Source organism: Embiotoca jacksoni, unplaced genomic scaffold (genome assembly GCF_022577435.1).
Source record: "Embiotoca jacksoni isolate LCO1_2020_lvr unplaced genomic scaffold, fEmbJac1.0.p SCAF_7, whole genome shotgun sequence".
NCBI lineage: Eukaryota > Metazoa > Chordata > Actinopteri > Embiotocidae > Embiotoca > Embiotoca jacksoni.
In genome coordinates, this window is record NW_027185425.1 from 6,283,643 (window position 1) to 6,353,297 (window position 69,655).

At 40.6% G+C, this 69,655-nt stretch overlaps 6 protein-coding genes across 10 annotated transcripts in view; 2 read left to right on the top strand and 4 right to left on the bottom strand.

The window, feature by feature from the left end:
* Positions 1–1,550: 1,550 nt before the first annotated feature.
* On the bottom strand, positions 1,551–17,571 carry LOC138214996 (TBC1 domain family member 20). 3 transcript variants are annotated; one of them, XM_069176905.1, is made up of 12 exons: positions 17,480–17,571; positions 16,290–16,492; positions 16,098–16,164; positions 15,384–15,438; positions 14,058–14,188; positions 13,833–13,913; positions 13,012–13,198; positions 12,802–12,903; positions 9,976–10,117; positions 8,921–9,105; positions 7,726–7,835; positions 1,551–6,017 (listed from the first exon to the last, which is right to left on the bottom strand). In XM_069176905.1, the coding sequence occupies exons 3-12, from the start codon at positions 16,159–16,161 to the stop codon at positions 5,836–5,838; spliced, it is 1,239 nt and encodes a 412-aa protein (XP_069033006.1). In that variant the 5' UTR covers positions 16,162–16,164; positions 16,290–16,492; positions 17,480–17,571; the 3' UTR covers positions 1,551–5,835. The 3 variants fall into 3 exon arrangements, with proteins under 3 accessions (XP_069033006.1, XP_069033005.1, XP_069033008.1); XM_069176904.1 differs by having other exon boundaries at positions 16,098–16,177; XM_069176907.1 differs by lacking the exon at positions 16,290–16,492 and having other exon boundaries at positions 16,098–16,177; positions 17,480–17,545.
* Positions 17,572–17,626: 55 nt separating this feature from the next.
* On the top strand, positions 17,627–32,772 carry dgat1a (diacylglycerol O-acyltransferase 1a). The gene is made up of 17 exons (XM_069176903.1): positions 17,627–17,890; positions 19,683–19,770; positions 25,014–25,054; positions 25,322–25,407; positions 25,815–25,867; positions 26,077–26,182; positions 26,683–26,811; positions 27,168–27,242; positions 27,599–27,702; positions 27,831–27,869; positions 28,044–28,085; positions 28,316–28,360; positions 28,685–28,797; positions 29,200–29,265; positions 29,457–29,544; positions 29,829–29,891; positions 30,519–32,772. The coding sequence occupies exons 1-17, from the start codon at positions 17,637–17,639 to the stop codon at positions 30,663–30,665; spliced, it is 1,539 nt and encodes a 512-aa protein (XP_069033004.1). The 5' UTR covers positions 17,627–17,636; the 3' UTR covers positions 30,666–32,772.
* Positions 32,773–32,862: 90 nt separating this feature from the next.
* Positions 32,863–35,209, bottom strand: LOC138214997 (cilia- and flagella-associated protein 20). Of its 2 annotated transcripts, none has more exons than XM_069176909.1 (6): positions 34,872–35,209; positions 33,939–34,018; positions 33,755–33,866; positions 33,461–33,649; positions 33,251–33,364; positions 32,863–33,052 (listed from the first exon to the last, which is right to left on the bottom strand). In XM_069176909.1, the coding sequence occupies exons 1-6, from the start codon at positions 34,953–34,955 to the stop codon at positions 33,050–33,052; spliced, it is 582 nt and encodes a 193-aa protein (XP_069033010.1). In that variant the 5' UTR covers positions 34,956–35,209; the 3' UTR covers positions 32,863–33,049. The 2 variants fall into 2 exon arrangements, with proteins under 2 accessions (XP_069033010.1, XP_069033009.1); XM_069176908.1 differs by having other exon boundaries at positions 32,863–33,055; positions 34,872–35,207.
* Positions 35,210–35,719: 510 nt separating this feature from the next.
* Positions 35,720–37,824, bottom strand: LOC138214998 (cilia- and flagella-associated protein 20-like). The gene is made up of 6 exons (XM_069176910.1): positions 37,475–37,824; positions 37,005–37,084; positions 36,573–36,684; positions 36,290–36,478; positions 36,080–36,193; positions 35,720–35,893 (listed from the first exon to the last, which is right to left on the bottom strand). The coding sequence occupies exons 1-6, from the start codon at positions 37,556–37,558 to the stop codon at positions 35,888–35,890; spliced, it is 585 nt and encodes a 194-aa protein (XP_069033011.1). The 5' UTR covers positions 37,559–37,824; the 3' UTR covers positions 35,720–35,887.
* A 6,033-nt stretch (positions 37,825–43,857) lies between these two features.
* On the top strand, positions 43,858–46,092 carry LOC138214817 (G-protein coupled receptor 20-like). The gene is made up of 4 exons (XM_069176636.1): positions 43,858–43,990; positions 44,354–44,610; positions 44,724–44,856; positions 45,499–46,092. The coding sequence occupies exons 1-4, from the start codon at positions 43,988–43,990 to the stop codon at positions 46,090–46,092; spliced, it is 987 nt and encodes a 328-aa protein (XP_069032737.1). The 5' UTR covers positions 43,858–43,987.
* A 3,980-nt stretch (positions 46,093–50,072) lies between these two features.
* LOC138214887 (solute carrier family 45 member 4-like) overlaps positions 50,073–69,655 on the bottom strand; it is a 59,160-nt gene continuing 39,577 nt past the window's right edge. For both annotated transcript variants that reach the window (XM_069176730.1, XM_069176731.1), the window contains exons 4-16: positions 65,016–65,204; positions 61,399–61,578; positions 60,969–61,159; positions 60,676–60,862; positions 59,442–59,903; positions 58,500–58,771; positions 58,197–58,358; positions 57,713–57,812; positions 57,544–57,624; positions 57,318–57,448; positions 56,776–56,844; positions 56,500–56,654; positions 50,073–56,087 (exon numbers count right to left, since the gene is read on the bottom strand). In XM_069176730.1, coding sequence (XP_069032831.1) covers positions 55,907–56,087; positions 56,500–56,654; positions 56,776–56,844; positions 57,318–57,448; positions 57,544–57,624; positions 57,713–57,812; positions 58,197–58,358; positions 58,500–58,771; positions 59,442–59,903; positions 60,676–60,862; positions 60,969–61,159; positions 61,399–61,578; positions 65,016–65,204 — 2,360 coding nt within the window. In that variant the 3' untranslated portion in view covers positions 50,073–55,906. The remainder of the gene's footprint in view (positions 56,088–56,499; positions 56,655–56,775; positions 56,845–57,317; positions 57,449–57,543; positions 57,625–57,712; positions 57,813–58,196; positions 58,359–58,499; positions 58,772–59,441; positions 59,904–60,675; positions 60,863–60,968; positions 61,160–61,398; positions 61,579–65,015; positions 65,205–69,655) is intronic.

A 69,655-nucleotide genomic window follows, 5' to 3' on the forward strand; every position in this document is an offset into this window, starting at 1 on the left:
ATGAGTGGCGTGTTAGACATATGAGGACTTAAAGTACTGTTACTGTAAACTGACAATAGAGCATAAATTAAATTGGTTTTAATCATACTGAGCTTTACCAAAGCTGCAACCTGGGTGTTGATGTGAACATGAGTCAGAAACTCCAAAATATAATAACTTTGGTATTATACAGCACCGTACTATCTTATCACAGATGTGATATCATGTCACGAATTAATCTAGCTGCTCATGTTCCTTTATGTCTGTTTTTTATCTGCGTCGGAGGAGAAACCAGTAATATTAATGAGACGCATTTCATTTATTCAGGGTGGAGCTTACACACTGTGATCATCACAAATGTCACTTTTCTCAAGATAATTTAACCATTTATTCCCATGTACTTTCGAAAACTTACCATGCAGGCTATTAATTAAAGATTTGGCCCTGGTCCAGGGTTAAAAATCACAGAGATCAACTCAGTCAATTAAAAAAAACTAAAATACCCGTAAAACAAGCAAGTCTGAGTTTATTTTGTGAGCAAAACGAAATCCAATGAATTAATTAAAATAAAACAAATTTTGTTAAGGCTCAGTGAAAGCGTAGGTGCTGCTGCTCCTGTTATCAGCGCCACGGAGATTGTGTGAGTGCAAGTGTGTGTGTGTGTGTGTGTGTGTCACCAGGGGAAAAAAAATACATCAGACAGACCCCTGGAGCAGCTGTTGTCCCCAGTGTGCCCAATGCTTAAAACACACACACAAACACACACACACACACACACACACACACACACACACACAGAGAGAGTTATGCAGCATTTTCTTCTGCTTGCACACACTGACACGTGGATATAGGCTGCTGCTTACGTTCTACACCAACCTACCCATAAAGTTCAGGAATAGAAACACACGCACGCACACGCACACACATTGTTGCTCGCTCTATTCAGATCTATGAAAGCCAGAATTCAAGGTTTCCTTTACCACCAGAGGATCAGATTTAAAAATATTCAGTGCTGTTTAGGGTGACTGCCTACAAGCAGACCTGGAGCTTCATAGAAACGTTTGTGTGTGTTGAGGGATTTTGGTCATCATTTAGTGTTGAAATTAGGGCCATAACACCTCCAGACGGTTTCGTGCATGAATTTAAACCATCCCTCTCCACATCTGCTCTCAACTCTGCTCGGACCCACACTCACCTCTACTTCAGCTCATTAGAAATCCTCAAGGGATCGTGCTTAGATACACATTCTGGAGGACCTCGGTTACCTCTCCGTTCCCTCAAACACGTCCACCAGATGTCTTGTTTTACAGTATAAATCTTCCCTTCGTCTCATCCCTCGCTTCTCCTTAACCCTCGCCTTTCTGCCTCACCTCATGTCTCTGATTTGCCCCCCGCTTTTCAATCTCTGGTCGTCTCCCTGGGGGTCAGACGGACAGATGCGCAGCCTTGTTCTCTCCCCAAACACACACACATACGCACAGGCACATGCACGTCTGACCTCATTTCTCCAAGGAGGCCAGTTTAGCAGAGGCTATGAAAAGACAACAGCTGTACAGTTCAGAGAGAGAAAATGAGTATGAAAGGAAGACAAGAAAATCCCTCATTTATTCTTTAGAAGTTTACAGACACAAACAACGCAGCTGGATTCTTGAAACTGTTCTACATGCATTAAGATTGCAATTATTTTCTCATTAATCTTTCCAATGATGGCAGGACAGAGCAGTTCACTGCAAGCTCAACTTCCTGCTCTTTAATCACACCACAGTAAATTCAAAATCTGGCATGAAATGCTTCTTTTGTTTTTCTGTTATTTATTTGTTTTTGTTTTGCTGTTGTTTTTGTTGTGCATTTACTGATTTTCAGAAATGTATCACTTGTTTCATAATCAACGTAAAAACAAATCATATGTGGTCAATCTTTTTTTTAATGAATTATCTACGGGATTTTGTTTTGGCTGTAATAGGTGTGTGCAAAACAGCCTCAAAGTATTTGTAGATGTAAGTTATGACCTCAAGGGAGATGAAAAAAAAACAACAACTAAAACAAATCATTAAAAGTGGGGCATGAAAAATGATTAACTTGTGAAATATTTTAACTATTTTCAAGAAAGCTGATCAATGAAGGTAAATCATTGCACTGCTGTGAAATGAAATTATGCAGCTTCTATTTTCTGTGTTTACTTCTCTTGAAATAATACGATTAAATGGAGCTTATTTATGAATTTGAAATGGCCCTGTAGCCCAGAAACTCCAGAAACATCTTCGGCATCGTTTGTCTTTCATTTGCATCCTGATTGGTTGCCCTCAGACCAAGTAATAATATTTTTTTAAGGCATGTGCCAGACAGAGACCTGGGCAGGTGCTAGTGTAGGTGTTGTTGGAGTTGAAAGTGATTGTGAGAAAAAAAAAAAAAAAAAAATACGAGGAGAAAGTGCTTCAGCACGCCAAGAGCCAGGGGCAGGAATTAAATCCTCTTTAGGATCTGGCAACACCACCAGACTCTCCTTGAATCTGTGTGTGTGTGTGTGTGTGTGTGTGTGTCTCTTCACTATATGGCATAAATACAATTACACAGTAGCATCAAAGGCGCTGGTCAAAAGGTTTTTCTATGAATATTAATGTCAGGCAGACAATTATGAATAAGCAAAAAACACTAAAATATACTTTCTTGTTGTAACTCTTATATCAGTCAAACATGAATCAAAGCATCGTGGAAGCTCAAATATACACAAAGAAATACAGCCAATGGTAACAAACTTTCCTGCAGAAGGCCAACAATGCACCAATAAATGTTCCTTTTGCAATTCCATTTATTTATTATTTTAATCGGAGAAGTGAGCTGACACATGGTTCAAGGATTCAATGAAATAGTTACCATAGATGAGATAACTGACACCACTTTAATTTTTTGCCAAAGCCGACTAACTTCCCACAGTCTTCCGATGAATCCGCATAGCAAATAAGCAGTTCAAAACATTTAGTAAAACTACAACTTGTTGTATCTGCACTTTTTTTAAAAAAATTTTTTTATAAGAATTAAACAAAGGAGATACAGCATGTTAATCTGTGAGCTTTAGAACTGGAAAGCAGATTTGTTACCTCTGGACAGAGCCAGGCCAGCTCTTCACCCCCGTTTCCTGTTTCATGCTAAGCTAAGCTAACCAGTAACTGAATGCTGCTTCACATTTGCCAGACAGGAGATTAGTATCTTTTCATTTAACTCTCAGCATAAAAATAATTTAGTGCGTTTCAAACTATACCTTCAACGTCTGATATATAATAAATTGCCAGATACAGTATTTTATAAACAAAATAACCACCTAACGTTCAAAGATAGAATTTAAACCCCCAGATTGCAGCTCGTTGCAAACTCTAACAATAATGTTTACTGTTCCATTTATTCAGTTGTATTAAAAGTTGTATTTATACAATCCAATTGATTTTTAATACAATATTTGAATAAATAACCAATCAGATTGTTGCTGTTAATATGAATATTTTGACTGTTGACAGTTAATAAGGAGGCACTCGGCACCACATTGAATAAATAAAAACACAGGAGATGCCCAAATAGTTTAAGAAAAGAGAAAAATAAACTGGCCTGTCACTAAAACTAAAAAATGTTCTCTCTCAATCACTAAAACACACACACACACACACACACACACACTCACACACTCACACCCGCTTTAACTGCATTGGACAAGCCGAAAAGGCACAGGCCGTTTAAACGGCCGGCACATGTTACTATCTGCCTCCGTGTCTGAATCCTAACTGGCATGCCGGCCGGCCGACGAGTTACAGGCTGTTAATTGATTTATCGACTGGCCAATAAAATGACTAACTGATTATCACCAATCAAAATGCCGATTTGCAACACATGCCTGAGGCAACAAAAGTGTCTTTAATACATTTACTACTGTACACGACAGACTGTAAGGTGGAATTTATATGCTGCAGCGCAACAGAAGTAAAAAAAAAAAAAAAAAAGCCAGGAAAAAAAGGGGGGAGGAGGGACTCCAGCCGACTTGTGTTAACAGAAGCAGCGACTTAACTACATGCTAGTAAAAGCTGATAAATATTTCAGAGTATAAGTCGACACACAGCATGCATTGCTGTTTGGAGGACGCCCTCCTCCCTGCATATGTGTGTACCTCAGGTGGAAACAGCCTGTATTATTAATATTTACGTTATGAAACTCTGTGATTATGTTCGGTCCAACAATATCTACAGTATGGTTGACAACTCCTTCGGCTACCTAAGAAAAAAAATATCACGTCTTCTATCTTACGAGTTAAATTAACGACTCAGCTTGACCAACAAAAGGCAGCTGTAAAATCCTTTTTTAAGCTGTAAAATGCTAAAGCCAAATATGATGTAGGGGAGTCCGTGCACTGTAGCGCTGTTGACGGCTCTTCGGGGTGGATGTTGGCGCAAACCTGCTAAATATTTTAAGAATGTAAAAGTACCGGTGTCTTCCCCATATTCGTTCAGCGGTGGTGGACCTCTACAGAAAACGAAAAGAAATACATTTAAAAATACGGATTTCAAAAACCTCCTGCATCTTACAAAAGCCCCACTGCTCGCATTGTGAGCTGCGTGTTAACCGAGTGCAACGTTCACATTTTGGGGCGGCAACAGCTCGCCTTGTGTGTCGACTTACTGTAAATGTAACTCGCTGACACCTGGAGTAAAAGCAATTAATACAACGCTCACAGGCAAAAATCTCTCCCTCCATCGCTCACCCTTTCTCATACCCACTTCTCCTTCTTCGCTCACAACTGGAAGCTTTCAGCAGAAAACGCCGCTCTTTAATAATTTGTAGTCATGTGTCATCGCGCTGGCTACGGGCACTTTTGGCTCTCAGATATGGCTGCTGATACAACAAGCGCACCGAAAAACACTTTCAACTGGAATGCACGAAACAAGCGTGGCAGTCTTAAAAACAAGCTATCAGCAAAATAATCAGCTGACAAGAAACAGAGACGCGTGCAGGATGGTACGACAATAGTAACAAGTGAGCAACAGCCTGAGAGAGCAGAACGTGTTAGTGTCTCACATGCATGGACGGATTCTGAGATAATGGGCCTCTGGGCGAAGACATGCATAGGCCTCTTCTACACAGGAGCGACTCCCTCAGACTGCAAGAGACAACAGAACGCCGGAAAACCATGAATTGTTTTGTCGTCATTTTCGACAACAATGTGATAGTTCTGCATTTTATTTACGGTGGTTTGTTGTCTGTCTGTGAACATGCTGTCTCTTTGTGATTGTTTTGTGTCTCTTTGTGATTGTTTTGTGTCTCTTTGTGATTGTTTTGTGTCTCTTTGTGATTGTTTTATGTCTCTTTGTGATTGTTTTATGTCTCTATGATGTCATTTTGTGTCCCTGTGATTATTTTGTGTTCTCTTTGTTGTCGTTTTGCTTTTTGGGTCTCCGTGCCATTTTTTTTTTTTTTTTTTCTTCCCTGTATTTGCCGTCGAGGACCGACTTTCCAAAAAGAAATGTGCCCGAATTGATGTGAAATGACCCCTTTGGGCCTCTGGAACTGTTCACGGGAAGGCCTGTCCAGTAATCCATCCACATACGGACACCCTCTCACACACATGCACACATATCCTGAGGCTGACTAGTACATAACATATGTTCATTGCAGTTGAGTAGCAACAACCTGTTTGGCACCAAGATAACTCCTCCTGCTTTTTTCTCCGCCATCTCGGCAGGAGAGACGAGCTTCAAGTCTTCAAAGTCTCCGTTTGTGTTTGCGTGTTGGTATATTGTTGATCCACAGTGAGCGCAGATGCGTGTCGGCTGTCGCCGTGCGTCAGCGTCGAACGGTTTGTATCCCACTACCGCGTCAGAACAGTTGAAGTAACACGTCGGGGCCCCAGTCCATGGCAGTCTGAGCCACAGCGAACACGGCCGCCCCGAGCGTCGCCGACAGCCCCCACACTGCCATCTTTACCATCCTGTTCCCCTTCCCCCACAGCTGGCTTCGGTCCCCAGACAAAGCTGCTCCCAGGTCTGTGTGTCCAGAGGCTACGAGCACAGAACAAGGAGGAGGGGGGGGGGGGGTCAGACTGCAAGGAGCACAAACCCGGTCGGGTCAAGAGGATTCAATGTGCTCATGGTTGAACCGAAGCAGAATTAAGCTGCATTTTGTAGTAAAAATTGAAAACCAAAAGGGGATGAAGGAATGTCACAACACCAGGAGCAGAGACAGGAAGCGGACAACATATCACAATACATTGAACATAAAATAACCAATACGGGCTTTGTGAGCTTTGCTGAATAGTATACTCACATTAATTACCTATAGTTGCATGCAGTGTGCAATAATTAGGACGTATTTACAAAAGTTATAATGGTCAGATGTTCTTGAAGCTGTTTTAGAGAGTTGTTGGTTCAACTTTAAGGTCATTTTGGAGGCTTACTGAGAGACATGTTTATATCAGTGAGGGGAGACTAAATATTAAATTCACCTCTCTGTATAAATAAACAAACTACGGCTTCCAAAATGGCCGTGAAATTGAACCAACACAAATCTTAAAAACAGCAAAAACTGAAAATTGTAACCTTCATTAATGTTTATAGCAGAGCTGCATTTAGACTGCAATAGTTTTTGTATTTAAGTTGTGTTCGTCTGTGTTTAAATGGTGGCAATGAATTTATAAGATCACTGATTTCTGTTAAAACTGATATGTATTATGGGCACTGAGGGAATCACATATTTTGAGCAGCAGGTGGGACAGACATTTTGACAAAATTAAAGCAACTCAATTCAGCCAAGCAAAGCCAGAGCTGAGACAATTCAACAGGTCACGTTGCTTTAAAAAGTTATGTAGTACTGATATAAAAATCAGTTTTACACTATCATCTCTTTCAAGTGTTTTAAAACCTGTAATTACACCCAACACATCATTGATGGGTGTGGCCACATTTTTTCCAGAGATTTCCACCAAATGTGAGTGAAAAAAGTCTCCTTGAGTTAGAATTATTTTGTAAAACTACATGTTGACAAGTTTAACATTAAATAAAAACCGAGAGGTATTTACAGGATGGGAACACACTGAATTCTGGTCATAAATTGTTTCAGAAATGGATCTGAAATCGTTGTCTGTTAAGCTTGTTGATTGTAATTCATTGTTTGCCACTGTCTGTCCGTTATGCACTTCATCTTGCTCCTAATTGAATTTTGATGAAACTAAAGGGAATTGTGAGCATCAGTTTAAGTATTGCATTGTTTGGCCTGAGGGAAATGCTACAAAATTTTTTTGATTGCCTGTACATCACAGACAATATGTTAGATGCTGCTGATCAGAATCTCACAAAGCCTATGGGGATAATGCAGCTCTTTGTTCTGTTCTGGCATATTTAAATCTGCACTTGATTGGTCTAATGGGGGCGCTACAACATTTGTTTAGTTGTTATTGATTGGCCCAAAGGGGGACAGCGTTTGCGGGGGATGACATATTTACTGTTGCCTTGTTTTAAAGAGATGTGTTCCTATGAAGAGCACCAAACATGCGAGAAACCGAGGATCCATCTAACGATTTTGGTTGTGTAGGAATGTCTTATTTATTTATTTTTTAACAATTTCTCTGACGATATTCATGTTTGCCAACTTCAAAGAGTAAGCAACAAAAATTCACTTTTACTTTTACTCATTTACAAGTGTGTATCTACTGTCTGTATGTGTGGAGTCCTTCTTCAGAGTCAGTAATAAGATTACAGTGACTAGTTTTACCGTGTCTGGGGGTGGTGGAGCCATGGGCCTTGGTGAGGCGCTGGAGAACAGAGTCTGGCCTCTGGTGGAGGGTGGAGAGCTGAAACGCCTGGAAGGTGCTGATGGACAGGCTGAAGAAAGAAAGCGGAGGAAGCGAGGGATGAAGAGGCAGAGTTAGTCGGTGAAGAAGGAGAGGAGAGTCAGGGTCTAAGGTGAAGCGTGGAGCAACTGAGGTGACATGAAAAGATGGACTGATGGGCAAAGTGATGGATAAAGACAGGTGAGGCAGAAAGTGGAAGATAATTTGAGAGAAGTGCTAAGTCAGTAGCTCTTGTGTATAGAAGACTATGGGTGTAATGTATTGTGGGACGTTAGTATCTTTCAGTGTGTCAGTGAAGGCCTTGTGTCACTTCCTGCCCTAAGCAATGACTGCAGGCCCCACTGAAGGTCACTGACAGCGACAGAGAGAGAGAGACTGATGGCTGTGGATATACACAGAGAGAAGTCATGTCTCTAACATTTTACTCCTCAATAATAAGAAAAATGGGGGAAAATGGTCACACAGATGGTGACACACACACACACACACACACACACACACACACACACACACACACACACACACACACACACACTCAATGGCCTGTGTGTGTTTGCAGCACCACTGGATGATGGAGTCAGGATGTGCTTTTAGAGCATCTCCTCTTGGTTACTGAAGGAATTACATCACACTACCTCCAGTCAAAATACCCCACCTCAAAGTACCTTTACATGTTAAACTTTTGTATTACAGTTATGTTTGCTAAGAAGACAATACTGTTTTATGACAGATTAATCATTTAAGTCATTTATTAAGCAAAACATGTTTAATATAATTGTGTTTCTAGCTTCCTTAATGCGAGTTTTTGCAGCCTTTTTCTGTTTTATTACTGTAAATTGAATATCTTTGGGTTTTGGACTGGACAGCCAACTTACTGGTTGAGTTTCATGTGAATTAGACCGGTGCGTAAAGGTGCAGCGTACAACATTTTGATGTGGTTTGAGTCCTTTTAAAATAATTTTTTTTTTTTTTTTTTTTTTTTTTTTTTTTTAATTCAAACACATTTATTTGAGGCTGTAGCCTGAAGTCAAGTGTTCACTGAGTATCAATCATTACTGCGTTTATTAAGTAGTATTACTTAATTAAGCATTATAATTTCAACTGTCGTCCCCTCACCTCTTGCGAGATTGCAGCGCTGCCCGCTTGGCCAGCAGTGACGGAGGGTACTGGTCAAACAGGTCCTGGGCCTGGCCGATCAGGAGCTCATATGGGAGATCCTGGGGGATGCGAGAGAGGAGGTGGTGGACCATGGCCATGTCACACTCTGTCTGCTTCACCTCCTTCTCTCTGTGCAACACAATCTGAGGAAGAGAGCAACGCTTACAAGTTTGAACCCTGAAGTAGAGCACTCGGGTCAAACATGAAGTAGACGCTACATATTGGACATTAGCTGGTTTCAGCGCGAATAGATCGGTACAGTTGGTGCGCAGCAGTGAAATGGGCAGACGAAGAGTTAAACCCCCATGCTGAGCTCTGTACCCAGCCTTGGAGGAAACATGAACTACATTCTGCTTTGTTGTTTCACACACTTCAAACAGAGCTCTCCTTTTGCCCAGCCCCCCCCTCCAACACACACACACACACGCACACACGCACACACACACACACACACACACACACACACACACGCACACGCGCAAGCAAGCAAGCAAAATTTGTACTTTTGTTCTCACTAATCAAAATGCACGAACTCTTCAATTAAAAAAAGGACTCCCCACATACAAATAGACAAATACAACACAAAAGGATGCGTATGCACACGTAAAATATATTATGGCCACAAACACACACATATGTTCCAGTGGTAAGTGTGAGCAGCCAGAAGAGGCTGTTCCTGAGAGGAGCAAATGAAAAAAGTCCAAATGTTTTCCCTTTGTAATCTGTCTCTGTGTCTTTCTTATTAAAGCTCTCACATCAGCCAGCTCTCCTTGTTCTTCTTTTTCCTGATGCTGTCTTCATCTTTTTCCTTTCTCTTTCCTCTTTAATCCCCCCCCCCCCATCTTTCTCTTTCTCATCTGTTCACGAGGAGGCATCTGAAGAACTAGTCTGGTGACCCCACTGTAGTTGGTATAAGTGTGTGCGTCGCAGCTTGTATTCATGTGTCCTGGATTACTGACAAAACAATGCCTTTGGCTCTCGCTCGTTTCCTGTAGGGAGTGAGTCTTTCTTACCGTAGCAGCGAGGTAGATGGGCATCAGTGGATGAGAGGCCAGGAAGAAGTCGTAAAGTCTCAGGGTGTGTTTGAACTCTGGTAGGACATGACCGTACCATGTGATGAGCCAGGAAAGTGCAAAGATGGTTCCGACCTCCGATCTGCAAAGAAACGGCAAACACTCAAAGAAGTAAACACAAATGAACCACTTATGATGAAAGAAATACTTTGATGTTTCCATTTTAGCTTATTTCAATACTTTTATTTTAATCTTTTTAAAACAAACTAATATGGGTCTCATTTTTTTTATATCAAAGTTGTATTTAATCAGAAAAGCCTCATTCAGATTTTAAGTTCTTTTGAAAGCATGTTTTGGCCAAGACAGGTGGTGCAAAAAAAGTTGAAGTCTACAGACACATAAAAGGCATTGAAATCTAAAAACCTGCTTGACATAGATCCACCACAAGGAGAAGTTCTTCACAAGTAATTCATACTGTACCAAAATTAATCAAATCTATTGTTTATTGGACGGCAGGAGATCATTTTATGGTAAGGTATGCTTGCAAAGGGTACCGATATAAAGTATGTGCAATCTGAAGTCAGATAGGTAAAATGTGAAGCATCACCAGTATGATCGCCAACACTTCAGACATTACTCCAGTTCTGGCCTCTCTCCACCGGCTCCCGGTTGGTTTTAGAATTGATTTTAAGATTTTGTTGATCACTTTTAAAGGCCCGCCTGGGTCTGGCCCCAAGCTACATTATTGAAATGTTAGCCCCATATGAGCCAACTCGCAGCCTTAGATCCTAACCCTTAACCCTAACCTCGCAGCCTTAGATCCTCCGGCGGGGCCCTTCTGGCCGTTCCAAAGTCCAGACTTAAATCAAAAGGTGACCGTGCTTTTGCCATTAGGGCCCCTCGACTTTGGAACGACCTACCTGAGGAGATAAGGCTTGCAGAATCATTGACTTATTTTAAATCACTTCTTAAAACACATTTTTATAGAATTGCTTTTAAGTGACGTCGTCATTTTACGTCCTTTTATGCAGTTCTTTTGTTCCCCTGTTTTTGTTTGTTTATTTTATTAATTTATGTATTTGTTTGTTTTCTATTCCATTTGCTCATTTTGGTTATTTGTTTGGTTTTCTTGTATTCATTACCTTAATGGTATGGTCTTTTTTTGCCTCCTGTTTTCTTAAATGTTTTCCGGTATTGACGTTATGTACGACTATGCTTTGCTTCTCTGTAGAGCACTTTGTAAACTCTGTTTTTAAAGGTGCTATATAAACAAAGTTATTATTATTATTACTTCAACAAAACACCACAAAGGTCCTGATCATTTTATCATTTCAGCTTGGAGGAGGTCAAACGATCACATCCAACACAAAACATCACGTTTGAACACAGACAAAAGTCCAGACCTGTCTCCGCATGTGCATGCCTGTTATCAAGTAATCAATACACATCTACAAGTCATGTGACGACACTTGCGCCAGCTCCATTCACTGACACCACGTGGCTAAAAACTCGGGTCCAAGTAAACATTTGTGACAAAGTTAAAGAAATTCCCGAAAGGGCTTCCTGAGATATCACGTTCACAACAGTAGGATGGGTGTACAAATGCAGACGGACAGACAAACTGAAAATATAATGCCTTTAAAATGCTTATGCCTGCCTTTGTAGACCTGAGTTCAGATGTTTTTGGCCACAAATACTGTTCAAGGTCAAGAATAAACTTGCTCATTGCCTTTAATCATTAGGCTTAACCCTGGGGTCAAGAACACTGCAGTTTGCAGCATTTTTTTTATGATCCCACAAATTTCTAAAGAACTGGCTGCACAGAATTTGTTGTTTTTTTTACCCTCACATACATCCCCTTGGCGTATTGTGTGCCGATATAAATAGGTAGTTATTTTTGACTGAGTCTCAAGTAAATTAGTAACTCTCCGAGGTTGCTAATAAATATTGGATAGGAACATGAAGGGAAGTTGAGGGATGAGTGCTGGAAGAAGGGATAGACTAATGAATAGAAGTCAATGGGAGTGATGTACCGGGGGAGGGGTAAACAGAAAGAGCAGAGAGCAAGTAGCATGTGTCATGGGAGGAACAAAGCGATAATATGAAGTGGGAGAGAAAGAAAAGAAAGAAAGAAGGAGGAGCTGGAGAAAGAGTAGAGGATAAAGGAGACAGAGATAAGAGGACAGACAAGGGGAAGAGGAAGGGCGCACTAAAAAGAGCAATCCAAACTTTGAAGTGGGGTTTTTGTTTATCCTGCCGTCTTTCTTCAAGTGCAATGTCTTGTTGTTTTGTGTTTACATGAGTGTGTATGTGAGCAGACAGGTAGTTTGAAAACTTGGAGGATGCTACGACAATATCAGTTATGAACAGGCAACAAGACAGCAGAGGTACTGCAGACACACGTAGGCATACATAAAATACTCTAAAGGACAAATCATTGGCTTGCAAAAATTTCTAGCCCCGGTCCGAACTACACGCACATCATCGTTAACCGGTAGCTGGCTGCATCATGATTAGTCTTTCAATAAACTTCAGATGGTTCATGTATCATTTTTTGGCTGATTTCATTTCAGGACCTCACAAATAAAGGTAAATGTTGTTCACACCTTGTTGGGACAGACAGGCCTCTAAAACAGCTGTTGGACCATCTGACACCGGAACTCCCCAATGAGATCACTACTGATGCATTTTCAATAATTCCAACAACAAAACAGTGACTGTGAAGCTTACAGGGAAACGTCAACACAGTGGTGCCCTCTAGTGGTTGTTACTTCTCCTGGTGACGGCACCAGATACCTTTTAATCTCTGCAGTTTTTTGTTCTTACCTGATCATGAAGTTATGTAATTCCAAATCGACCTGCTCCAATATGGGCATCAGATAGTTTAAAATGTGTTTGGTGCTGTCCATGGTGGGATCCATGAAATCCCTGTAGACAGAGAGGATCAGAGATCAATTAAAAAAAACTAAACGTCTTATTTTAACCTGATTAAATCTGACAACGTAAAACTTGGTTCGGCAGGGAAAATTATATAACCTGAGGTGAAAATTGGAGAGCGTGTCCAGCAAGGCGATGGCCATCCGCTCCCCAACTACCAGCAGCAGAGTGACGGCCACATCGTGGTAACCTTGGTAATAGTGCAGCTGAGAGTTACGTTTCAAAACCTCTAGTATGATGTCGATCAGCTGCTCCTGAAGCACTGCTCGCTCAGTGGCTGGCATACCTGAGAGACATCAAAGGAACAGCGCAGTTATCACAAACAGTGGTCGAAGAAATTCCAAGTTTTTGGTTCACTGAGGTTCAACACAGGTTCAGTGACTTCGGCCTGTAAACTGTACGTATCGTTTAATGGGCCCCAAGACGGTTCTGTTGTAGGGATTTAAAGGGTTAATAATGGGGTTTCCTAGCAAATAATTTGTATAAAACAGAGCTAAACCTCCTTGATGTACAACTCAAACAAAGAATTACAGTACATACGCAAAATATCTGTGACAGTCATTATCCTAATGTTTCTTTTTAGTGTTCAATCACACTAAGAATCGAATGTCATGAGTCCGGCTTTTTCCTCAAGATTTACAGTTTCTTCAGTTGTGATAGTTTACCAAGTCAACTTTACAGTAAATTGAGGTTGAATTTCATCCAGCCGGTCAGGTAGAAAACATAGGATACTTTTCTCTGTTGCATCCCGATTCTTTTTGACTGACAGCACAGATGTTTTGTAACATAAAAATCTTTTATGGTGAAGCTTTAACTGACTTCATTAATTACTTAACTTTCCCAGATAACTTGATGTTGTTTGATAAATGTCACACTAAGCTGTGCTTTTGTCTTTGGAGATAACACGCATACACACTCACCTTTAGGAAACCGCTTCATGGACCTCCTGACATCCAGGACTACTTGGTTGTAGTCCTTGTGGTTCTCCCTCACATCTCGACCTACAACAAAAGACATGTTGCATGTTATTAGTCATTCAAATCATTTGTACTAGTAAAACAAAGCATTATGTACAATGCACTGAAAAGTTAATATTAATGTCAATCGATCACCAACCGTATTTTTTTGTATTTGGTTATACTAACCAGGTTTATGTGGAAGATCATACACATTAATGTTCAGGAGTTTGGGCCACACTTTTCTCCTCAGTTCGTCAGTAAGCAGTCCTCCTTTACCGGCTGCTGCTCCCCTCAGGGTCTCGATGTCCACTGGATCTCTGTCCATTCAAAAGACACAATTGTACACAAATTATCAATGTGATTTATTATTTTAAAATATGCTTACACTGCAAAAAAAAATGTATACTAGTTCTTAAACCCTACCTCTCATTTAAAAAAACGAAACTAACACTGTTAATGGCTTATATTATTATATTTTCAACTTGTAAGGATTAACCCACTTTAAGATTCTTTCGGGAACTAATGTACCTTTTTTTCCTCAAAAGCAGGACATGACACTAAATGACATTTTTGCTGGCATTAAATCCTTTTAACAAGACAGTATGTGAATGTGGATTATCTACAAATATTGAAGTAATATTATTTAGATAACATACTCATTCCTTAAATAATTTGATGACTGTATTTCACATACACGTTCAACTCATCAAGACATAGTTTTAAGGGGTTTAATGAACATTGTTACTCTCCAGACAGTTGAAATACATCCATTTGTTAAATGTTTTATCCTCTCCACATCCACCTGCACTGACGGCAGCATTAATTTGTCCAAATATCCAAGTTGACCTCACAAAACTGTCCTTTTGTTCTTGTGCAGTTAAATCTGACTGCTTCTGCATCACGTTTTCTGCACTACTTCCCACCTGGTCCCAAGTGGCTCCTTACACTTAACTCATCAGAATTCTTGTCACAATATTCCTCGGAGAACATTTGAGTAGTTTCCATGTGTGAAATTATCCTAGCATGCGGGCGATGAAGGTCACCTGTGGATAAATGCATGGCCATCTAAATGTGGAACTGCATATTGGACGAGCAGAGCGGGAGGCTTCCCCTTTTGGGAAAACGCACCCTTTGCTGTGCAGCTGTATTGCTCATGAAAGCCTTTAGTACAACAGAAAATGTGAAAACTTTTTAAGATTCCAAAAATCTGGGTATTTTAATGAAGATTTGGGGGAGAGGGGAAACTATTAAGGAGTGAGGACATTATAACCACTGGGCAAATCTTAAGCCCCAGTGTCACTCACTGTTTAGGCGTTTCAAAGGGAACTACTTTTATCTGTTGTATTTCAACACCAGAACACAATACGTACACTATGTAGATCAGCACTTCAAATCAGGATGTCACATTACCAGCAACATAGCTCAGTAGTCTATAACAGTTAACTAATATGTCCCGTGTGTAAAGACTCAGTGGGCCAGACAGACAGACTGGTAATCTTTTTTTTTTTTAACCTGATCAAAGCCTGATGGATCTCAGTCAGCTTCTGTTTCCTCCCACAATCTGTGTCTGTGAAGAAGAGACAGAAATGACAAGAAAACAGAGTGAAGAGTAAGAAAGTGAATTAAACATGTCTCACAGTACAGTTTCTACAGCTGGAACAATTTCTTTCATCTGCACTAACGTTCACTGTTTTTATTAAACATTTAAAGCTTGACTTTTGCTATTTTGAGTCATCCGTTTATCTTCATGCAAACAATTCCACGATAATGAATCAAAGACTGATCAAAAGGTTACTGTAAATGCAACGCATTGAGTCTGGAGAGTTATAATGTTTTACAATAAAGTGTTGGATGAGAAACTGGGTCATAGCACTTCTCTTCTAACCCACCCAATTAAAAAAAAAAAAAAAAAAAAAAAAGACCGTTTCCGTCTCTCCGCCTGGCTGTCTGCTGTAACCGGGACTGGCTGACAGGCCGCCACGCAGGCAGCATTTAGGAACAATGTAGCGAAAGTTGACTGTCATCAAGGCGTGTAAACAACACGCCGGTGGGGCGGTCAGATGCAGGTTGAGAAAACAACGCTCAGATGAGTGTCTAGTTGTCTGGATGCAATAATGATGCACGGGGGGGGCGAATTAAACGGACAAAGAAGCTTTATACGACTACATGCATTTCCACTGTACGTTTATTTGAGAACTAACGCTAAGCTATTGGAGGTCCACTCACCTCTCGTGGCAGATCCATTCACCCCAACTCCTCCGTTTTGTTTCTTCCTCTTGAGTCTTTTCATCCCCTTTAAAGACAGACTACCAAATGACGAAGTTTGTAATGTGCCATAGACAAATAAAAGGTGTGTCTCTAAACAGGTAAAATCACACACAAAAATATATATATATATATATATATATATATATCTACCGCAACGATGAAGCTTCCGCAACAGCTGTCGCTGACAGAATCAACGTGGGACGGAGCACACTGCTCCGCTGCGATTGGTCAGAAATTACACGTGCCCCTTTGCACGTACGCTATTGGTTTATCGTCAACTCGCAGCGCAACCTGACTTGATTGTAGTTTTGTAGTCCTGATATTTGAGAGCTGGATGGTGACACGGGTAGGAGCTAAAAAAAAAAAATAATAATAATAATAAAAAAAAGTCCCAACAAAACCTAGTTTCAGGAACGAAAAGGTGCTAAAGTTCCCCCGCTGCGGACACACAAACACAATGAACGGTGAAATAGTTCCTCCGGTCCGAAAGAGCCTCATGGTTTACTTTGGACTGTAAATGTTCTAAGTGACACAATTAGTCATCCTTATGGTTTTTACATTTATACTTTTTTTTTTAAACCAAGGGACAGAATAGCCAACCCTTAAAGATTTAGACTAACTAACATTATAACGTTATTAAATTGACAATGCTGTGTGTGGTCTTCAACTTTCATGCATAAATGGCGTACACTTCTTTCACGCTCCCTAAATGTGAAAATATACTTACATAGGTGCATAATCCCAACAGTGACATAGATAGATAGATAGATAGATAGATAGATAGATAGATAGATAGATAGATAGATAGATAGATAGATAGATAGATAGATAGATAGATAGATAGATAGATAGATAGATAGATAGACATACAGACAGACAGACAGACAGACAGACAGATAGATAGATAGATAGATAGATAGATAGATAGATAGATAGATAGATAGATAGATAGATAGATAGACATACAGACAGACAGACAGACAGATAGATAGATAGATAGATAGATAGATAGATAGATAGATAGATAGATAGATAGATAGATAGATAGATAGATAGATAGATAGATAGACATACAGACAGACAGACAGACAGACAGATAGATAGATAGATAGATAGATAGATAGATAGATAGATAGATAGATAGATAGATAGATAGATAGATAGATAGATAGATAGATAGATAGATAGATAGATAGATAGATAGATAGATAGATAGATAGATAGATATGTCATATAACTCAGAAATTTGACCGCTATTCCGGAAATTCATTGGGACTTCGGCTCGATAGGGGGATGTCAGCTGCAAACACAGACCTGGCAACCCGAATGACAAAACGCACCTTGTTTATTACCACCGCTCAGAGGAAGGCGTCCCTGCAAACTCTCATTTAGCTCTTGTTGTGAAGCTGCAAGGCAGACACAGCCGGAGACGAGCGGTCTCGCAATTTGACCAGCGATGTCGGGCAGGTAGAAACTGCGCGAACTGAAGCCGCCGAAATGAGCGAAAGAAGCGCGATTAAAGGGCCCGCAACCCGCCGGAGGACGACGACCATCTCCGGCGTCGGCGGCGCCCGAGCGGTTGACGTGAAGCATGCCAACGGGAGCAAGTTGCGCGACGCTGCGGAGAAACCTCCTGCCAAAGGCGAAGTGTCAAAGCGTGCCAATGACAACGGGAAGGGGGACCGGGAGACGGGGAAGCACAGCCCGAAGAAGCAGAGGAGCGCAGCGGAAGATATCAACGACAGACTCAGGTAATTTGATTTCATAAAACGGTGTCGGAACAGGAAGAAAATGTCAATAACGAGCTGTTGTAACGATTTTGACTGTCTTTATTAATAATGTGTGCCTTTTCGCGTGGGGTTAGCCAGGCCACCGTTACCAAAGCTGTCTTTCAATATGGCCATCAGAAAGCCAATAATAAATAGTTGCCCTCTTTAAAATAAAATTCTGCCATGAAGACAGATAATTCACCTTTTTATTCTTTCAGGAAAGAGACACTGTAGGTGAAATGGGTGTGTGTATATATAGCCAGCAGATATCACTATGAAACGTAAGTTGATGAGTTGCATTAAGACAGCTCATTTGTTTTGTCACAAGTTTTCTGAAATGTTGTGCTTAAACATGCAAATAGGTTAATCAGTTACTCGAGAAAATAATTGGCCGATTAATGGATGATAGAAGGAATCCCTGCTGATTTAGTTTTAATTAACAAAATACAAAATTAAAGTCGCATACAGATTTTTTTTTTTTTTTTTTTTTTTGTATTATTATTATTAAAAGGAAGGTGTCATGTAATGTTTCTTGACTTCTATCTCTAAATGAGAGGGGTAGCTGTAAGTTCGTACACTGTACAAGGCATGTCAGGAGAATACAAGTTTACAGTGAAAATATACATATTCAGAGAAGACACTGACCCCTCACCTTAAACATAATCAATGATTTTTAAGGTACAACGCCCACTCCTCAGATACGTCCACGTGTTTGAAACATGCATTTCTTTGGGCTAAAGCCACAGTTACTCAATTGTCTTAAACTGTCACATATTATGCTGGATTTGCCACATCTTTTAGACTCAAAATAAAAGATGTGAAAACCATTGTCCTAAGGACATGTGGCACTGCAACACCCACATGTAGAAATCAAGTGAGATTATTTTATTTTGACACTTGCCAGCTGGATTACTGTAGTGCCATTGTCCTGTACTGTTGCAACATGGTGATTGCTGACTACGTCTCTGTCTGCACGTTCTTCCTCTGGTCTGGTCTTGCCATGTGGTCTGGCTCTCAATGAGGTTCTTTCCCCTGTTTATTCACCTCATTTTACTTGTCCACTCTCAGATATTGCAAATATCTCATTTGTCAGTCCTGTTTGTCTATTTTCTGCTCCTCTTCTTGTCCTCCATCCAATTTTACTGACTCTATTATTCCCCCTTCTCCTCACCTTTTACCCCGTTTCAAATTGTCCCTCCATCATCTCTCTTGCTGTCTTTGTATCATGTATGGTTGTGTAAAACACTCTTGCCTGATGAATGGCCTCAGTTTTCACAATACTCTGTGAGGTCATTTCCTTTAACCTACATTTTCACAACTCCCTCTCTTCGCCTGGTGAATTCATAGGAACAACAATTCCACTGGATTCATATAAAAGCCAGTAGAATATAACTCCCTGTCCCTACCTGGTGTTCACATTTTCTCTGATACTCCTGCATTACTAAGCACCATTAAAATAGGTCACTTTTTTTTAGAAATGCTCCAATGTTATTATGTGTTTTACAGCTTGGAAAGCAATAGTAAGTCCGTCAAGCAATCTGGGGAAAAAAAGGCAATAAGCAATAGTGTAATATCTGAATGAATATGTTCAGCATAGCAGGTCCTTGATACACAGTATTCAGTGTTTCTTTACTGAGGCTTGAGAGTGGCTTTAAAGTGCGAGCAATGATTTCATCCATGAGCTCGCGGAGATAAACAGACGGGAAGGAGTGTAAAAGAGTTTGATTCATCCTAAAAGTCATCAGTAAAAGCTGTTGGCTGTGTTTCTCCACAGCTGCCACGTTCTACAGGAGTCTCTCTTGAGCTCAGCCAGTGGCTACAGCAACTACAGAGGAATCCTCAACTGGTGTGTTGTCATGCTGGTGAGTAAAACTGTGTGTCTATTCAGAGCTGAGAAGGTGCTGCTCTGCCATTTCCAAATCGGCATACTCTTAGCTGTGTAGTTTTTTTTTGGCAGTTACTCTGACAACGAAAGCAGAAGTGCCAGCTCACACTTGTTTCGTGCACATCCTCATGGTGGAAGACCTGTTACACACACTTTCTGTGACGTATCACCTTTTGTTGTGTTGTCTGTGAGAAATCTGATAAATTGTTTTTATGTTATCTCTCTTTACGCGAGTAGACTCACCACATATAATAATAATAATAATAACTTTATTTATATAGCACCTTTTAAAAACAGAGTTTACAAAGTGCTCTACAGAGAAGCAAAGCATAGTCGTACATAACGTCAATACCGTTAAACATTTAGGAAACCAGGAGGCAAAAAAAAAGACCATACCATTAAGGTAATGAATACAAGAAAACCAAACAAATAACCAAAACGAGCAAATGGAATAGAAAACAAACAAATACATAAATGAATACAATAAACAAACACAAACAGGGGAACAAAAGAACTGCATAAAAGGATGTAAAATTACGACATCACTGAAAAGCAATTCTATAAAAATGTGTTTTAAGAAGTGATTTAAAAGAAGTTAATGATTCTGCAAGCCTTATCTCCTCAGGTAGGTCGTTCCAAAGTCGAGGGGCCCTAATGGCAAAATCATGGTCACCCTTTGATTTAAGTCTGGACTTTGGCTCCTATGGGGCTAATAACATTTCAATAATGTAGCTCGGGGCCAGACCCAGGCGGGCCTTAAAAATGATCAACAAAATCTTAAAATCCAACCGGGAGCCAGTGGAGAGAGGCCAGAGCTGGAGTAATGTGATGTCATCTGTTAAAACCAGTAAGAAGCCAAGCTGCTGCATTCTGGACTAGTCGGAGGCGGGAGATAGATTTTTGGTTTATGCCAGAAAGGAGGGAGTTACAGTAGTCGAGTCAAGAGAAAATGAGTGCATGAATGACTTTTTCCAGGTCAGAGTGTGACAGTATGGGTTTGATTCTGGAGATGGTTCTTAATTGAAGGAAGCAGGACTGGACCATTTTTTTTTTTTTATCTGTGTTTCAAAGCTTAACTGGGAGTCAAACATTCCTCCCAAGTTTCTGGCAACAGGTTTTAAATAAGCAGACAGGGGACCAAGTTGACTCTTAATGAGACCGGTGTTATTGTTTGAGGAATCGAACAATATGACTTCTGATTTTGAGTTGTTGAGCTGAAGAAAGTTTTGAGCCATCCAACAGTTAATGTCAGAGAGACACATGCGTGCACAGTTGCACACTCAACAGTCAGTTTTTCTTTGGACTGATTTGCTACTTCCTTATAGTTTCTAAATTTTGCTAAGATATGGGTTGATAAATGATAGTTTAAACTCAGTGAGTAAGTTGAACATTAACCCTCATCAGAAGTTGACATTTTGATAGCTGTATTTTTTATAGAGGATATTATGTGACCTGCAGGTTATATTAAGACTTAAATATATAACCATACAGCATGTCATTATATATTGAGCACAAATTGTAGCAAATTATAAATATAACCGCAAAGGAAACATTTTCTGTTATTGCCAATTTGCAGACGTGAGATGATTTATGGTACCAACAGTTACAGCTGTGAATCCAAACAAACAAACAAAGGGTCTTTTATGATGTGACCCATTTCCATTAGTATTACATTGTTGCATTTTAAATCCTTAATTCTAATAGTCACATTTAATCCATTACAACCACTGTTTTCTTATATATGCTGCTCCATGGAGCCAGCATGCTGAACCAGCAAAGTTAAATTTAAGTTTAAAATTCTAAAATAAACCATTAATCCAGAAGGTTAACCTTCTAGCAGGGGCATTTTTATTTATGGTACCAAAAAAGTTCCTGCTCATAAATCTTAAGCTTGCTAGTATGAGCTGACAAGGATCCTTTGGAAACAACATCACAAGCGGCCTGCAAAAGCATTCTCAATGACAAGAAAACAGATTAGTAGGAGCTGCTTTTAAAATAGCAGAAAGGATGTGCTGCAGTGTTTGCACTCATTGTACACAGCTGCATCCTCTGTGATATACAATGTTGAAGATACCGGGGGAAATAGGTCCGTATCAGGATGGTGTTCTGTATAAGTAAGTAAATTAGCAAACTTATGTTTTATTTAGAATCACACGTGTTCTGTTGAAGATGCAATACTGTTCACTGTGTCACAGTCAATTATGTCCCCAGCCGTATGTGCGTGTGTGCGTGCGTGCGTGCGTGTGTGTGTGTGTGTGTGTGTGTGTGTCTCTCTCTCCAGAGGCACCCTGTAGTGCATTAGAACATCCAATCACTGTTGGTATTTTGATTGGTGTGGAGGATACAAATGTCCAGTTATCTGTAATCCAAATGAAATTGAAATGGACCCAGACTACAAATAAGATATTATACATGTGTGCGAGTGTCTGTCTGCGTGCACACACATGCATTCTTTGCGCAGCTGGGGGCACATGTATTTTCATGGGTGCATGCACAGAAATTAACATTTGTCAGTGCATTGGTGAACAATATATGTGAGTGTATGTAGATGTCTGTGTTGTTGTATTGGATGTGTGTGTGTCTGTGTTTTTTTCCCTCCAAATCAAACCTAATTTTGCAGCTCTGTGACAGGATTAATCCCTTCTTAGAAAGTTTCTATTGCCGTAACGACCACGTCCTCCACTTTATGGTTACCAGGGACAGCTGACACGGCTCCTCTCAGACTTTTTCGAGGAAGCCTTTGGGATTAGGCTGTAAGAGTGTGAAGTGGAACCGCAGAGCCTCGAGTGTGTGTGTGTACACACACACGTACACTTAGAAGCTTAGTTGTGTAATGTGTCCTTGCTACCCAGGACCACAAACTTAATTCCTGAAATGTGAGCTGCAGGAGTGCATGTTTCTAGAGATCACAGATTAGATGTGTTGTTATTTTTTTCCTCATTTCTGTACTCAACAGCTGGACTTGATATACAACCTCACAGCATAGATGTTGGACAAAAAAAAAATCAGATTTGTGCCACTGTGATGTTTTCATTTGGTGACTGGGGAATCCATGGAAAGTAATTCTGAAGTTCATGAAGACACTTTTAAGATTTATTATAAAACGGCCTTAAAATCTTCTGGTTGTTATTTAGTGAATTATCATCCCTAAATAAGGACTCCTCAGAGATGGACGCTCATTCCACTGCAGATCCATCAGCATAGCAAACAACTATCAACAGGGACTTGGTTTTAAGTTGTCTTTCATCTACAAGTTCATACACGTTCATTTTAAATTGAAGATTGAAATCTGACACCAAGAAGTGACGCAGACAGTGTTGAGGAAACAGAGTGTTTCTACTAAATTTGTGCCAGTGAGGCACCAGAAAGTTTACTCTCTTTTAAAATACTGTGCCTTGGTTAGTAGGCCTGGATGACAGAAAGATGTCATTGTTCCTCCTGATCTGCAGCCAGGTGATCCGTGAATACCTTAAATGACAACAGGCTGTAAAGGTCAGTGTAAAGCAAAGCAAAGCTTTACACTGTCAGCTCCAGTTTCATTTAATCAGCCTCAAAATATTAGATTATTGTGCCTTCGTCTGCACCTGTTTTCTCAAATCATCCTGGTGTGTCAGGTGCTTCAGGTTCAGTCAACTCCTGACGACTCTTTCTATTTTTAAACTTATCCACCAAATCTGATACGCCGCTTCTGTCCTCAGCTATCGGTGCTGAGATACAGTTGATCAGACATGTTAGTGCAACAACGTTAACAAAACTAGACAGGAAAAACAGATATAAGCACACAGTCCATCTAAATGATGTCAGCATTGCTGTTTAAAAACATTACAGATGTTGTAATTTTTTTTGTATTACTTGAATAATATTTGATTAAAAATGTTGTGTTCAAAATAGAGAAAAATGTCTTCAGAAGTTGTAAACAGTAATAAAGACAATTGGGTAAGAAATGTCTGATGTGGACATTTAACCTAAAATGCAACGGTGGCCACAGTTACTGCCAACATCCCACTATTGTCTTTGTGCACGTTTAGTTTATATTTCTGGAGACAAATCAAATTTTGTAAAAGTCCCTAGTTTTAGCAACGCACTGGATATTATTGATTGTAAGACAGGTGACGGTTTAATAAAAAAATATTCTCAAATGTAATTGTAGTTTACCACAGAGAAGAAATGGTTGTTAAAGCAGCCTGGGTTCAGTTTATCAACTGAACCTCCTGCTGGAGAGTCTTTGTTCCCGCCACCTCCCAGAGTGTTGCTCTGCATCTAACTGTGCACGCTGACCTTTCTGTGGACGGGGATGAAAGAAAAGACACATTTGGCTATGTTCCCCATGAATGCTGTGTGGAGGCCGTTGCCCCATTTATTGAGTTGCACATGAAGGTCCTCTCCTGTCCATGCTGAAGGTTACAGAGTCACTGGTTTGGACAAAAGACATAGTTGGAACAGAATCGCATTGCTGCAGCGTGTGGGTGAGCCAATGGCCATAATCACTACAAGATAACCTTATCATATGACGTATGGTATATCCTCCTTATCTTAACCTTCTCCCTGATATATATATATATACTTCCATAAAAATTATTTAAAAACAACAACAAAAAAAACACATATATACACTCCGCATAATGTTGCCTCTCTGAGTCGAGTGCTTGTTTGGTTTTATCTTATAGAAGTTCAGATAACTGATGACTGAGATGAAACTGGACTCTGACCTTGAACTTAAAAACATAATATAATCATAAACTTGACACTTTTTAACAGGGGTGCGACTGTAGTCAAGGTGTGTTGGCAGTTGGTACATGTTGCCAAACTTAAACCGGATCTGATCTATTTAGACAGATATGACTCAGCAGCATGTATGTTTTATATTGTTAACACCCTTCTCATAGTACATTGCTCTGCAGAAAAATATCGGCGTGTACCTGTGTGTTTTGTGGGCAGTCACTGTCCCCTTAAAGTCAAAGCTGTTTTTCTGAAAAACGAACACAGTTAAATCTGCTGGCTAATGTCGAGCCGAGCTGTGGGAAAGGTAAACGATGAGCCAGATTTATAGCGAAGTATTTTCCTGGCCTGTAAATGAGGGCAGATTGAGTACACGGCCAGACAAAAAAAAACAACCCTTCACTATAGAGTGCTGTTAAATATTTTCCTATGAATCTTTGTTGATACTGTTAACTGCACTCATTATCTCCTGTTTGGTGTTTTGTCCTCCTTCTTACTCAGGGGCTGAGTAATGCACGCCTCTTCTTGGAGAACATTATCAAGTGAGCATGCACCTACACACACACACACACACACACACACACACAAACCTACATTTATGTAATGTAGCAGATGCTTTTTCAGTTTACTCCCATGAGGTTATTCAACTTGCCCAACTCATCTTTCACCTCACACCACCCTCGCCATTTTCATTTAACGCATATCCCTCTCAAAAGTTGTTGCTGTCGTTAGATTATTAGAATCATCTCCAGCCTTCACGTAATATTGAAAGTACTAATACCAATACTTATTGCACTTCTCCTTCTCAGGTACGGCATCTTGGTCGACCCTATCCAAGTCGTGTCTCTCTTCCTAAAGGACCCCTATAGCTGGCCAGCAGCTTGCCTGATCATTGGTATGGAGCCTTTATGTACAGATTGTGACTGACTGTCCGTCTGTGACCTTCAGACCGGTGTTGAGTTGAGGGAAAGGAGTGTTGTTCTTAGATTACCCACAAATAAATTGATTTTGCATCCTTTATTTACCAAAAACAGTTGACTCTTGGCATGATGTCCTTTGTGGTAATGATTAGCTTTATCAGTGCAGTAAAATAAATTGGTATTCAGGTAAATGAGCTTAGTTGCCCTCAGCAGGGATTGACACTGGACTTTAGGATAACGTTAGAACAACCAAACTGAAATAAGTGCCACTATTTAGAGAAAACCAAACGGTTGAATATTTGATAATACCTGACTCAACAAATCATTCATATGTTTTTGTTGGAGTTGCTCATGAATCTGTTTCTCTGCTCTGTGTTTTTAGTGTCCAATGTGTTCATCTTGGCAGCCTTGTACACAGAGAGGCGTCTGGCTGTGGTAAGTGCTTACCGTAATGAGCATAATGTTTTCTTAAGTCACACAATGGTGTGATAGAGTCTTCAAAGTCAACATCACAGCACCACCCCTTTTTTTTTTATTACCTACTGTTAACTCTGATCACAACAACACTGCTGATCCAGATTAGATCTGTGTTTGTAATCCAACATTTCTAGGACAAATGCAACATTTCTTTTCATCCTTTCTAGGGCACCATCTCTGAAACTACAGGACGGGTTCTTTACATTATTAACCTGCCATGCATGTTTGTCTTTCCTGCAGCCACAGTACTCACTGTGACCTCCATGACTCCAGGTACCTAGAAATACAATATTTTAGCGTCCACAATAATACTGGTTTCATTTCTAGTACAATTAAAAAAAAAAAAAACTTCTCTGTGATAATGGCCATATTCTGAGTTGATGACAATCATGTCATACCATGATGCAGCAAATGTTGTGGCGAATATTAAGTGCTTAACCTCTGCACATCAACCACAAACATGGCCAACAGCAGCTGTATTTTATACAGAATTCACAGAGTTACTGTTGTTTACAAGAAAAGAACTGACAGATCACTTGTTTAGTTTTTTCATGATACTTAGAGACAAACTATTACAATAATGCTGACAAATAAAACCGTGACTCCTACTTTGTTGCAATTCTATGAATCATTTTTCAAGAGTTTAATTCCATCTGTACACTCGCATATGGCCATGCTCCTTTCCTGTATCGCATCATTTATTGCACATAACTAATGGCTTGTGGTGCGTGTGTGTGTGTGTGTGTGTGTGCGTGTGCGTGTGCGTTTGTCAGCGGGTGGTGTGCTCTCCTTAGCGGTCTACACGGTGCTTTTTCTCAAGCTGTTCTCTTACCAAGAGGCCAACAGGTGGTGTAGAGAAATACGACAAGCCAAAGCCAAAAGACTGACACGATCATACTCATGTAAGTGCATCGACACACACACTGAAGGACTGTTACATCATCTACAGTCAGGAAACAGCTCTGACTTCTGTGAATAAATTAAAGAGGTGATTCACACAGACACATGGCTCAGCGCACATATCGGGTCCTTTTTGTATTTCTTTGTTGCTTCTACCATCTGGTGGTGGCACAGTAAACTGAAGTTTCTGGCACACGGGGACATAAGATCAAAGTGTGCATCTTGAGCAGCTGTATCACTGCATGTGATTTGGGACGATCTTAAGCTTCAGATTTTAGCAACATGGTGACTGGCTTAAACCACTGAATGATGTTTGGAATTCAAATTGTAGAAAATCTCTATTTCTGTGTTTTTCCAGGTCCGAATGTGGCACAGTCCAATGGGTCAGCAGTTCATACTCAAGTCTCCTACCCGGGCAACCTCACGCACCGAGGTAACCAAACAGCACAGTTAGTTTTATTTTGAAACCTTGCTATCATCAGCCGGGATGTAAAAACTCACTGGAACAAAATGTTTTCCCCACACAGTCTAAATACTATAAACCTTAACTTAATGTCAGAATAATTTACCTGGACCACCACCTTGGCCCAGTAGTCCTGTATACAGCATCCCTCACAAGGCTACCATGACATATTATAATACAGTGCGCATTAGTCTACAGTTTAAAATGAAGTTTTTGTCAGAAATCAATCTTGTCAATGTAACTCGCACTAGTACACACGAGTGCACACGAGTGCACACTTTCACTGCCACATGACAGGCTGACTGGACTTGTTTGTTTGTCTTCAGACATGTACTACTTCGTCTTTGCCCCAACTCTCTGCTACCAACTCAACTTCCCGCGCTCTCCTCGAATACGCAAAAGTTTCCTGATGAGAAGACTTTTTGAAATGGTGAGAGGGAACAATCACGAACAAATACTGACCCAACATCTCAGCCGATGATGTAATGAAGGTGACTCAATGAGGACTGAGACATGCATGCGTCTTTAGTTGAAATCGTAACTCGCTCTCTCTTGCAGCTTTTCTTCATGCAGCTGTTGGTGGGATTAATACAGCAGGTATGTAGGATATTTACGTGACACACATCACACTGAATGCACACTGTACACACACACACACACACCGTAAATCGAAAGGTTATTTGTTGTAGGAACATTTCATTGCTGTAATTTATATGAATGTGTTAGAATTTGATAAACATAAAACAAGTAATTCAAACATGTGTCTTTCAGTGGATGGTTCCAACTATTCAGAACTCAATGAAACCATTCCAGGTGCGTACACTGCGTATACTCTCAACTAAAGGGGAACTTCTTCTCTCTTGTGTTGCGAATGGTTTGTTCTTTTTCTCACAGCCTTACAAACAACTTCTGCCTTTTTAATTGAAGTCACTCAACCCTACCAGTAGTGTTTCAGTGTCTGCAGCATATGAACAGAAATGACTCCGAAGGAAGTCATTGGTGGCGTCTTCCAACAAAATCATTTTACTCTTTGTGTCTCACAGGAAATGGACTTTTCTAGGATGGTAGAGCGCCTGCTGAAACTGGCTGTGAGTATCATGACACGAGTTATACAGGATGGCTATCATATTAACGACTATAAATTTGTCATGGAGGAAAAGGTATTAAACAAAATTAAGAATACCCTGGTGTTGGATCTAGTTGTTATTAATGTCTCACATGGGTCTTTATGTATTTTTATTATACAGTTATTAAACGTGGATTAAAACGCTCGAGAAGTACCAGGTTCCGAAGGTTTTATTTTAGTACAGGAGGCAACCGTCATGTAATCTTACCAACCCAGAGACCTTTTACTCTCCTCTGGTCTCCCTCCCTCTCCATCTCCGTCCCCCCCTCTCCTCTCCTTCTCCCAGGTCCCTAACCACCTGATATGGTTAATATTCTTTTATTGGTTTTTCCACTCCTCTATGAACTTTGTGGCAGAACTGCTGCAGTTTGGAGACCGGGAGTTCTACAGGGACTGGTGGTGAGTAGAGACGTCATACTGTAGATGTATTCACACACAATTACATGTGCATAGAAACTAGAGCCCAACAGATACTGGATTTTTGGGTCCGATATAATAATTCAGAATTCTAATATTTATTCATATTTATATATATGTATATACATTTGCTGGACTGAATGGAGCGGAGTGGTTTGATTTGTTGCAATTGTTTTGTCAGCCATGTTTTTTTTTTATATTAAAAGTTTTTTTTTTCCCAGGATTCATAGTGAATTAGTCCTACTTAATATTAAAAGCTAAACAACTTTATGAAACACGTTTATATGTCTAATTACAGTCTGATTAGTAGTTTGAACTAAAAACAAAATATGTTCCTGGTCTTGAAGCCAAATCGTCAAACTGTTTATTTTTCATTGATTTCAGGAACTCTGAGTCTGTCACATATTTCTGGGCCAACTGGAATATTCCAGTTCACAAGTGGTGCCTGAGGTGAGCGTCAACGTTTCTGTAATGAGTTCGCTCAGTATTTAACACTGACACTGTTTGTTTTAGCTTTACATTCTCATTGTAGTGCGTGTTGAACAATCGTAAATGAATCAACACTTATTTGAGGGTATTTTCAGCGAGATTTTAGATGTAAAGATTACTGTAGTTTGTCTGCGTGTCTTTACATTTTACAGACACTTCTATAAGCCAATGTTGATGAAAGGGACCAACAAGTTTCTGGCTCAAACTGCTGTCTTCCTGGTTTCTGCCTTCTTCCACGAGGTAAAAAAAAAACAGCATTCAGTCTTCCTTCGTGACATAAAGCATTATTAGTGTCCACATACTGTAACTGCTGATCAAACCTCGTGTTTTATTTACAAATCTGAAAACAATGTCAAAACCATGCTAAAAGTCAATTTTACACCCAGTGTGTGAATCAAAATGCTACCTCCCAAAGGTCAAAAAATAAAGAGTTATGATTGCGCAACTTTTCTCTCTTCATATTTACACCTTTAAAAACATTTTACAAAATGTTTTCTGATTGTCTTTCTCTTTTTCTCCTTCAGTACCTTGTGAGTGTTCCTCTGAAGATGTTCAGACTGTGGGCCTTCATGGGAATGATGGCTCAGGTAAGACGCATTAAACCATCCCGTCACAAATAGGGCTGGCTATCGTTTTAAAATTTCAATGCTGCTACAGATTTTGTCAAAACCAGTTATATAAAAGCCATTTTAACAAAAAGAAAATTACATGATGGTCCAAATCATTTTGTCATTTTTTTTGTTGCTACAATTTACAATGTTAGCTACCCAGACGCCCACTGAAATGCCCCGAGTCCCTAGTTGCTGTAGGACTCTTAAAAATTTTTTACAAAAAAAAAGAATTTGGTTTGATAAGAGTGAAAAAAAAGGCGTCCTAATTTGGGATTTACCATAATTGAAACAGAGCGACTTTATCTGCTTGACCTATGTATGTGAAACGCTTCGGCTAGCTGGCACTGATGAGATTTACTCCTGTGTCAACACCGCAATAGTTATGCTTTTTAAAATAAATTAAAAAAATGCGTTGGTGCGGATGAAGCCTCTGTGTTAAAACTTGGTACCGATTGTCAACGCAATTTTCAATACTTGAAAGTACCACAGCAGTTGGATCAGTGTCTAAAAGTATTAAAGTTTAACACCCAGCACTCGTCACAAATCAAACACCGTCTCCGAACCTGACCTGTGCTCATGACGTCTGACCATACATCCCTTCAGGTTCCTCTGGCTTGGTTTGTGGGTCGCTTCCTGAACGGAAACTACGGCAATGCAGCCGTGTGGATCTCGATCATCATTGGACAGCCCGTCGCCGTGCTGATGTATGTCCATGACTACTATGTCATTCATTACGGCACCACTACATAACGGTAGACAAACAAACCAGCCTGCGGGACGAGCCAGAGAGAGGATGTAGAGCAAATTAAGGTGACAATAATAGGAAGCTGATGTGAGGCTGGCGCAGCGATCGCAGGAAATGTGTTTGAGAACCAATTTTTTTGCACTTCAGAGGAGCAGACCACAGTATGTCAAGAAATGATCTCGGACATTCAGAGACGTACACGTTCAAAAGTGGGAACGCCGCTTGCGACCAAGCACTCCTCCTGAACTGTGCATGTTTTTAAATGCACACACCGCCAGGTGCAACACACTCGAAACCACTGCCAAGCGAGCACGAGCTAGAACGAGATCCTTCCTCCACGTCTCCAGGTTTTAAAATTGACCACGGTGACAATTTGTTGGACATTCGGTATGCATATCCTGTATCGCCCTTTGTGATGCAATACAGTTTCAAGTATTACAAACTTTAAATTGAAAAGGATATTAAGAATGTCTGAAGGTAGAAAAGTGAAGGAAACGAAGCTCGCCCTCCTAAAAGAGTGAAGGGAAAAGAACGTTATTGTGACTGCGTGGTCGTCGACCTCCAGGCAGCCTCCCCTGCCCTGTTCATCTACAAACACAATCAATGCAAGCTCTTTGTGTAACAGTACATGCTCCAACTGTGCTCTTTGCCTTAGCTTTACTGTCTTTTGTCTGCTTTGCATTTGACGTTATCAGATGTTTTTGTTTTTTTTTAGACTTGGCAGAATTATGTTTGTCCATATGAACGTACGCCGTTAAATTGTGCCATCTTTAAATTGTCATATGTTGTATCTTCATTTAAAGCAGTATTTGATTTATGTATTTGAACCAATGAATGTTTTTTGCACTTTAAAGAGATGCATGTCTGTTGACTCGAGCAATAGATTTCTATGACTGTATTCTTTAAGTTATATCAACCATGTAAAGAAAACGTGTTTTGTTCGAATAATTTGTAATTTGCTTGTTGACATTTTGTTGTTATATATGGTTGGCTCATTTTGTTTAAAAGTAAAACAAGCTGCAATACTTAAAATAGGAGAAACAGCCTGTTCAAGTTAGATGTCCTACAGTATTTTGTTTCTTAAGCGTTTATTTCTTGTTGTCAGAGCCCGACACTGTTGCCACTATGGATATTGCCATATGAGTTAATAGAGGAAGATGTTTATTTATAAGTTTTAGTCTGTTTCCAAATAGGGGAGTCGACTGAAAATTAGAAATTGGAGCGTTTTTATTTTAAAAATCTTTCCTTATTGACCATATTTCAGGGAAAACACTGTTGTCAAACGTTAACACCAGTTATCAGTGTCGGCATTCCTTATTGAAAATAACAAGTGCCTGCTGTAAAATATGCTTGGATTTAAAAATATGCCAATAGTTTTGAAGCCAAATACAGTAACTTTAAAACACATGTTAAGTAATGTAACCTTATTCTATGTAGCAAGCGGACTCATTTACACAGTGTGTTGGTTTATTTGGGAACCGAAGACTTACAGCTCTACGCTACAATTCATGTCCAAATGTAACCAAACTGAAACATTATGCACTTGTTTATTATAAAAGCAGTAATTTTTTTTTTTGTCTTGAAAACAAAATGTTATTTTGAAGGAGAGCTTTATTTGAGAGTTGTGCATAAATCTTATGTTTGTAGTATTTCATTGTGTGGCAGCAGTTAAGTGTGGCAAATTTGTTCAGTCTTCAGTGAGAGGGAAAGTCTGAGGATTATTGCTGAGGTGGCGCATCAGGATTATGTATCTACATGAAAAGAGCTGCTGTCTGGGAAGCTTTTGAGATATAAAAACTGCGTTGGATGGAACGCATAAAACACTGTTGATGTAATGGGAAAGCGTCATCATCACAGTTTTTCATAAGGCAAAGAGTCTGGTATTGAACACCAGCTTGAAATGCAACTTGAAGTTGAGCTTTTGTTTTCAAAAGATAATTCTGTGATTTGTGAGTTATTTGAATCAACATGTGAACTGAATGTATTGTTAGTTTTGTTTATCCTGTGCTCCAACGTGAAATGAAGATTATGTTGTGGGAATGCAAATCATTTTCATAACCTCCCACTTGAAAATATTTGTCCTGTTTGATAAAGATTGTTTATATCTGGTGACTGGACTCGTCTATTTAAAAAAAAAAAAACCTTTATATCAATTTGTAATGATTGTTTTGTTTTTTTACAAGAATGCTATCCACTCAAAACTGTGATGACACTTTGATCCACAAAACAATTTATTGTACAGAAAACAAATGCCCTAAGCCACTCAAAGCCAAGTTTCCAAATTAAAATATTACAATATTTGAAATTCATGATATGTTTACAAAGTAAAAAAAAAAAAAAAAAAAACTCCACATGACATCTGGGGGACGACGGTGCAGGTTGAGGTGCTCTACTGCTGCAAGAACCAAATAGACACAAATTAGAAAAAACGTCTTAATAAAAACGTTTTTTTTTTTTTTAAATGACAGCTGCCGTATAGAGATGTGTTCCTATATCTACTGTTAATGACTATTCTAGGAAAAATGATGTAACTAAATGTAGAGTATTAAAAAAAAAAAAAAATTGCATACGTGTGGATGTTTGTACTCACCTTGGCCTTCTGGTTCTGGACAGGCAGGTAGAGTTTAAACTCTGCTGGGAGCTCATCCTCGGAGTACAGTCTGTCTGAGAAATACACCCTCCGTATACGACAGTTGGCGTGAATCTGAAAGGGAACCGGAGAGAAGAATACAGCTTCAAACATTCACCGTAGACATCTTACAGCCACACCGGCGCAGGAGGCTCGTCTCGGCGCACCGACCTGCACGCGCAGCGTCTCCGTATAATTGGTCCCGTAGGCCCTCCTGGTGAAGTCCGACAGGTTGAACTGAATCTGGTTCCAGCCGTCATCCAGCCTCATGGGCATGGTGCAGATGAACGGCTTCACTCGCGTCGTACTCTGATAGTTACTCGCCCGAAACCGCCGGCGAACATTTTTATCGTCCAACACCTGAGCGTCGTAAAGAGACGCGGGGACAGAAAGAGCGTCGGTGAGCGCGAATCACAAGCGTTTACGTCACGGTCAAGAGGACGGGGAGTGTCTCCGTATTTATACCTGAACTTCGAAGCTGAAATACTTCTTGAGGTTCTTGATTATCATGACCAAAAAAGGAAGTCTGATGCCCAGTGTCTTCTTGGGGTCTGCAGGACATGTTATGTAGGTGGTGCTGTAGGAGAGGAGAGAATTGAGAGAAGTAGGCGGGACGGGTGAAAACGAGCTGACAAAAACAAAAACTCACCTGACGTTTGTCCCTTCCACCTCCAACACCATGGAGTGTATGTCGTTGTCCGTGACTTTCTTGATGTGACCGTTCCTCACCTGTGAACACGCACAAATGTATTTGTTCTGGTTTGATCAAGCCGTTTCTCTCCGGCAAAGGGAGAGTCACCAGCAATTTTTTTTGCAAATCTGAGCTGTTCAAAAAGGTTAGATGGTGTCCGGCCGAGTACAAATTAAAGTTTTTTTTTTTACCTTACAAATTAAAGGGATGCTTAAAAACAATGTATGTAATACGTTGATTGCACAAGCGACTAATCAGCGGATCAGCATCAGTCTGACGGTCATGCAGATGCTGATGTGGGAGCAGTAAAGTCACGATGGAGAATTCAGTCAATATAAAAGTGTTTTAAGTTCATCCCAGACTGTCTTTTACACATGATACCCTCCAGGTACCTGCTTTCACTGTTTCTTACCAACAGCTCATTCTTGGCCAAACTTTGTTTCTTGTCGTGGCTTTCTGAATTTAAAAATGGTGTTTAAATCAGCGCAGCTGCATCAAAGTTAAAACAAAAATTTACTTTTTTTTTTTTTTTTGTGTAAAACTACCGGCTCTCTGAAGCACTTTGATAATTCACTTTGTGCAGGTTTAACCGGAAGTTTCAATCGACCGGAAACGTGAAGGCGCTGCAGCAACAAAACAAAGTTACATTTTTTTTTTTTTTTTTTTGGCACCTCTTTCTAAAATGTTACGTTTTAAACGTGCACAAGTAGAAAACCGACACAACCACAGTCATCTCTTTGAACACTGCTCCCAAAATACAGCACAGCTGTTTCAATAATGTCAACTTTAAGCCCGGAAAAACACGTGACGCTGGTTAGCTTCGGCTCGACAAGCTAAGGAGGCTAATCTGGTTTCTTGTTAATAAGCATTCATCCGGAGTCGCTGCTTTACCTTTTTGTCCCATATTTGAAGCGGTTTGCTGCCGAGGCTGTATAAAATGGACAAAAACCCGCTTTGGAAAGTGTTTTTAAACATCTTGGAGCTCAGTCGCTGTGCACAAGTTCGACTCCGCTAAAAAAAAAAAAAAAAAAAAAAACAGTCGCTGCTGTCTTGATTGTTAAGAAGCGACACGTTTGTTCTCGGATGTTGTTTCGTTACCCAAAGCTGCGGGTTCAGTGTGGAGCAGACTAACACGTCTCCGGCCATACGTTAAGATACCTTCATTAAGTCAAAACACACACATCCCCGCGCCTTCGCGATGTAGGCTTTGATGGGGAACTGAAATGTCTCGCCGTTGTTCACACCGGTGCCTAAATGTTGACGGACCTCCGTCGCCGTGGTAACGGAAAGCATTGGTCTGCGGTAATGGACGGTCGTCAACAAGGTGCACTTTAATATCTACATTCATGCAGGTCTGTGTGATATGAACAAAACCGATAGTCACGGTGATTTCACTGATTCATTTGGGAACCTGAGAATAAATATATATATTTTACAAATGTTTAAAATGTTGTCCCAACAATATGTTGTTTTTTTTTGATTATTTATATCTGGTGAATGGACTCTTCTACTTTTCTTTATATATATATATTTTTTTACAAACTCCTGGAAAATGGGCCTCGACGTGGTCAGCGGGTAACAAGTGACTTCACCTGCATTTCAGTTATCTGACGGCATTTACGCGATGGCTGCAGACGTCATCTTTACAGACACGGGCTGCTGTGACCGCTGCGAGCACGGAGTAGGGACCGCCGTCCGTTGACAACGGTGCTATCCATTCAAAAACTGGGGACAGATCAGTCCATAAAAAACTTTATTGTGCAGAAAGCAACGCCATAGACCACTCAAAAGTCACAGTTCCAAAATAGCAATTGTACAAAATGTAAAGTTCATTATGTGTCTACACAGAAAACATCATCAGCTAAACTCCACATGACATCTGGGTGACGGGTGAAGGTCGAGGTGCTCTACTGCTGCAAGAACCAAACAGATAAAACATTAGACAAAACTGTCCAAACGATATTTTCTGTGACTGACAGGTGTCATGATGGAGCAATATTCCTACTTGAACAATTACAGGAAAGTTGTGACTATGGGACTATATGTAATGGATGAGCAAGATTATGGTTGTGTTTTTTTGGAGGTATGTTTGTACTCACCTTGGCCTTCTGGTTCTGGACAGGCAGGTAGAGTTTAAACTCTGCTGGGAGCTCATCCTCAGAGTACAGTCTGTCTGAGAAATACACCCTCCGTATACAACAGTTGGCGTGAATCTGAAAGGGAACCGGAGAGAAGAATACAGCTTCAAACATTCACCGTAGACATCTTACAGCCACACCGGCGCAGGAAGCTCGTCTCGGCGCACCGACCTGCACGCGCAGCGTCTCCGTATAATTGGTCCCGTAGGCCCTCCTGGTGAAGTCCGACAGGTTGAACTGAATCTGGTTCCAGCCGTCATCCAGCCTCATGGGCATGGTGCAGATGAACGGCTTCACTCGCGTCGTACTCTGATAGTTACTCGCCCGAAACCGCCGGCGAACATTTTTATCGTCCAACACCTGAGCGTCGTAAAGAGACGCGGGGACAGAAAGAGCGTCGGTGAGCGCGAATCACAAGCGTTCAAGAGGACGGGGGGCGTCTCCGTATTTATACCTGAACTTCGAAGGTGAAGTACTTCTTGAGGTTCTTGATTATCATGACCAAAAAAGGAAGTTTGATGCCCAGTGTCTTCTTGGGGTCTGCAGGACATGTTATGTAGGTGGTGCTGTAGGAGAGGAGAGAATTGAGAGAAGCAGGCGGGACGGCTTGAAACCTGAAGTCATATGATTGATTTTTTTTTTTATCTCTTAAGTTAACAAAACAAGACAAATACATTGAATGAAAGAAAGAAAATAAAAACTATGAATACATACATATATATATGCCCAGCCTTAAGCTTATGATAAGCTTATTAAAGATTATTATAGAGCAATAATTGAGCAGCACAATTGGCGAGATACATATTGAGTTACACGGTTTGAATTTAAAAGGACCACATCAACTTATAACCGATGCTTGAATCAAGTAAAAAAAGCAGGAACTCACCTGACGTTTGCTCCTTCCACCTCCAACACGTACGAGTGGATGTCGCTGTCCGTGACTCTCTTGATGTGACCGTTTCTCACCTGGAAACACAAAACAAACTCGATTTATTCCGGTTTTAAACGGGAGGGAAAAAAACAACAACAACAACAACAACAACAACACAAGACTCGTTTCTTACGTCGTCCCGAGAGTGAATAATCACCGTGTGCTGCAGGGAAATATTTAACTTGTGATGCTGGGGTGAATAAAGAAACAACATATAGCACTTAATATCGAGCTGCTGTCAGATAACACTTGAGGATGGTCGTCGGTCATTTCAGTAACTTTCAGTCAGCAGGAGCTGCGGACTTTAAAAACAACAACAACAACAACAACAACCTGAGGACGCACGACGCCAGCTAGCTTTAGCACGACGAGCAATTGGGAACTAATTCAACTTTCGTAGCGTTGGCTCCGTGTCGCTGCTTTACCTTTTTTTCCCATATTTGAAGCGGTTTGCTGCCGAGGCTGTACAGGATGGACAGAAACCCGCTTTGGAAAGTGTTTTTAAACATCTCGCAGTATTCAAACCAGCGACGCGTTTGTTTACTGATTTGGTTTCCGTCCCCTCCTCCTCCACCTCCACCTCCTCCACCTCCAGCGGCTCCGCTGACCAGAAATTAAGACGTCTCACTCGAATACGACAACCGAGTTCGTCCGGTGTTCACTTATAACTCCATGTGTCTCCCAAGTGCAGCCGAAGAGGAGCAGTCAGTCTCAAACTCCGCGTTATTTATTTTTTTTGTTGGTGTTGCCGGGGAACGGAAATCTCTTCGTGTTGTTCACACCGGTGCTTTAAACAGTGACGCATCTTTGGTCGCCGTGGCAACGGAAAGCCCGAGCCGTCTGTCGAAATGATCCGATAACTAACATTTAAATCTAAATTAAAACTGTTCCAGAATCACCAAAACACCTTTCATGTATTTCCTCTGTTCTACAACACAGATAAAAAAAAAAAAAAAAAAAAAGTACACTAAATAACTTTTACTGCCGTATAGCCAGAAACTAATAGATTACATTGTGTGACCTTTGACCCCCCCCCCCCCGCCCCTCCAAAAAAAAAAAAAAAAAAAATCTAATTGTTAATCCTTGGGAGGAAGGGAACATTTGTGCCAAATTTAAATCCCATCAAGGCATTCCTGAAATATTATATATATGTTATTATATATTAAATAAAAAATTTGCATCAGCAAAAAAACCAACTGTGGCTACAATTCAGTTTAACATCAGAACATACTAGTGCCATTTCTTTAACTATATAACATCATATTTATTAAAACTGTGTTGTTAATCGTCTGGAAAATGTCCGTTTTCTGAATTTATGCTATCTGCTTCATGCATGTTCTCACGACAGACTATAGGTTTTGATTTAGTCCTATTTTCTAATAACTGAAGTGATTATCCTGCTTAAATTAATGACTTTTATGAACATCAACAATATATAAAAGTCTTTTTTTTTTCCTTTACTGAAGAAATTCAGACGTATTACTTGCGGATACCAGCCAGCTGATACACACTGCAACATGCAAATACTGAAACTTATTTGTTTTCCCCTTCAGGCACTGCTGAAATCAGTACTACAGTGGTTTAGTGCGAGTTAGGGGGGACTTGTGAGACACTGATATAAAGAAAAATGGTAAGGTGGAGCTCCGAAAACACTGGATACCATACTCAACACTGTTATGCGTCTACATCTTTCCAACTTGTCCCCTCCAGTCTGTAACACAGGCTTCCTGTTAAAAAGTGCAATTTCCAAGGCAAGCTATTTCCCCAGATCTGACGAACCTCCTCCAGACCCACAAAAGACACACACACAACAGATCTGACAGCGTTCTGCGTGCCATTAAATTGAATTTCAGATTTAAAATTGCTCGAGTGCCCCTCTAATTCCCAAACGCACTAATAATTAAAGTCTCTAGAAATAGATTTCCAATACGCACAACTATATTTCAGTACTCCTTTCACCAACTGTATCCCACTAAAGTGTCAAGTGGGACATCCTTCCTCTCCGTCTCCAGCACTTTAAACATCTGACAAAGGATTCAAATATTTGAACAAGCCGAGAAACGTTCAATCAAACATTAGCCGGGCACTTTGCACACTGGCATCACCAACAGTGCAACATAAATCAATAGTCTCCTATTAAGTTTCATAAGACTTGAAGCTGAATTCATTCAGCGGTATTCAGGTCTGTGTGACACCAGTTCTGTTTGACATTTTGACATGAACTGTACACATCTGCACGCACATGCACTTGGACGCAGATGAAAGCTGTTTATCTTACTCTAGTTTATGAGGTGCTGTTCCTTATCTGTGCTAAAATGAATGTAAAAAAAAAAAAAAAAAAAAATTCTACATTTCCCTCCTCTCCACCTTTCTACGAGCTTTCTTTCTTTCCTTATTTCTTTCTTTCTTTCTTTCTTTCTTTCTCTCTCTGTTCCTTAAAGAGTGTCTCTATAAATGTGATGTCTCAGCTTCACTAGCTGGCAGCCTTGTAAAAACATCTACGGAGAGCGGTTTATACTTCTTTGTCTGTTTCTCACTATTATTTTTGCTTCTCTCTCCTCTAATTGCAGCAGGTATTTACACAAAGACAAACGGAACATATATATTATTTTTTTTTTCCCCTCAGACTCTTTCACTGCGAGACCACCTCGGAGACGGCTTTAAATAAACTTGAATGAAAACCCACTTTAATGAAATAGTACGTTCCAGCTTCTATTTTGTTTTGTCTCAAAGAAAAGAGGGTCTGCCGAATAACTTTCAGATTTTCCCTCCCTCTTTTGCCAGCTAGTCACTCACACTTCCACGTTTTATCGTGGTTAGGTAGTGGAAAGGGGGACCACAACCCTGCAGTGTGAAGCACGGAGGCTGCAGCTGTTGTAGAAGGTCGCACCGTACCAATGCAAGTTGCACGCGTCCACACAAACGTGTATATTTTTGCCTAAGTACCACTACACTGCTGTTAGTGTGATAGAGGCCACGGGTATTGGTTTTTTTTATTATTTTTTATTGTGTGCGTGAAACAGAGGGAACGAAGAAAATGTGAATTTCTAGGTAAAATAAGTAAATAAAAGGCGACAGATTTGTTGGCGGGTGATGTATTCAAATGTTGTGGTTCCGGTTCTGGTTGAAAACAGTGACACAGGAGTCCCAATTTATCCTTTCCCGATTCGTCATGCCCCGGTCACGTGACCCGCCCTAACATCCCTGCCAAAACCATCTCGCTCCTCGTGCCTAAAACTAACCAATAGCGCAGGTCACAGAATCTGATTTGCACTTTTCAGGTGTATTAGTAGAGACGGAGATTCGTTTCTAAAACACTCACGTGGACGGATATTGTTTTGATTTTTGAATGCCGTTTCGAATTGAAAACACAGTGTGACCTTATCAATACTCAACTGGCGTATGGATTCCTCCTCTGTTTTATGACACCTGTCTACCTTTTTAGACTCGCACTTTGCCTTTACCATCTCAGCCTCGTCTGTGCGTGAAGCTTTGGCGTCTTGGGCCATTACTGTGCACCCGGTTCTTCCGCTTTCCTTCCACTTCTGTCCATCCTTTCTAAATATTTCAGATATTCAGAGGAAGACTGAGAGAAATAAAAGAAGTCTCAGAATAAAAACAGGGAAACATAAAGTAAGAAGGAAAGGGGAAGTTACCCGCAAGGGGAAGAAAGATAGATAAAGAGGATGTGAGGATGCAAAAGAAGAGGAGAAATTCTTGTTTACATTTTCTTTGATGTGACATAAGAGAGAATGAGGAGGAGGTCCAGCTGTCTAACTGTAGTCTGCGCTGGAGGAGTCCTCCCGCCCAGAGCTTCAAGTCCCAGCTCTCCTTTCACTGCCTTCTTATTACTGACAAATTATAGAGAGAACAGGGGACACACCAAATGAAGAGGAGATAAAAGTGTGAGCGTTAATGCGACTCTTTATTAAGATTATAAACTAGCAAGAAGTTGTGCGTTAATCTCCTGTACGAGGACTTTTTTTCTCCACCTCTGTCGCTGTCTTCACCAGGTATGTTTATGAAACATATTTCTAAATCAGTCAATGGGTCATTGTTTCACCTTTTAATTCAGGCACGATCATATCAGAGTAAACTACATTTTAGCTGATTATCTAAAGGGAACTTTATGCTTCATTTAATGAGCCAGGCCATTTTAAACTGATGGATGCTTTGCACACTAATGTGCCTCCATTAATAGGATTTGAAGGAAAGGAGAGATTCGTGTTTATTTCACCCGAGAATATTTTAATCACATGATTTTTATGGGCATTCTGTGAAAACAGAAGCGTTCATTGTTTTAAGTTTACTAGAATGAATTTTACGTCTCCGTCTGAAACTGTTGGGTTTTGTTGATCATTGTTTATCTTAAAAGAAGATCTGATAGATTAAGATGTGATTTTTTTTTTTGTAAATGTAAATCTGGGCAACAATCAGGAGTCACATGTTCATCCATTAATTTGTGGCAGGTACTGAGGGGCAATTATCTGCACAAACAGATGAAAAGAAAATACCTGCAGACTTTGACCTCGTTCCCAATTTTTGTACATGGGTACGAAAGTAACATCAACAATTTGAGAACATGATAACCGCTTGCAGGCATTTTTTTTTTTTTTTTTTCAATCCAGGTCTTCTGCCATGTTTTATCCAACTGTCGAATGATGACGAAGAGTGGAAAGACATTCCTCGGAGGGACATGTTAACAGATCGGAGCTCATCCGTCTCTGGTATTCATAAGGAAAGGAAAGACACTATTGGCCAAAAACAGTGAATCACCAAGTATTACGTTTAACAATAAGCTGCGATTCTGGTTTTCAGAAAGAAACAACTTTCCCATTTCTGCTTGGGGGTTTAAAAAAAAAAAAAAAGTAAATGTTTTCCCTTGTTTATGTGTCGGTGACAATTCACAGAATAAATATCAGTTACAAACTCTACAATATGACTAGTGACTAGATTTAATACATACATTCATCTCAATCTGGATAAAAGGCATTTGCATTTTTCTTTTTATATAAAAAAAACAATACTCAAAATATTTGTTTTTCCATAAAGGTTGTCTGGGAACATTCATCATCACGTTTAATGACATAAAAAAAATGATGTCAAGAATGCTTGACCGTAACAGAAAAAGTTGTGTTGCAGATTAAGAAATAATACAACTAATGCAGAAGCTGTAACCCCTGATGAAGGCCACGTGATAAGTTGGAAAGTTCTGGTAAAACTGGTGCATGTATCTTGAGTTGAAACTGTTTTGTATAATTACTGAATAACTTTGCCATTGCTTCTAAAAAAAAAAAAATACTTAATTTCACCAGTGCATTGCGACATGGCTGTCAAGTCTTACTTCACACCATTTTATCCGTCTTCACATCATCACGCCAAACCACAGAGCCTTGGAACTGTTCGGTTTATTTTTGGATCATTGCTTTACTTCAATATTAAGCCTCTTAAAAGGGAACAAAGTCTGTATGTTAAAGATTTTAAAGCCTCCACTTCTTTAAACAAGCTCCGTCTTTTCAGCACATTTATGACCCATCAAGGCCAACGTAAATCTTGTGTTCAACACAACACGTGTCAGCGGTGTGTTAAATAGCAGCACACTGACATGGTTCATGTTAATACTGAATACTGTTTAAAGTAACAGGCGAGGTCATGTACTCAACTTTGTTGACAGTGCCAGATCCTTTGAGAGAGTCAGGATTCAGTCATCTCTGCAGTGAGACATCGGTTGTAAGACGAGGATTTTTAAAGTCTCGGTATTAACTTCTGGTGCTGTTTTTATCCCTAAAGGTCGTTGCTGCCTTTCTCAGTCTTTGATGTGTGCGCGTCTTTTTTTTTTTTTTTTTAGTTTTTTCTTTTCGTGTCAGCACTTCAATACCAAAGTTACAAATGACTCAAAACTCATTTCATGCTGGCTTTTGTAGCTGCCTGTGAAGAAAAATTTCATAATTATATCTAAGAATTTCAACTCTGTAAACACAACACATAATTGCTGCCCCTTTCTGCAGATGATGTATTGTGTGTCTTCTGTGAATGAAACAGAAAACGTTTTCTACACATGCTTCTCTAGACCAACAGGAACAATACATCTGTGGTTTGAAAAAACAGTCCCAATTCAAATTCCGCTTAATCGTTTTTAGTTAGCAGTATCGTTCGCTCTTCGTCAGGGAGTTTGTTGATGAATCTGTCGAAATGAAAACTCGTCAGATGTTGATTTCCTCCACAGCGCCCACAGAATTTAAGCCCCATGTTGCAGTAAAATTGAAGCATCTTTGGTCGTTCTTGATCGTAGAAATAGTTTGACAGTGTTGCTTTACACGGCTTGATACAAGTGGTAGACGGCAAAGCTGGACCTTCAGTCACGACTGTTTACGACTATTTCCAAGGTTAAGAACTGACTTTCCAACAGAATCCAAGAATTCCTAAAGCCCTGTTAATTACTTGCCGTAAAACAGTCATACTATGATCTGATAATTCAGCCTAGTGTGTAATACACCAGTCCGTCCACTAGAGGATACCGCGTCAGTGACAGGTTTTGGCTAGCCTAGGCGTGAAAAGGTAGGTGATCATGTTGTCTTACATAATTCTTTAATGAGATACTGGATTGGATATTTCCATAGAATAGACATGTGAATGAGTAGATGACTATACAGTCATTTTTTTTTTCCAAGCAAAAGATTGTTAACATTTATTAACTAACAAGCTTTTTCACATCTTCACTACTCTCAGAAGCTGACCTGTCATTCAGTCATCTTTTCCAACCAATGGAGCACCTTCACACCAACATCACCTCCACCTCCACTACCAGGCCCCTGGTGCCACTTTACCCAACTAACTGCAGCACCCGGGACCAGCAATGGGGGGCGCCGTACCTACACAGGTTAGCCCACCTGGATGTGCAGCTGTACCAAGACTTCTACGCTGTCTGGGTTTCCCTGATGGTAAGATAAAACATATTACTATATTTACGTAAAGTTAAGGAACTCCAACAAATTATTGCAACAAATATCATGGCTTTGCTAATTTGATGTATTTACCCTTTTTTTTTTTTACACTTGACAACAGATAAATGTAAGCATACTGGTTACTAGATATGACTTACCAATGGTATAAAACTCAGCAGTCGCGAACAATGTCCTGTCCCTCAGAAAATATGTGTGAGGAAATAAGAAATGAACTAAAACTACCTTCGAGCAAGGCACCAAACCATCCGATATGCGCATCGCTTTGCATGACTATCATGCCAAAGTGAAACATCGTCATTTTCCTGAAGTACTGACGACCCCTTCCTGCCCCTGTTTCAGGTGTGTAACTGTCTGATGCTGGTGTTCGGCGTGGTCCTGAACAGTCTGGCCCTTTACGTTTTCTGCGGGGCCTCCGCCCACTCCTCCGCCTCTGTGGTTTACACCATAAACCTCGCCGTAGCTGACCTTCTGGTGGCGCTGTCGCTGCCTGCTCGCATCGCCCTGTACCACAGCGGAGGGAGCTGTTTGGCCTGCTCCTACGTCCACACCTTCAGCTACTTTGTCAACATGTACTGTAGCATTCTGTTTCTAACCAGGTGAGCGGACGAAAAGTGCCACTCAGCATTTAAATCAATGAACTCCGTCACTGTCAAAAGCAACCAATATTTGTCCTCCTCTCGACGCCTTAACCCTCCTCGCCCTCTCTCAGTATCTGTGTAGATCGGTACCTCGCCCTCGTCCATGCGTCGAGCACTCTCCATCGATGGAGGACTACGGGGGCAGCCAGGTGTGTCAGTGCCACCGTGTGGTTCACTGCCATTGTGGTCACCTACTCTTTTCAGGTGAGGACACACTTTGAACACAACACAAACAGGCAGAGATTACATTTTACATTTCTCAACATAACCTAAAAATCAGAAAGGAAAGTCTCCTCAAACAAGGAGGGGGGGGGATCTACTACAATTAAGAGTCAGATGGATGAATCAGTTGGCCAATATTACTGCTGATTTAAGCTTAACATCAGTATACGAACATCTGTGTCCCTAAGGGCAATCCAAAAAAAAATTCAGAGATTGTTCCTGTTGTGTGTGAACGGAGAGCAGCATCATAATGTGCATGGGGCAATGGAAAGCTACAACTGTCATTAGCAAGTATTCCAAGTTCAGTCGCTTTATCGACATCAGCACTCGAGTTACATGCAGTTTTTTTTTTTTTTTTTGACAAGTAGTATGTGCACATTCGCAAAACTTGAGCAGAGCACAAAAGTTTCAGGTCCACAAGTTGGGAAAGGCGAACCGCTGGTTCACTGCTCGTAGTGAGAGTCTGGAGTGGAAGCGAGTGAGCAGATTGTGGGAAGATCGGTAATGCAGCCGTCGGGAAAGCCTGCCTGAAATGACCTTGAGAGCAGAACAGGGGAAGCAGATAACCGGGCCAGAAAGAATGAAATAAATGTGAGGACCTCCCTCTTGTTTTTGTCCCACCAGACCACGGCGCTGGAGTTCGGCCCTTCTTGCGTGCTCCTCCCCGCCCTCTTCTACCTCACCATCCTGGAGTTCCTCCTCCCCCTCCTCGCTGTGGCGGGCTTCACTCTGCGCGTCACCTGCTTTCTCTCCTCCAGCCATGGACCGATGCCCCAGCACAGCAGGGCGAGGAGGACTCGCGCCATCGGGCTTCTGGCCACCGTCCTGGTGGTCTTCACCGTTTGTTTCACACCCTTCCACGTACGCCAGGTGATAGTTTACTTCCGGGTCCGAGTCACAGGGGAGGAGCTGGGGCGGGGGGCGGGGCAGGTGCTGGCCTATCATATCACGGTGACCCTGAGCAGCCTGAACAGCTGCCTGGATCCCGTGGTGTACTGCTTTGTGACGGACAGCTTCAAGAGAATGTGGAGGACGAGGAGGAGGGGGAGGGGGGGCAGGGAGGAGGACGGGGAGGCAGGGCGCACAAGTCGGGGGGAAGGGGAGAGAAATTCACTGAATAAATATTCAGGCACAGCACTGGCAATAGCTCACAGCGTGGCCACATTCAGCCTAACCAGCACGCCCCTCTCCGCAGCCAACATGCACCGGTCCGCTTAGACAGGTGGCCACCCCTCCACGACCAGCAGTGGAACAGTCCAGAGAGACACCCGGAGCGAAAGACTCACCAAGAGTGACTGACGAACACAGAGAGATTCAGAGGCCAGCAAAGAACCCAAAACCATGTGCCATGTTATTAACATGGTACATTTCTCTTGTAAATGAACAAAACACACATCCATCCATCCCTTCATTATTCCATGCCCCCCCCCCCCCCCCCCCCTCTAGTCACTGGACAACCAAATACAATCTGTGTTTGGTTGTCCAGTGACTTGAGAGAACAAACCAGAAAACCTCGTCCTGACTGTGAAACTGCTGAACTTTGCTGGAGAGATCACGTTTCATTAAATTGTGACGTGAAAAACACAAAAGCATCAAAATATATCGAAGTAGAGCGAGTTGCTCCGTCTGCCAACCCCGCGCCGAGCGGATTAAACAAGTTGGTACTTTGGCGTCTGTGCTCGGACCGCCTCACTCCCTCGAGAAAACACACGAGCCGAGCGGAGAGTGACGAGAACAACTTCCTCCCCTGGAGGAACTGACAGCTTAAGAACATCAGCATCATTAAAAGAGTGGACATACTGAACACGGTGTTTACAACAAGTCCACCCGCCTAGATGAGCACGCCGTGCCCTCCGAGGGTACGTTCGCAAGAGAAAACCGAGGTTTACATGACGTGACGCATTTGAATTTGAGCTCAAACGCTGCATTTCACACTTTATACGCAGATAGCCTATATAATTAACAATTTAAAATCGACATTCTCCGTTTCTTTGTCCGTCATCTTCTTCGCTGCAAATCCAACAAATCCTTCTCCAGCTTATCGGGCTCTCTTCCGTCACTTGGCGTAAATCGGAGTGCCATCAAATATTAAGACATTGGACATTTTGAGGTAAACAGTTGGTGGCGCCGATTCTCAAGAACTGGTTTTGAGTCCATCATACTCAAACTAAAACTTTATATGCAAAACTGACATATATACATGTAAAAGTATGTTAACAGTAGGGGGGGGGGGATTTCATTCGGCTATTTGCATATTTGAATTTAGCGAAATAAGTTGTCACATTAAGCTTCTCTGTCTGCCTGCACGTCATATCTTTCTTTACTATACCTTGTCAAATAAAGATAAAAACACCAAAATGCCCCCCCCCCCCCAAAAAAAAAATGTTAACAAAGTTTTGCGGCCAAATTAAACTATTCTAAATGGAAGCACTTACGAGTGCTGTCGTATCATTTCTCTGACTACGATTGACTTCTGAAAAAAAAATGACATCAACAACATTTATTAAAAAAAAATGACAGAAAGAAAGTGGCAGAACTAAAGATGTTCTTTTGCTGGTGATGTGGGATTGCTCTGAACATTTATAAATATAAATATAATTCTAAATATAATTTGCCAATCGCCAGAGTTTAATTTCTTCTGAAACACACACACACACACACACACACACGCTCAGTACCAGCTCTTCAACAGTTTCAATGTCTTCCTGTCTTTAACATCAGGTGAGATATTCAGTTCCGGGGATATAAATGTAAGCTCCGCAAGCCTGTCTGGGTAAACACACCTCTAGATATAACATTTCACATTAATGGACAGGAGTAATACACGCAAGCAGCAGAGAAACAGACGCACAGGTGTGAGCACTGTTCAAACTCAAGACTCTTGAGATTACAAAAAAAAAACAACCATAACCAATAAATCCACTCTTCCACCGACCTGGGGTTAAAAGGACTGAGCGGCGCAACCTCCAAATGCATTCAATTTCCTGCAACAACAGGCAACGAAGAGGGAAAAACCTGCACTTACCACTAAATCCTCAAGTCGTTTTCAAAAAAAAAAAAAAAATCACCTCTTGTTAAAACGTCTCTGCTGATTCAGTGATTACAACCTTCATGAGAACTTTTATCATCACCTTTTGCAAGTCCTGTCACGTCCACTGTCACTCTCGTTTCCGGGTTTTGATTGAGTCGGACGTTCATGGAGAAAAAATAAGATCCATGATGCACTTTTTTTTTTAAGCTAATGCTAGTTAAACAAAAAACAAAAAAAACAACAAAAAAAAGTGCTCTGGCTGATAGGAAGTGGAAGTCAGGTCAAAAGTTCAATGCGGCTGCGCACATTGGCCGCATTGCATCATCTGCCCACCTCAAGCCGCCTTTTTTTTTTTTTTTTTTTTTTTTTTTTTTGTCTAAAAATAATCAGTTTGTTTTATTCAAGTATTCATTCAGTTTTCAAATAAGATATATTAAAAAAAGATGATTAAAAAAGTTTTTTTTTTTTTTTTAAAACAAGTCATTTCTTGTGGGTGTCCCTACCTGGCGCTGCCTGTGCAGCAAGACGAGGGGCTGTAGTCTTTAGTCAAGTAACTCAACCAGATGAGATGACGAGAAAAGCTGTATATATAATAATATATAATAATGTATAAACATGATTTCTTTTAAAGGACAGAGTATGATCTCTTTTTTGTTGTTTTGTTATTATTTTCTCTGATTTTGACCATTTTGATGATTGATGGCTGAATGCATTGGTTGAATGCATCTTTCAGTGATACTGCAACCGAAGTGTTGTTGCACCTGTTGATTGATGCCTCGCCTCTCTCACCCGTGTCATTATTACAAAATAAATCGAATACTCATCATTATCAGATTCGCAGATGTAGACCTTTAATGCTGCTGCAATCGGTGTCACTCAATCAATTATTTAAGTGATTGACACCGATTGCAGAAACTATGTATGACAATAAGTGGCTGGAGGGTAAAAAAAAAAAAAGCCTGTAAACTGAAAAGAGACAAGGCTGAATCAGATCAACAGAGTCTGTTTGATTTGTTCCACTAGAGGTCAGTGTGTCACCACAGCAGCAAAATGTCATCTGGAACAATCATACCTGTAGACTGAATCTCAGTGAACAGTAAATGTGACGAAAACAGACAATGGTGTTGGAACAGATCAAACATAAACCTGATAATTAGATCATTTAACTAATAGCTGCTGTTCATATCCAGCTAAATATGACAGGATGTGAGATTATGTCGAGATGATGACTCTATCATTTTTGGATTGTTTGTGATTGGAAAATAAATTGACAAGAACATTCTCATGTCATGAGGGAATTATTTAATATTAAAAAAGGCTACTGTTGTGACAGCATTTGAGAACGATATCGACTTTTATACCTTTCAGAATAAACTGCAAAAATGTAACAAAAAAATAAATTAAAAAAAACAGTTCCCTCAAAAGTATTGATTGTTTTCAGCTGTAATGCCAATGATCAATACAGTATAAGAGAAGAGCCGCTCAGGTACAGACAAGTCGGTCATACCAGGAATGTTGAGTGATATTTTCTTTTAATCCTTCCAGAGGAGCAGCAGGTCATTACAGTATATACATTACAGTATATATATATATATATATCTATATATATATGTGTGTGTGTGTGTGTGTGTGTGTGTGTGTGTGTGTGTGTGTGTGTGTGTGTGTGCATGTGCGAGGTATAAACTTACAGAACATTGCGTAAGGTGAACTGTAATGACCTGCTGCTCCTCTGGAAGGATTAAAGAGAAATATCACTCAACTCAAGTATATAAGTATATATACTTACCATCAGCTGGACCTGCTGCCACACGATGACTCTGGATTAGACACACACACACACACACGCACACACGCACACACGCACACGCACACACGCACACACGCACACAGTGACCCTGTACTGGGATGCCGCCAGAACAACGTTTTCTCATTTTCCTCTTCTCTCTCAGCGGTCTGACCGCACGGCATCATGGGAAACCAGTCGGCTGCTTTGAAGATGCTGAGTCAAGATGTTTCCACCATGAAAAAAAAAAAAAAACAACGTCCTCAAACTGCAGATCAGCAGATTCTTTCACCAGTAGTCATGTGGACTGAGACAAAAACTCTCCAAAAACACATATTTATAGAATTTATGCTACATGTAGACATCAGTGCAATAAAGATCACAGGAGATTATCATTTTTATTTTATTTTTTGAGAAAAGCAAGCCCAACAAACCTATGCATTTACATGACAGGAAAGTTATGTTACACATAAGCTACTGACTGTTTTGTAAATAATGAAAAGATTTATATTTCTTGCCTTGATGGGTTTGTATTATTTAAAATCTGCAAATGTTTTTTTGGTAAATTGCTTGTGTGAAGACAAATCAAGTTTTATCTTTGCTCACGGTTAACAAACTCTAAATGTGTCTAAAAAAAAAAGCAATTTAATCCTCATTTTGCTAAACACTGGTTAAAAGCAAGACCTCTTGTTTCATTTCAGATAAGAGTTGGTATGTTTTACAGAAATACTGCACTCCAAGGAATCATTGACATTTTCTTGAACTTGCAAAAACTGCATAAAAGAAAATTAAATTTCTCTCCCCGTTATGGTCAAGAATGAGAAATATGTTAGAGGAGCTTCAAGTCCTACTCAGCATGTAACTATTCACCAAATAAAATTGATGAACCGTCTGTTCCGTGAAGATGGTTTACTTTGGTAGACACATACTGTTATCCACTATCGTTTTATTATACAGGTAATAGGGTAAAAAGATTTTGGGGATATTTTATGCTTTTCCAAAATATTACCACTTTTTTTTTTTCTGTAATTTTCTTCATATAGTTGCCTCCCAAGTTGGTTTTCTAAATGATTTGAATTCTGAATATAACTATGTTTACTGCAATCATTTAAGTCAGATGTTCCTTTTACTTGTATAAAATGTTTAATTAAATATCACAAAGTTTTAATTTCATTAGAGTTTGTGTTTGTGCGTGTGTATATATATATATATGTATATGTATATGTATATGTATATGTATATATATGTATATATATGTGTGTGTGTGTGTGTGTGTGTGTGTGTGTATGTGTTAAGGTCCTTTTTCTCTTTTCCTTCTTCTCTGGTTTTTGATTCATATTTTGAACTTTTGAATAAAAATATCAAATAACGAAGGAAGTCATCGTTGGTTTACTTCTGAACAGATTTTTAAAGGTGCGTTCCATACAGTGTTCATCCAGAGTCCTACATATGAAGGCTCAAGCATATTTACATAACATAAGAGATATATACAGACTTTATATAGAAAACAAAACTACTAACAAAAATAATCATCTTTTTTTATAGCAGCAAAAAAGAAGAAACTAAAAGAGAAATCTGTATATTTACATCTTTTTTTTTTTTTTTTCAAATACCAAGGCATATTATATATATAGTACACAGCGTTTATTTGCTTTCCCATTCTTAAAGTATTCTTCTTGATTTAATCTCTATGAAAATCAAAGTATATAGGCATCTCTCTCCACTGTCGTAAGCAGACAGTTTACCAGAGGCAGAGCCACACACACACTCAAGAGTTTGGACAGGTTGGACTAACTGCATGGCCGCCACGCTGCTGCCACTGACAGCTGCTGGCTGGAAACATTTGAAACGGCATCACTCCACATTCATTCAGTGATCAGGACGGTGGAGCCAACATGGCCGCCACTGAAAAAAGTGCAAAGGCCAGACTCTTATGTGTGGCTCTGCCGGAAATTCAGAGAACAAATACAAAAAAAAAAAAAAAAGAGAGACATTTTTCTAGTTGAATTAAAACACCAGAACAGAAACAAAAAGACTCGTAAATAACTTCCAGTATTGCAGCCATCGATTCCAGAGTTAAGTGTAAACCAGGTGATTGTAAAGAACAGAGAACCAAAAAAATGAACACTGAGATGACATTTTGACTGGTCTTTTGCTTTACATGTGAACACACACACACACACACACACACACACACACACACACACACACACACACACACACACACACACACACACACACACACACACACACACACACACACGACACACACACCCACTCACACACCTGCACTTCTGTAACATCTTCCGTAACAGCAAATAGAACAGTTTTAATTTACTCTTTTGGAAACCAAGTGAAAAGTGTCCTTTACAGACAAGAAAGCTCAAAAAATAAATATCCACAGTTATTTCTTTTTCTTCCTTTTGCAACACAGGTCTACTATTTTTTTTTTAAATTTTTTTTTTATTTATCATGTGCAAGTTCTGTGCAATGTCAGGACCCCCATCCTGGCTTTGTCAAACATCAAAACAAAAGTGATTTCGGCTTGAAATCAACTCACATTCATTAAAACATTTTTAAGTCACCAGATGGAATCAAAGGTTAAGAACTCAATCTCCCAGCAGGCCGAGCGAGCGGCCGTGCTGTCTGAACATTCCGGAGTCTACGGTAAAAAGGCTTGGGGACATTAAGAAGAAGAAGAATCAAAGACTTTCTCACTGCATTGGAACAGAAACACTCAAGTTGCACTTCAAGTAATCACGGCCGGGAGTTTTTCGCCTACACCTTCGACAAGGAGCGTCGCTCGGGGCGACGCACATCTCGTCTTCTCGCGTTTCAACACTTTCCGTCCACGTGTGTATTGTGTTGAAACGTGACAAGATGAATGCGGTCTGAAACTGAACTGGTAAATGTGCAAAAGTGAATAAAAACCGACATGCTTGTTAAGAGTGTACTGACCCAGACCGAGCACAATGCTTCATCTTAAAAGAGTACATGTTGGATTTTCTGTTTTGTTTTTTTCCAACACATTTAAGTTCAAACAAAAAGACACAAAACATCCAGCCATGCATTAGAAAGTACATCCCTGACCTATTAGGACAATAAAGAAAAGAGCTTGAGTGATTTGTACAGAGTCATACTTTGGTGTTCTACACATGCATATTGCTGTTGTTGCATGCAAACCTCCTGACCCCAAAGTTGTTGTTTTTTTTAGGTTTTTCTTTTTAAATCTTCATGTTTGTCCTTAAACTTAAGTTGTGTATCCATTTTTTTTTTTTAATTTTTTTTTTAAAATCCAGAATATTTTATTGCCCGAGTGGTTGCAGAGGCCTTTCAAAACTCTGGCATCTGTACCTCTTTGTCTTCTGTCTGTGTCCCATCCCTGCTTTTATTTATGTCCCAGCACCACAGCCAGAGCAGGATCAACCCAGGAAGTAAAATACTCCCCTCTCTGCTCTGGGACTCATTGAATGTACCTGAAAATACGGAAGGAATCTAATTTGTTCAAAACAGGGTTAAACTCTGCACCAAACTCCACCCAAGTTAAACTAAAATAACTACCACATAGTCAGTGAATGAATTCTGCTCCAAAAAAACAAAAAAAAAAACCCTCAAAATGAAAAATAAGCTTCTCCACAAAATGCTTTACACACTCAAATAAAAATGTCCATTCATTAGTAAATCAACCCACTGCAATTTACGTTTCTCTTCCTTTCAAGTTGCATGTTCCAGCTGATGAAGCTAAAAATAAAACTGACCCAAATCCACGGCCTTTCACCCTGACAGATGCAGGGGAGAAAAAAAAAAAAAAAAAAAAACACTGGAAACGGTTCTCAGAAAGGATTTCACCACCGCAAAACAACCCTGCTCTGCCTGCACAAACACACACACAGTCCCCTCCCAGGCTTACTAACAAGACGCCCCTATTGCAACCAATTATCTGATTTATCAGAAAACAAATCGACACAATATGATCTTTCATTTTGCCTTCCAAGTTTGTTTTTACACGTGCAGCATCGTTAGCCAAGGAAACATTCAAAAGATTAAGATAATTGAACTTTATCACAGTACACTTCAATATAATATCAATAAGTACTATTAAGAGTTTTATACAACCTGTGTGTATCCCCTCTGTGTTAAACGATTAACCTATTTGTCTCCCCCGCTGGATGTTAACGGGGGGGGGGGGGGGGGGAGTAAAGCTCAACTCTGCAGTTTTACTTCCTCGTCCACCATCGCGTTGCTGCTGCTGCTGCTTGCCCTCAGCAAGCGCAGACGTTTTCCAAAAGCCTTCTGACTGTTTTGTTAAGCTATGGATGCAAACTGGAGCCTCAGAGACGTTTCCCACGGCACTTGAAATAAAAATAAGTGAAGCTGTTAAGACTCTAGATTCTAGACTTAACTTAACTCTAGCTCTCGAGTCTAGAAATATTGATTTGTCTTTAAGGGCAAGCTGGCTTTCAGTAGGAAGTTTGGTAAATCATTATTTGTGTTCATTTTGTCGCTTTAAAATTGTATCTCTTAAAATAGGCTATTTCCCTTTACGAAATAATAAAGAAAGATGTCAAATCTGCTTCAACCGTCTTATTTTGGATGCATCCTAAGTTAAGATGCAACAATTGTAAGTGTAACATTTCAAAAAAGGATTTGACATTTGGGAAATATTTGCTTTCTAGCCGAGCTTTAGAGGACAAAATTGAACCACACTGGTGAATTTGTGGTGAACACGAGTCACAGCCAGCAGCTGGTTAACTTATCTTAGCGCAAAAAAACGTCACTGGATGTACTGGAAGAGTGTCGGGAAGCACCGTTCTGCTGGTGTCCCGAGACGAATGAGTGAAACAACCCAAAAAGCCTCAGAGGGACTTTCAAATTACGCTTTTCTCATTCAATGCTGAAACACTTTTGCCAACCATGGCTGAGCTAACGTGCAGTTAGTGACAAAACAGCATTTTCTGAAAACAGGAACAAAGCAAAAAGAGAGACTGCACATCTGTTTCGCTCCTCCTCTGCCGTTTGGTTTGTCTCTTTTCTGCTTGTCTAACATGCAGCATTTAGGTTATTATGATTATTCAAAACAAACAGAAGCATCAGTGTGGGTCCTCAGTAAATCATAAAAAATATTATTTGGGATTGTAATGCCCTGTATACCGCACACACTGCGTCGACGCCCTTTCCGTTATGGAATTTTTTTTTTACTGTATAGTTGACTTTCGATATACAGGCAACTTGATACTCATGCTCAATATTCATGAGCATATCCTCTGTATTATTGTCATCTTCGCCCTGAAATCAAGGCTGAATTAAAGAATGGAGCAGTCCCGCCACGGAGGAGGGCAAAAACAAAACACTTGCAATCAACTTAGGGCACTCAAGATCAATCATCTTTCCCCAAGAACCAGGCTTCGGGCTTATTGTTTCAGAAATGCCACTTCCAAAAGTCTCTAGAGTCTTAAAGCTACTGTTGCAGAGTGCTGTAAAAGTCCCACAAAGCCGAGTGTGATGTTGTTGGGGTTATTTTGGTGAACACGGGGCCTCCGCTGGAGACGCCAAGTCAGCAGACATACACATTCTCATCAATCAGCTTCCGCATTACGAAGAAAAGGTTCGATTCCACGGTGAGGAAGAACGATTTTCAGCATTTTTTTTTTTTTTAATGATTGCAGCTTCAAGGACTAAAGTTCATCAACAGTGTTCATTATTCGATCGTGTTGACCCCAGATGAAGAGGTGTGTGCGTGTGAAGGTTTGTTTGTATGCGAGTCCCCTGAAGTTTCCTGTCCAGGCGGCTGCTCAGTAGCACCTCCTAGAGGCCCTGAGAGAGAGACAAACTCTCCTTAAAACCACGACCAGTGAATTACTCACTCCTGGATGACCCCGAAGGATCAATCAAACGTCCGCGAGGGTTAAATGGAAGGAATTTTGTTGACGGCTGAAAAAGCACTGGGACCAGAATGATTTTCGTCGGATGAGTTGGTCTGATGTGACACTGGTCCCACAGCATATGGAGTTCTTATATTCAGCAAATTGACACATGAATCGGAAAAAAAAAAAAAAATCTTTCAAAGTCAGAGCAGACACCCAGAGCGGCCCTCCTCTCTCTCTTTTCTTTGTGTCTGTAAACTCCAGCATTACGAGGATGGAGGCACATTTTTAAGTCTTTTCCAAACTGAATTGAACGGTTTCTGCAGCATCGTGTCGGTCAGCTCAGCCGGCCAATCACAGAGCGGACTCATTTTCCGTGTGACAGGAAGTGGTTGTGGTGGTGGCCTTTCCCTTCTTGGTGAGTTTCAGGAAGCTAGGTTTTTCTTTTGCCACGGTGACGGCGCCTTCGTTGCCATTAGGATTTTCCACCTTTGTCAAGGCCCGTTTCTCCGAAGCTTTGGCTGATTCCCCCTCCCTGCCAATCACAATTCAAATCTGTTAGGACAGTTTTTTTGGGCTTCAGGGGGTCGTTCAACATTTCGGCGATACGATCAATCAATTTCTTGCCAAAAGATAACACCTAGTTAGCTCAGCTAAAGTTAGTTTCCAAAAGTTGAAAGTTTCTATACTTTATGCTCGTACCTGTGAAAACTACAACAACTGAGTTTTAGAGGTACCGGTAGGTGGGTTTTGTGAGCTTTGGACAGCCAGGCTAGCCGTTTCACTGTTTACGCAAAGCTGAGCTAAACAGCTTTCAGCTGCAGCTTATCTAGAACTAACTAAGATCTAACTCTTGGCAAGAGGGAAAACAATTGTATTTCCTTTTTCCTATTTGCAAACTTTTCCTTCAGGAAGAGAAAATGTCGAAGACCAGGTGTTTTTCTCACCCGTGGTTTGGAGTCGGGTAAATGACCAGGAAGAAGGCAGTGAAGAATCCGAGGAGGGAGCCCCCAGAGGCCACCATGGGAATGACACGAACGCTGCCAACAGCTTCCACTACAGCGCCCAGAGCTGAGGCCACCAGTATCTGACTGATGTATACCTACCAAATCACAAAACGGGTTTCTCAGAATACTATACAGTAGAATAGAGATATATTTTATGGAATTACGTGTTTTAAGCATAAACTTAGGCTTCAGAAAGAGAATGTAAACAACACCCACTTGACAGGATAAGATGGCACAGTCGATACCAAAGCCTCTGCGGGAGTTACCGGGACTGTGGTGGATGTACTGCAGGAGGCAAAGAGAGTTATAGTTACTAGTCCTAAATAACTTGATTTACACATTCTACCAGTTAATGAAGCGAGGAAGCCACATATAAAGAGGGAGAACAGGAAAAGAAATCCTTTCACTTAAACTGTTGCCAAACCTGAAGCCAGTATATTTAACATTTCAACTTTTTGATTGGCATCTTAAACTTAGAAAGCTACCACAGTCACGACAGTATATAAAGTAAAATGTATCTTTAACTGACAATTGAAAAAAAAAAAAAAAAAAAAAAAAAGAAAACCAGTAAGATATAAAAGTGAAGAAAGAGTTAAGTTTGTGGTTTTGTGACTATCAACAATTTCCCTCAAAAAAGGCAGACCAAAATGTGTTAATCTGATTCTAAGTCAGATTTAGCCAAAAGGCTGCTTTTCATCTGCAGTCTCAAGAGTAGGTCGATGTCACACATAAACAGAGACGAACAAGGACATATGTACCTCTTTCATTTCGTGATATTGTCCCAGCAGAGCATAAGGACAGTAGGAGATACTCATGGAGATGATGCCCATGCTGCTGATCATCACCATGGCAACGTACACATTAGGGAAGATCGCCATGACGGCAGTTCCTATAGAGGGGAAAAAAAAAAAAGAGTGAAAGTTTAAGAGTGACTCACATCCCAGTTTATTCAACTCGATTCTGTTTTATTACTGTGGCTCATACCAATGGAGAATCCAAGTGTTCCCAGGATGTAGATGACCTTAATGCTCAGGTCAAAGTTGTCGAGATATTTCTGGAGAATAGCTGGAAAAGAGAGATTCATTGTTTATGTCGAGACATGCTATTCTTTCACAAAGCGCACTTACGGGCATGTGTGCTTCAGTGTAGTTACCCGAGCACGTAGCAGCAGTCATGGCATAAATAACCAGCCCCCAACATCCCATTTGAACTCCTCTGTGATAATTATCCAATAAGGTTGTGTTAGCAGCAGCCTGTGAGAGAGAAACAGGCTTAGTTCTTAAATTTGCTTTGGACTAACAAAGACAGAGACAGAGTTTAGTTCAGGTTTAACTCACTGTGAACGGCTTGGAATAACAGATAATCAAAACTGAAAAGAAATGACACAAATACAAAGAAAAACAGGCAGTTGCAAAGATGCATTATCAAACACGCATAAAAAGACATTTTGGAGTTTTCTGAACTGCCACACAAAAGCATGTACAGATCTAGATTTTAACGAGCAGAGTAAATGAACTTAAATCGAATGAAGGTGTATATATATATATATATATATATATATATATATATATATATATATATATATATATATATACATATTTATGTCTGTGTGTGTGTTTAGCAGCTGATTCACTTACGGTAGGATCTCCATGGTAGATGACTTGTCCCATAAAGTCGGTGAAGAAGACAGCCTCTGCGATGATGGAGAACCAGGTGAGCAGGTGACAGGCGCACAGCCGCAGCAGCTCAGGAGGCATCTTCAGCATGGAGAGCCACAGCAGCCGCACTGTGGTCTCAACCTGAGCGGAGCAGAAGGCGATTTACTAAAACGTCACAAAGATATGACCAAACTCAGCATATTAAAAATGACAGTGACTAAAAAAACCACACACACAACTGCTGCTTGTTGTTTCTCATCACTCAGCGTTACAAGTCCTCACCTCGCCCTCTTCGCTCTCCGTGTCCCCGCTGGACGAGTTGGTGTTCCCGCTGCGGTGTCTGTTCCTCTGGCGGTTCCTCCTCCTGTGTCTGGCCTCCACCTCGTACAGGTCGTTCATGCTGCGAGACGGCTTGATGAGTAAGGCAGCGTTCGCCCGGCGGAAGCGGTAACGGTGGCTTCCCACGCGGCCGTAGTAGGAGAAAGTGCAGGACGGCTGGCGGTAGAAGGTGTGACGGTAGCGTGACTGCCGCATGGGAGCTCCGGTGCTGGCAGCTGGATGGAGAGACGGTTTATTGAGACATCCCGTGATGAATCGGAGACTGCCGTGCGGGAGGCAGGGGTTTGAAACCAGGAGGTCACAATCTTGTTCTTGAGTGGTCTTGTGTTTCCCAACACCAACCACGTGTTTTCCCTACAAGTTTCATGTTCCTGTAAATCACACGGCTGTGTGCACGAAGCAGGTTTAATTTCCGTCAACTACAGGAAAACGTGAAACTGTCACGCCTAGAGAGGCCAAAGCGTGGCTATCTCACGTTTTGCTGCAGTGGACGGGCATGTCTATTTCACGCTTTGCCGTGATGTTGGTTAATTTGTCAGCTTTAGAGCTGCTAGCAGGTGTTTTCTGTGGGCTATCGGTTTTCTCCAGTTTCCAGTCTTTATGCTAGGCTAACCAGCTGCTGGCTGTAGCATTATATTTAACAGATATGAGAGCGGCTTCAATCCTCTAGTCTGACATTAATAACCCATATAGTGGAGTTTTATCATTCAAAATAATTCAGTGGTATTGCTGTGATCAGTCAGGGTCTGTGGAACTTCAACACTAAGTTACAAAAAGTACTTTTATTAACTAAAATATTGCAATGATGATAAATTAGTGATTTCCTACATTCTTTTTTTATTTTCTATTCAATCCACATGATAATATATTGATGAGGATACTGACCTTTGACCAATCCAGCGCGGTGTGCCTGTCCTTTAGAGCTCAGCCTGTTAGAGCCGTCTCTGTCAGGGTTGGTAACACTGGCCAACAGACGCCCATTCAGTGTCCTCTGTTCGTTAAGCTGGTTGTTCAGCAGCGCCTCCTGTCCATCGTCATTTTCCATTTCTTGCAAGAAAGCCGAGAGTCGGGAAATCTTCGGGGTTGGCGCGTGCGTTTCATGGTTGTTACTTTGGGGGCGGAGCAGGTCTTGACTTCCCGCGCTGCTGCTGCGCCTGATGTTGGCGAGTCTGGGAGGCGGAGTGCTGCGATTGGGGTTGAAGAGCGAAGCAGTCGTGGGCGGCGAGCCGCGGTAAGGCGAGAGGCGGTCGGTAAAGATGGACGGCTCTATGTGACACAGGAACAGAGCATCACGGTCCATGTGGTCGAGGGTTGCGTCTGCCATGGCGAGGACGCTGTCGCTTTTACCTGAGGGAGAGAATGAAAGGAGACAGTTGATCAGTGCAGGTGTGAGTAAATCAGAAAAAAATGACCGACAAGAGAGACAGAAGAAAGCCTACTGAGGGTTGATTCTCTATGACACACAAAAACTGTGTTTTAACACCACTGAAAACAATCTTTTTTCTCAGGAAAACAAAAAGAAATGGGCACGACATAGGATCGGATCAGATGGTAGAGCGGATTGCTCACTAATCGGAGGGTCGGTGGTTCGATCCACGGCTGCTCCTGTCCACATGATCTGTGTCTTTGGGCAACTTGGGGCATACTGAGCCCCAAGTTGCTCCCGATAGTGTACCATTGGTGTGCGAATGTGTGTGAGAATGTGATCCTGATGGCGAGCAGCTCCGCCTCATTTGTGCATTAATGTTTTTTGTGAAGGGGTAAATGGGAAACAGTGTAAAAGCGCTTTGAGACCATGAAGGTGATAAAGCTTTAAACAAGTGCAGACTATTTACCATTTACAACATGAGACTTCTATGGTTTTGTTTAATTCAATATTTAATTAATCAAACTGGCAGCTGTGATAAAAGCTGCATAAAATCTATAAATCATAAGAAAACAGCCTCAATGCTTCCCTTGCCATCTCCTTCAACCTTGGAAAAGAAATACCAAAATATTCCGACCCAACAAGTCATTACTTTCAAAATGAGATGCATAATTCAAACTTTCAGACCGAAGAAGCACAAATGTCTTGCTTGCTGTGGGTCTATCTGCCCGAAGAAAAAGTCGGTGAACTCACTTCTCACAAGCTCCACCTCTAGGAAGTCCATGTCCATGTCTCCACGCTCTGATTGGTCGTCGTCATAGGGGTCATAGAGGTCGTAGCTGTCTATCGTGTCACCCTCTCCGATCATTTCCAGCTTGGGTGCGAGAAGTCCAGTCTTGCCATTGGCCGATGGTTGCAGGTTGGCAGAATCAGGACTCTCCTGGTGAGAGGAGCGTGTTTTGTGACGTCACTGAAAATCTATGTTGTTTTATTTCTTTTTTTTTTTTTTTTTTTTTTAATAAAAATGAGTTTTAAGGGCTCAATACCTGGTCCAGCCTGTCATGATGTGGCGAGTACTGCTGCTCCTCGATGCTGAAGAGGTGCAGCGTCACAGAGATGGAGAAGAGGATGGCGGCGAAGAAGAACAAGATCTGCTCCTGGGACTTGAAGGCTACTCCGAGGAACGTGTGCGTCCAGTCTAAACCTCCGAGGGCGTAGCCAACTGCACCGCCGAGACCTGCAGACGGAGGAGGCAAGAACAGAGACGGCGTAATTATGAAATTTTCTCTTTTTGTGTTTTTGTTTGCCGACTTTGTCCATTATTTTCCATCAAGCTCAGTGAACTATTCTTCTTCACATTTAGTCTTCATTCAGTCACTACTGACATGACCATGCATTTTCATTTTTCAAGGCATTAACAGCGACTCTGCAGATTGATTATTAAAAACCGTGTGAAAGATTTTGTGTCAGATTTACCTGCAGAGGCAGCGTGGATGTTGAGCGCCATGTCTTGCTCCTCTGTGTCCGCCACGTCTAGCAAGTACGCCCTGATTGGTCCCTCCGTGGCGTCCGCACAAAAGTCCAACACCACCACTCCCAGCACAGTAAGAACAATTCCTATTGGTTGTTTCCCCTGCTCGTCACCCAACGACAGACCTGACAGGGAAAGACATAATGGGCATTATTAAATGTGTTTTTGTTTATTGTACAGTGGGAAAACCAACAGTGGAGGCTTTGTCACCGTTCAGCTACAGACAAAAATTCAATGCAGGGCAATTAAACAGTATAAACACGCATCCTAATAAAACATAGAGGACAAAATAATACATAAAATAAGACAATACACAGTTAAAATACAAAAATTTAAAAGTTTGTACCAACAGCTAAGATAGTTATAATATTATGAAATAATTATTTAGTTCTTATCTTCTAATAGACCTCGAAATACAAAATGAAACTACAACAATTAAAACAAAAACAATTAATATTAAGTACAGAAATTAAAATAATCTAATTCACACGCACAAAACATTCAACATCTGGACTTGTCCATTCTGATCTAACACGGATGGACATGTGATCAACAGCTGATAACTCGATAACTGCACAAAACAAGAGAGAGACACACACACACAGGTCACAGCACATTTCCCATACTGCTTTGCATGTCGTGTTTGACCTTATGTGTCTCATTACTTTTGTTCCCTGTCCGAGAGCCGGAGTGAGAAACTGTGCAAATGTATACGAACCATACAGCATGATGGGAACTCTGTACTATAGGAGTGTGTGTGTGTGTGTGTGTGTGTGTGTGTGTGTGTGTGTGTGTGTGTGTGTGTGTGTGTGTGTGTGTGTGAGTGTGTGAGTGTGTGAGTGAGAGAGAGAGAGAGATATCAGAGGCAGTGCGACGCAGCATGACTTTACAAACTGAAATCCATTAACGTCAGGGAAATAAAAAAAAGTTCATAGAAAGAACAGCACAGTGTGTATGTGTGCGCGTGTGTGTGTGTGCATGGGACAATGGAGCCACAGTACTCACTAGCCAGGCACCCAGACAGGAAGTGAACTGCGATTGGTGGAAAGGGGGAAGCAAACAGGAAGCATTTCCCTGTGAACTGCCTGCTCCCGTGTTCCCATGTCAACACGCACACACATACACACACGTGTACACACACAGATTACTCCAGTTTTCCCATGTCGCCTTGTGTTGTTCTCACACATTCATATGTATACAACCATGGAAACGTATACGTAGTATTCGCTTATTTATCTCACACAGACGCAGGTCACTGTTTTTTTCCCCCAAGTCAACCCTGCTGGCAAGGTACACACACACACACACACACACACACACACACACCTCTGTGGTGCCCTAAGTCGACCCGAGAACCAAACCACCGAGTAGAAGAATGGAGGCAGAGCTGAATAGAATCCGTTTCACACAGCTTTTGTTCTTGTTATTTTTAACTCCTTTGACATTTCATTTCACTTTGTTATATTTAGCGACATTTAAAGATCCCGTTATTGTTGTGCGTTCGTCACTTACTTGGTCCACATTTGAATAGGGAACATGGTCACTCAATTATATGACGCCGCTAACGCAAGAAATTTAGTCAAGGTGCACAAATATTGAATTTCAAGCCCAATATTAATAACAGATTCCTGGGAGAGATGCTGTGACGTTAACCGACAACATAACTCCATTCCTATTACAAAAATGTGAAGAGGATGTAAACACGTCTAAGACTGAGCAGGTCATTAAATACAGTTTTTTTATACAGATATTAGAAAAAACATTTTAAATAGATTTTTGTTCTTCTCTCTTTAAGTACTGACAGCCACCCGCCTGGGGACATTATTTCACCTGCCAGGTTTATTCATTCTGCTACTTTAAGAAAAGGCTCCTCATTATTGGACACATTTATCATCCAAATAAAGTTATTGGAGCAAAAACAACAATTCAAGGTTATGTGTCAGTCACTTATATTGTTGATTATTTGGATTCAGACCATGTAAACTGAATTAAAACTAGTTAATGTTTTCTTGGTTTATTTAATACACCGCAAACTCTTTCCAACACATTTCCCATCTTCATTTTGCAGCAGAGACTGCATTAAAAATACATAAAACCCATCTTGATTTGGAATTGAAAACAATGATTTTTTTTTTTTGGATAAATTGGTTGAAATGTTGCTTTTGCAAGCCACAAATTCAAAACTGAATCAGACAGCTTGCAATTAAATGTTTGCACATCAGTCTGAACCTCAAATTTTGCATCGTTTATAAACCGTCTTGAATAAAACAAATGTGCACACAGTGTATTTTCATTCTCTGCATTTCTTTGGTAAAGGCTGCTAACAGTAGAGGAACCCCAGGCAACACTGCGCCTTGTTTTTAATTTAGTGAAATAATTAGTTGACCAATCATTTAGTCAGGTCACTGAAATGGTTTTGATAACCGATTAATTAAGTCATTTATCAACCAAAATGTTAAACTTTGACTGGTTTTAAGGGTTTTCTCTGTTTTATTGCCAACTTTCGACTAAAAATGAACATTGTGAATAACCGTTATCGCAATTTCCTGGAATTTTATAGTAAGAATTAGTGGCCGCAGTGCTATATGTTTGTTATTACAATTTAATAATGATCAATATCAGTTTCTAAACCAAACCTAAAGCATATCTGATGAGTTTTCACAATATGTTGCCTGCTTCCACTGACTTTTCTTTTTCCTTTTGTCTGTAGCTCGCAACCAGTTTGTGTCCACAAAGGGAGGCTGCGTTGAGATACACTACAATATATGTTTATATTGATGACAACCAGAACTATGCTGACAGCCCAGAGATCAATGCTGTATGCATGTTGCATGCTTGACAACTGATCAATTTGTTTGATTGGACGTGACCTCGTGATGACATCTGAGTGATGTAATGAGCTAAGGGGTCGACGGGGGGAGGAGGAGGGCGGGAGGGGGGGGGGGGGTAACATGAGCCTCCGTATGAGGACAAAACTCCCAGCGGGTGAAGCCAACAGAAAAGTGACGGTCTACTGAGTGCAGGAGGAAGCTGCTCTGCTCTATCCTCTGCGGGACAGTTGCATGCTGGGTAAAGTGACAGCGCTCACATATCAAATGTTGGGGTAGATTCCCCGCCGTGGCTGGGTGACTCTTGGGAGGGTTGGATAACAACGTGCAACAGATGGCACAAAGTAAACTTCTGCAGTCTCAGATCAAGCAGTAGCAACACAAATGTATCTTTTCTTTAAGCAGCAAATCGACAATCATTTGACTGTTTTGATGTAGCTGTTGTCTAAATCAACTGTTTCTTTATATTGCATGTCACCCCTAAACTATGTAGTAAATATGATAATTCGCGTCCTTCAGTGCGCAGAAAGTCCGAAAAGAACTGTGAATCCATGTATTTAAAAAAACTAAACAAATTGTGATGTGATAAATGCCAAACAATTTGTCCATACCAGAAGTTATTTACTTTTGGTCGCAGTTACCTCGAGAGAAAAACTGCAAATTAAAAACCACTGATATTGTCTCGCACATACGTTTGGATTTCCCAACACAAACACAAACCAACACACACTCACCTATCAGAGATCCATTCAGAAACAGCGCCACTCCGATCAGCGTTCCTATACAGAGAGCCAGGATGAACGGTCTCCTCCTGCCCCATCGCAGGGTGCAGCGGTCGCTGGCCGAGCCGATCAGAGGCGTGAACATGAGGCCGAGAACCGGACTGAGGAACCACGTCAGACTGTAGTACTGCTCTGGAAGACCTGCACAGGACAGACAGACAGACAGACAGACAGACAGACAGACAGACATATGAGCTGCAGGCAGATATGCAGACAGGCAGGCAGGTGTGATCGCTCACTGCAGTAAGATTTGACGATAAAGTTTTGCCCTCATCCACCAGGGGGTGCAAGTTGCATCCTAACTGAAGGAGTCAGTGTCTGTCGTATTTGTTTTTATTTGATTAGTTTAATAATATTGTTCAATTTAAATCAACCTGTAAGACAAAGATTACGGAATACATTTGATTATTGCAATATAAAAACTGCAATGCACTAACTTGCTTTATTCGACATAAAAAAAAACATGCATATAAAGAAGATGAATGGATTGATGATGGTTTAAAGGATGACATGCATTTGAAATATAATTTCATGCATAGGGTAAGATGCACAGCATTCATTTCCAGACATCCTCACCTGCATCCCTACAGTCATTCCTACATTAAAATACCAACGCCAACGCCTTCATTCAACAGTACAAAAAAAACAATAGGACTAATTAAAACAAGCTAAACCAGAATATTCCACATGTCATGACTCACAGTACACATAAATAAGCTCTGTGACCTTATTAAGTTGCACCAACATAATATTTAACAACTGCTTTTATAAATTCAACCAAAGTCAAAGCTTCAGCTTCATAATAAAGCCGCCTGGTAAACTCATGTCAAACTGGCTGTGACGCCTGCTGGTTAAGACACAAAATGTTGATCACTCTAATCAAAGTTGTGTGAATAACAAACAGTATTTATGTGATAATATTCTGCTGCTGTGGTGGTAATTATTGTATATATATGTGGCTTACAGAGAGTTTGTAGCTTCAGGTGATCTCCTTGTGCTCTCTGGTGTTCCCAGCTGTGAGGAACTTCTGAGATGTCTGATGTTTCATGTGGGATGAGTCTAAGAACAGCATCAGAAAGACTTTTAACAGCCCCTGAAAAAGCTGCACTTAGTAGCCTACTCATCCACACTTAGAAAACATCATACGGGCCTTTTATTTAATTCAATGATAAATTATAGTGGTTTTAGCTTGTATATTTTTTCCTTTTTTTTTTCCACTATTGACCGTCCTGTGAATCTGAAACAAAGTTGAATTGAATATATGTTGCAACATGCTAAAACATGTAACAATATAAAAATGCTTTATATATGAAAAATGTGTTCAGTGAGCTGCTGTGATACAAGTGTGGCTGCGGTCACAGTTTGTGTTGTCACTCCTGTTAGCTGAGAGCTGACCCTGAGGCTGTTTCAACACCTGTTAAAAGCCCACACAAAGGTAAATGGGAGAAAAAGCCACGGCAACCGTACCACAGCGGAGGGGATTTATCTCGGGTCGATTGAGCGCCTGGGTGGATGTTCACCCCAGATTATCACACAAAGGACTGCAACATCAACTCCTGTGTGCTGCTTAATGCAGAGAAAATGAGCAGAAAATGAGGTGGAGACTCGTTGATCGGGTTTCTCAGGCTTTTGTGAGTAACAGACCCAACAGAAACATCACCAACAGTGTTTTGTCAGAAACACTGTAACTATGAAGTCGTTAATGGATTAAAACAAATATCCTTGTGTTGCTTTGACTGAAAGCACAAAAGATTAGAAGCCTTGTTGTCATTTTCAAGCCCTTTCCGATTACTGGCGCTTAAATAAGCTCATGAACCCTTTTTTTCTCTTTTATATCCATTTCCTGAATTAAATAGATTGGACTTTGACTTAACTTCGACTGTTATGTGCATGCGACCTTGTTCCTGAGTACATATTGAATTATTTTTGTGCCCTAACTTTCCACCGCCGGAAACCAGGTGAGGATTTAAAACACGCGACAGGGTCTCGATTTAGAACGCTTCGACAGAAATAACTTTGGTTAAACAGACACACAGGATGCAGCAAACTGATGGAAACTTAAATATGCTTTCAATACCTCTGTATAACATCAGACAACACCTCAGACGCCCATCAAACAAACCTGTCAACAACAAAACCGGTTCCTAACTCATCATAGAGTCTCATTAAAGAAGCGTTTTAAGCTGACATTACAGTTGACATTATTTCACTAACAAATGCAATTCAAATGTCATACTTATAACATTTTATACAATTCTGAAATCAATCCCTTTTAATGCACAGTTCCAACCAATTCAAGTTTTTCCTGGATTTGATCTATAAAATGTTCATCAGGATGTTGAATATTTACATGCTGTAATTTTGAGGATTTTCACCTGCTTCATAAACAAAGTGATTCCTCCACTTCATCACAGCTGTGAGTCCAACTAACAGCACACAACATTGCACTTCTAAGACAAATTGTTTGTATAATCTTTGCTAGTGCAAACTTTGTGAGTTTGTTTTACCTCCAAACTGTTTTCACCAACTGAAATCTCACACTCAGTATCTGCTGATTCGGCGCATCCTCCTTGAGGGCAGCGCGTGTTCATGGAAAACCTTACTGATAGTGGCTTCAACAAAAACCGGGAAAAGTTCTTTACTTCAGAGTTAAATATTTCAAAAGAGTGCACTGACTTCATGTTATCTACCGTTTGCCAACTAACTGAATGTCTCCTAACTTCAAATAGCGGGTCTTGATAAGGTGCATTTTAGTCTTTAAATTCGCTCAGCTCATAAAGTTGTAAATAAACTCACCATTGCCAGTTGAGCCTTAAACATTTTAAGTCTTTTATTGTCGATTGAATCATTAAATTCCCAAATAAACACTTGTGACACTGAAATATTTTTTTTGTTGGCATCTCTATTATCTGTTCCTTACAAAAATGTTATTACAGTTCATCTAAAATCTAAAAACAGAGAATCAATGCAACGCATCAATAAAATCAATGATGCCACAGTGAAATCCGTTATCCCTGAGTCATCACACCCATTAATTTTCAGTGCCAAAGCAATAAAATTAAATCAGTCTATGCCCTGAGACCATGACTTCACTGAGCTGATAAGAAGAAAAAGAGGAGGAAGAGGAAGAGGAAGAGGAGGAGGCGTAGGTGGATAGTTTTCAGCTAAGTGAAGTCAGCTGAATCGCACATAATGAAATCAGAACCTTATCATTGTCTCACTGACAAACTGTTGCTTAATGCAGTTCACTGAAAATGCATTATATGCCATTTGGCCGCCACACTTGTCCGTCCGAGAGATGAGAGACGAGGACGGAGACTTTGAAAATATCATTCTTAATAATGTCTGTGCCTGTAGTTCCAGCTTAAGTTACCTCAAATAATCATGTTAGCTCTGCTTAAAGTTCGGGAAAAACACTTATAGAACTTAAATGTGCTTTAAACAAAGTGTCTGTCAGATAATCAGAAGGAATCTGAAACATCACATCTTCCCAATGCCAGAAATGGGACCTTAATTTGATTGAGAAGAGATGAGGCTCATCTAAATTTAAAACACACTTTCATATCTCTCGAACAGGACTCTTTAATGCGACAAACGTCAATAGCTCAGTACCATGATATTTAATTAGGCTATCAAGAAGCTGATCTATTAACAAAACCTTATGCCAGTTGACTTTCTGAATACACTCTGACAGTTTACCTGCTGGCTGCAACGGTAAACACCGTGGAAGACAAACTGTTGACTTGGTTCAGGACAAGTCTCAGAGTCTCATGTTGATGGAGCAGCTGCTAGAATTCATCACGTTTTGGAAATTTGGAAATGTGTTTGCTTGGTGTTCTCATAAAAAACATGCATGCCATGCAATCATGGTACTTATCATGTTTTTAATCGCAGTTGATGAAATTTTTTTTCCCTGCGGCGGCGGGTATTGCGGTCTGTGGACCTCGAGCTGCCTGCGACACAGAGCCACAAAGTCAATACTGCATCTCCGAGATTAAACTGTGACAGTCTGGCTGAGGCGCTCGCAGCAACCAAGTCCTGTTCAACCACACCTATTGCAGATCATGTTGAGCAACAACAAGCAGCAGCACGTCACATCCCCTGATAAGTATCTTTACTTGTAGAGGTATTATCTTTTTACACATTTTGTCCTTTAGCAACTCAATAATCAACAGCAGAGAGAGAAAACATACAAGGCAGGAGAGCAATGGATTACAACATCCTCAGTAAGAACTCTTACATTACAGTACACGCACGAGTCCGCAAGGATTGCCCAGCATTGTGCATTTTGTGCAAAATCCTTTTGCCTTTGCTAAATACATTGCTTCAGAAGGATGAGACTGAAACGTAAATCCGTTTTTTTGGCCTTCAAACAAACAAGCAAGAGCCATTGAAGTCAAAAGTCGGTCTACTTCTAAATTTTTCACTGTATTTTTGTGAACTGCAGGAGACTCCTGAGCATCATAAGGTTAGGTACAGTCATGGCCTCATGATGAGTCAGGGAAACCCACCGCCAAGCTTTGATCTTACTGAAACCGATCATTGTGACACATTTCATTACTGTAACAGCTGCTGCCGGCATGAATCACTGT

What these genes read in the sequence shown, in the direction of transcription:
- LOC138214996 (XM_069176905.1), bottom strand. Translation starts at nt 16,161, where the DNA reads ATGAAAAGACTCAAGAGGAAGAAACAAAACGGAGGAGTTGGGGTGAAT. An exon ending in GCGCTGCAATCTCGCAAGAG is followed by an intron (nt 7,836 to 8,920) that starts GTGAGGGGACGA and finishes TTCTTTCTTCAG; the next exon opens with CCTGTCCATCAGCACCTTCC. An exon ending in CTCCACCACCCCCAGACACG is followed by an intron (nt 6,018 to 7,725) that starts GTAAAACTAGTC and finishes CTGTGCTCGTAG; the next exon opens with CCTCTGGACACACAGACCTG.
- dgat1a (XM_069176903.1), top strand. Translation starts at nt 17,637, where the DNA reads ATGAGCGAAAGAAGCGCGATTAAAGGGCCCGCAACCCGCCGGAGGACG. An exon ending in TGTGACCTCCATGACTCCAG is followed by an intron (nt 26,183 to 26,682) that starts GTACCTAGAAAT and finishes TGCGTTTGTCAG; the next exon opens with CGGGTGGTGTGCTCTCCTTA. An exon ending in GTTCACAAGTGGTGCCTGAG is followed by an intron (nt 29,266 to 29,456) that starts GTGAGCGTCAAC and finishes TACATTTTACAG; the next exon opens with ACACTTCTATAAGCCAATGT.
- LOC138214997 (XM_069176908.1), bottom strand. Translation starts at nt 34,955, where the DNA reads ATGTTTAAAAACACTTTCCAAAGCGGGTTTTTGTCCATTTTATACAGC. An exon ending in GTGGAAGGGACAAACGTCAG is followed by an intron (nt 33,867 to 33,938) that starts GTGAGTTTTTGT and finishes CCTCTCCTACAG; the next exon opens with CACCACCTACATAACATGTC. An exon ending in ATTTCAGCTTCGAAGTTCAG is followed by an intron (nt 33,650 to 33,754) that starts GTATAAATACGG and finishes TACGACGCTCAG; the next exon opens with GTGTTGGACGATAAAAATGT.
- LOC138214998 (XM_069176910.1), bottom strand. Translation starts at nt 37,558, where the DNA reads ATGTTTAAAAACACTTTCCAAAGCGGGTTTCTGTCCATCCTGTACAGC. An exon ending in TTCAAATATGGGAAAAAAAG is followed by an intron (nt 37,085 to 37,474) that starts GTAAAGCAGCGA and finishes TTGTGTTTCCAG; the next exon opens with GTGAGAAACGGTCACATCAA. An exon ending in CGGAGACGCTGCGCGTGCAG is followed by an intron (nt 36,194 to 36,289) that starts GTCGGTGCGCCG and finishes GTTCCCTTTCAG; the next exon opens with ATTCACGCCAACTGTTGTAT.
- LOC138214817 (XM_069176636.1), top strand. An exon ending in AGCATTCTGTTTCTAACCAG is followed by an intron (nt 44,611 to 44,723) that starts GTGAGCGGACGA and finishes GCCCTCTCTCAG; the next exon opens with TATCTGTGTAGATCGGTACC. An exon ending in TGGTCACCTACTCTTTTCAG is followed by an intron (nt 44,857 to 45,498) that starts GTGAGGACACAC and finishes TTGTCCCACCAG; the next exon opens with ACCACGGCGCTGGAGTTCGG.